General features: G+C 44.7%; 1 long non-coding RNA gene across 1 annotated transcript; it reads right to left on the reverse strand.

Moving 5' to 3' along the window:
- Positions 1-12,056: 12,056 nt before the first annotated feature.
- On the reverse strand, positions 12,057-42,194 carry LOC102156436. Its single transcript, XR_005355394.1, has 3 exons — positions 42,084-42,194; positions 17,539-17,772; positions 12,057-13,413 (listed from the first exon to the last, which is right to left on the reverse strand). It is a non-coding gene; the product is annotated as an uncharacterized LOC102156436 (long non-coding RNA).
- Between the last annotated feature and the right edge of the window lie 29,895 nt (positions 42,195-72,089).

A 72,089-nucleotide genomic window follows, 5' to 3' on the forward strand; every position in this document is an offset into this window, starting at 1 on the left:
TTTTTATTATTATTATTGGTTGGTGGAAAGTTTCTTCTTCAGAACTTGCTGTTGGCCGAAGACTGCAGCACCTGAAAGATATCAAGTCTGTCAGGTGTCGATTAAAGCAATGAGAAAGAAACCAGGTCCTACCGATGTGTCACTATCTGAAGGATCTTTGAGTGGATAAATGGCATTTCTAATGCTGATGGAGCAGAGTTCTTGAGGTCAACCGAGAAGAATCTGTGGCTTGAAGGCTAGTCGGCCACTGAGCAGCCGTCAATAACCTGGTGAACAGAATTGGACTAACCGGTCCAGACAGGAGGGGAAGGCTGCAGCTGGTGTGAACTCTGCACGTGAACGTGTGGCAGGAAGACGGGCCGTGTGCAAGGCCAGCCAGGGCAGTGCCACCATGGGCTCCGATGCCCACACTCTCACCAAAGCCTCTGCTTCCTCAGGAGAGCTGCCGAATGCAGAAAGTGTAGATTCTCAGTATTTTATGTGAACACCTCATTTCACCCTTTTCTTAGTACCTTTGAGGACAAGTTATAGTCAGGGTCTTAAGACCAAGGTGCATCAGCTCCAAGAGCACCGGCCACCATCACCGTTACTTGGACTTCGTCCTCTGTAGCCTGGAAGGTTCAGGATGGCTCTGACTTGTACCAGGGAAGTCAGAAAAATGCTCTTCCCAGTTTTCACACATCAGGACTGTGTTTCTGTGGGGCTGTGGGCGCTGGTCCAGCACCAACTACACCAGTTTCTCCTAGATCTTTTGCTCTGTGTCCTGTGAATCCTATGACCGTCTAGACAACATACCTAGGCTTCAAACCCTTTCCCCGTCCAACAGTTTGGCTGACAGCTATGCACCACAAGCTCCTAGATGCATAGATGCTGTGCTTCGGGCGTATTCTCAATCCTGGGTACTTTGCAGGATTGAACCCTTTGCAAGGCCCTTTATCATGATCTCATGACTGTATTTCTGTCTGTTATCTTGTTCATTTTTCCTTCTCAATATTCATCAGATTTCCATTCAGTTTTGTGTCTGAAGCCTTTCTGTATTTCAATTTTTTTAATTAATTAATTATTTATTTTATTTAATTATTTATTAATTTAATTAATTAATTAATTTATTTATTTATTTTATTTTATTTATTTATGATAGTCACAGAGAGAGAGAGAGAGGCAGAGACACAGGCAGAGGGAGAAGCAGGCTCCATGCACCGGGAGCCCAACGTGGGATTTGATCCCGGGTCTCCAGGATCGCGCCCTGGGCCAAAGGCAGGAGCCAAACCGCTGCGTCACCCAGGGATCCCTGTATTTCAAAACACCTTGATAAAAATACTTACTACGTGCCATTTTCATGCAAATACTAACTGTTTCCAAACATGGAAAGTCAAATATCGTTTCCCATATTGTTTCCAAATCCAAGGTTGTGGTGTTTAGGAAATACGTGCCAAGTTAACCCAGTGGATTTGTTACACCACGTGTCAGTCCTTCAGATGTGCAGCTGAAAATGCTTCCTAGGGCCACTCAGAATTTCAATTTCTTCTGAATTTCTCCTTCCGCTTCAATGATGACTATGCTGGATGAGGGCCTTTCTCCTTACAGAATGAGATGACTCTCCTGTAAGAAGGGCTGGACACTTCTGTGAGCTGAGCTCACAGCTGGGCTGCTGTGAGTCAGGATGACACTTGGCAGAACATGCCTACGGGTCATTGTTCCCGACGCAACAATGACATGATAATGAATAATGATTCCAATTCCCACTGAGCTACACCTGGGGGGATAGGTGATGGAGACACTCACTGGTACCCCCAATGCGTGCCCACTGATGACTGGCAGCTGAGTCCCTCCCCAGGAAGTGCTCTGAGCCTCGAGGAACCGTTGTACCCAAGGTTCATGTCTATCCCTGGGGACAGCTGAATCTGATGACTTTTCCAAAGAGGCGACAAAAGCCCAGGCATGCCTCAATTCACAAGACTGTGGGATCCCAACTCTAGAGCTCCCACCGGATTACTAGCAGAGGCTTCTGTTTGCAGCAGAGCACAGTGTATGCCTCGGCTCATTCCTGCCCTCTCACTCCCTCCAGTGTGTTACTCCTGGGCACTCACCCCGAAAATCTCCATCTCAGAGTCCCTCCCAGGAGCCTCAGCTATGCTGCTTCCTCTGTACCAGGACCCTGCTGACACCTCATAGGTGTCATCTCCCATATGGATGTACCTGTATTGCATAGATAGATGCTATCGTCTCAAAATAGATATTAGTACATCCATTTGACAGATGAGGAAAATGAGACTCAAACATCGCAGAAAACTAACATCAGAGCAAGGATTCAGAAATGGGACAACATGCAACCACAGTCACGGTGACCACCCACTTCGGTCTCCAGAAGCAACTCGGGAATCTTTCTGAAATTCATCCATCATAAAAATCAATCATGGTTCCCAGAGAATGTATTAAAAAAAAGTAACAGTCCACCTAAAGAAAAAGATCATATCCATCTTAGAGTGGTGGATCCCGGGGAAACACTCTCCAAATCTCCCCCTGATTGAAATGATATGCTTTAAAATGTATGCAAGGATGATCAGATGTCCCTGTAAGGAATCTAAGTAGCCAAAAAGTGTGGATATTGAAGCTCTATAACGTGGGGCCTTACCCTTGTCTGTGGCTCAAAAAGCCAAGTGTTGGAGTGCAATGGGGCTGGGTGTCCGATCAGTGTGAATGGGCTGCATCCCAAGTGTTTTGCTAAGACCCTTACATTCTGTGTGTCTTCTTTTTTTTTTCTTTTTCTTTTTTTTTTTTGTCAGGAGTGTAGGAAAACTTTTATTCAGAAATCAAAACTTACTGCACATCAGAAGACACAGAGTGGAAAAGCTGATAAATATGAAGTGGGAATGTTTTTAGGCATTCATCCTTCAGAATAATTGGATAATTCACACAAGACAAAAAAATTAGGAATATCATCTATCTAGAAAAATTTCAGTCAGTCTTTCTTGCCAGAAAGGAAATACACAGGAATTCTTTATATCTATAAGGGAGAGATTTTTTACCATATATCAGAGTTCACTAAGTCTTAGACAACCAAAGAATAGTAAAACATGAGGGAGACCATTGTTTTAGAAGTCACACACACACACACACACACACTATATATATATATATATATATACATATATCTTGTTTTTCCAGGGGGACAATGATAATATCTCCTCCTTGGTGCTGCCGTTGGGATTAAATGATATACGTGTTGAGCTTTTATTACAAGATTCCATGTGGGCCTTTTAAGACCATTGGTTCAAATTTATGAAACATGAGATTCATGGCCAATCATAACAATTACTGTTGCAAGTAAAAATTAAAATGTTGACATATGTGGTGGGGATTCTTAGAAATGTCCTCAAAAGCTTAACTCAACGAGAAATCCCTCAGATCATGGTCCCAGTTGGCCTCCGTTCAAACTCCCAGAGGGAGCTGCATCAGGGCGCCCTCCTCGTGAGCAATGAGCGTGAGGCTGAAGAATAGAAATCAGCTCTGGATGGGTGAGGTGCAAGGAACAACCAGCAGAAGCAAAATAACACTGCTGCTTGATAACCCCAGACATTTAAATAATCTTCTGTTCTAACAATGCTCAATAGTATTCCACAAGGCCATGGACGTGCAGGTGTTCGTGTCGGGGACAGTGCTTGAAAGCTGGAAAGAAGTCAGACAGTCATGCATTTAACTATGTTCCTGTTTTATGATGCTCGTCTAGAGCAGTAGGTATTCTTAGATCCCCTTCTTGAGGTGGAAGGTAAAGACTGAGCAATCTCCTGCAAGAAATAATTCTGAGTAACCACAACTATTTTTATCCAGAGTTTAGGACCTAATGTTTTATTTCAGGGCAAAAAAAAAAACCTCCCAAAAACTGTATTAAAAAAAAAAAAGAAATGTGAGTTGTATGTTTTGATTTTTTTAAAAAAATTCTTTCTCCAGAGGCAGGATTTGCTTAGTCACAGAAACCAAAGTTGTCCTCCTAAAAGGAGTTTAATCTGTAGCAGAATATTGTGCAAGAAAGCTTAAACCCAGTGTCGTAAGGAAATAAACCTACAGTGACAAAATTAAAGTTAACTTTTACAAGATGGAAACCAGATGCAATCTAGCCAAGTGCCATCTGCAACACGTCTGTGGCATGGAAGGATGCACTGAGCATTTCAGACCTTACATGGGAACGTTCCGCAGGATTCCAGCCGGCCTCGGGTTCCTACGGGCCACATCAGCGAGGACGTGAGTCCTACACGGATCTGGAGGGTCTCTGACTAGGGGTAAGGGTTGGGACAGGAGCCCTCATGCTCCGAGGAGGACCCCAACACCTCCGACGCCCGCCCAGCTCTGCACCACATTAAGAAAATACCGGGCACCTCGAGAGAGAGAAGCAATGGCAGGCATGGCCCGCTCTGCCTCCAGTGGTTCAGACAAGGCCCCATGCACACCTCTGATCACGTGCACTTGCCTCACTGCGTCTACACCACGTCTTAACACCGCGTTTTCCTCCCTTGTCCCTGTCTTCTCCTTGGCTGGAGGCATCTGCCCTCCAGACTTGTGTTGATTGTCGTGGAGTGTTTTGAAGGCAAAGAGAACAAAGGGGAGAAAAATGTGGGAAAGAGGCTCTACAGAAAGGTTTCTTTTGAGGGCTGCAGTATGTGGGGCACCAGGGTGGCTCAGTTGGTCAAGCCCCCACTCTTGGTTTTGGCTCAAGTTGTGATCTCAGGGTTGTGCGATCGAGCCCCGCGTCAGGCTCCGTGCTTGGCACAGAATCCACAGGAGATTTTCTCTCTCCCTCTGCCCTGCCCCCTGCTCACTCTCTCTCTCTCTCTCAAATAAATAAACCTTTAAAAAAAATAACTAAGTAAATAAAGTGCTGCAGTATTCTCTAAAACCAGAGCAGCACTTTGGGGACTACAAGCAGCTGCCTCCGTTTCTTCACTCCAGGGGTAAGTTAGAAGCTTAGTATTTGTTGCAAAAACTAAGAAAACCAAAATTGCTAAAATCTCCTACTGGAGTTACCTTATGACCCAAGACACCTAACTGCATGTTCCCCAAACATTCCTTTTTCAAAGAGTGGAATAGAAGATCTTCCAATGGAAGAGGTCCCTGAGAATCTACGCATCTAATGTCATTGCTAAAATGACAACGACAACACACAATCACGCGGCGGAGATAGCAATGATCATCTTGCTGATTTTCAAAGTTCATACATTTGCACGACAGTTATTACGCATCGTTTTTGTTTAAGACAAAGATCAGCAGCATTACTCATCAGATTTGGATGGTGGTACGACGTTAGTTCCAGCCTTCCTGCTTCTAGGAAAGAGTACCGCAGACAAACTCTCTGTTTTCCATTTATTTATGTTTTAATATTCCCTTTTTGGTCGCTTCTGGGTAAAATATCAACCTTCCCTGAAAATGGCACAAAACGTTAAAAAGAAGTATGATTTCCCAAACAACTACACTAATATTGAAGAAAGACGAATACTGTCTTGCTCTTTTGGCTTCTTCCCTGTAGCTTAATTACACGCACAAATCTTCTGCATAAGTAGCCTATTAACTACATACGCGGGGCTCACCCCCCTCCACGGAAAGAGGCCTCACTCTGTGTTTTCCTAAACTGCCTCCCCCGAGAGTGCACGTTGTCATAAACTGTGGCGACCCTTGAATTGGGAAAGAACAGCTTCGTGTCAATATAGAAGCAAATCGACTTTGTAGAAAGATGAGCCTGCATCCGTGCCAGGGAGCTTGTGCGCTTCCCCCGGGGGACGACATTTGCTACCTGGGCTTCCACCTGCTGCGTGCGGCTCCCCGTGACACCGGGGGCTCCCCGCTGTGTCCACTCCCTCTCTCTTGGGTCCGAGAGCTGCGGAGCTGGCTGCTGAAGGCTGACATCCATCCTCTTCCTATGGACTGGTGTCTGGTTAGAAGCTGGAAGGTGCATTTTCAAGAGGTTTGGCCGTCGGTCAATCTAGCGCATCATAACATGAGGGTTTGCTTCTAGAAGGACGATCACAGCAAATCAGACTCAAACTGTGTCAGAGAGAAAAGGTCACATAATTTCATCTGTCCTCCCACGACACTGGCTCAACCTGACACGCTCTCCTGTGTTTCACGACTCATTGATTTGTGCCATAAAAAAAAGATGTGTATATTTAAGGTGCACAGTGTGATGGTTTGATACACGTGTGTGTAGTTAAGTGTTTACTACAGTCAAACTACTGCACACACCGTCTCCTGGTTTGGTGACCTTTGCGTGTGTGTGATGAGAGCACCTGAAATCAGGTCTGTTAGCAAATTCATAGTATCCAGTACGGCATTAATAATTGCAGTCACTGTGCTGTACGTTAACTCTGTAGACCTACTCATCCTCTGGAACTTCAAGGTGTGCCCTCGGGCTCACATCTCCCCTTTTCACCAACTCCGCGCCCCCACATGATTCAGCAATCTCACTCCTGGGTATCCGCCCAAGGGAAATGAAGTCAGTATCTCTTTTTTAAAATATTTTTATTTATTTACCTGGGAGAGGGAGCACAAGTAGGTGGAGGGGTGGAAGGAGAAGGAGATGCAGACTCCCCGCTGAGCAGGGAGCCCGAGGCAGGACTCGATCTCAGGACCCTGGGGTCATAACCTGAGCTGAAGGAAGATATATAACAAACTGAGCAACCCAGGTGCCCTGAAATCTGTGTCTTGAAGAGCTATGTGCACATCGGTGTTCATGCAGCGGGTTCACAGTAGCCAAGACATAGAAATGACTTAAGTGTCCACTGGTGGATGAGCAGATAAAGAAGATGTGGGATGTTATTCGGCATAAAAAAAAGTCCTGCCATTTATCATAAGATGCATGTCATACTGGAGGATATCATACTAAGTGAAATAAGCCAGACACAGACAAAAACCTGCATGTTCTCACCTACACGTGGAATCTAAAAAGGATGGTCCTACAGAAGCAGACAGGAAGATAGTAGCTGTCGTGTGTTGGGTTTTGATCGTTGGCTTCCAACTGAAACATCTCCTGTTGGTGCTTAGTGGTCTTGCTTTTTATGCGCCTATAAATAATAGCCACATTCCGAGAATTTTGACTGGGGTCTCTATTCTTTTTTTTTTGTTTTTCCTCTGTTATAACATTTTTTTAAAAAAAAAAAACTAGAACAACCTACCCGGATAAATATGGTCTCTGTATTCTGATGACTATTTGGGCCAGAAATAAAGGGCAGTTACAGAAATTTTAAATGGGATTTAAAAATGACATTAGGAAGGAACGATCTACTTTATAAGCTTGGAATAAATCCAGCCTTTCAGAGTACGTCAAGGTTAAAAATCTCCTCCCCATCCCAAGCCCCGAGAGTGAGCCGGGGAGATGTCTGAACTGAACACTGTGTCACACCCCTCGTTTCAGGGAGCCCATGCCCAACCTGTCCCTCGGCGGCCAGCGCATCTCACTTGGCCCAACACCTTCTCGGGCCTTCCTAGAGGACGCGGATGGCAGATGTCACCTATACCACAACATCAAGTCGTACCCTTAAATATGCACAATTTCTCTGGGTCAATTATACCTCCGTAAAGCTCGGGGAAAAAAGAAAAGAGAAAGAACACGTGACATTATGCTGAGTGAAATAAGTCAATCGGAGAAGGACAAACATTATATGGTCTCATTCATTTGGGGAATATAAATAATAGTGAAAGGGAATAGAAGGGAAGGGAGAAGAAATGGGTAGGAAATATCAGAAAGGGAGACAGAACATGAGAGACTCCTAACTCTGGGAAACGAACTAGGGGTGGTGGAAGGGGAGGAGGGTGGGGGTGGGGGTGACTGGGTGACAGGCACTGAGGGGGGCACTTGACGGGATGAGCACTGGGGGTTATTCTATATGTTGGCAAATTGAACACCAATAAAAAATAAATTTATTATTAAAAAAAAAGAACACTTGACAAAGTCATTGGTCCCACTAGCGCTCTGGTGGCAAGGGCCCCGCTCAGAGGACGAGGAGATGTTATTGATTTGGATTCCGAGGTGTTGGTACAAGTCAAGGTTTCAGTGTACCATCTCAGGGTCTCAGGAAAGGTTCATAAACCTATTGAGGGGCGCCTGGGGGGCGCAGTAGGTTCAGGGTCTGCCTTGGGCTCAGGTCATGATCTCAGGGTCCTGGGATCGAGTCCCACGTCAGGCTCCCTTCTCAGCCGTGTGTGTGGGGGTGGGATCTGCTTCTCCCTCTGCTCCTCCCCTCACTCTTGCTCCATTTCTCACTCTGATCTCTCTCTCAAATAAATAAAATCTTAAAAAAAAGTAAAACAGAAAAGAAACCTAGTGAGATGTTAATATGTGGACACGGTCATTGAATTTCGTTGAAAGTGCTGAATGGCTTTTGGTGAAATGTAAGCAGAACAGAGGGAGATACGTGAAGACGATCAGGGTCCCAACAGACCCCGTTGCCACACCTTCGGGAGGCATTTCTTTTTTTAATAATAAATTTATTTTTTATTGGTGTTCAATTTGCCAACATACAGAATAACACCCAGTGCTCATTCCGTCACTTGACAGGAGGCATTTTTTAAGTCGCTGACAAGTGAAGCATCAAAAGGAGTACTCCGTCAGAGAAGTGTCGTGTGATTTGGAATTAAAATAATACAAAAGTGCCACATCTCTGAGTCTCTTTCCCGCCGGTCCTGGCGGCAGCAAGGGTCAAGAGCCCTGCCCTGGGGCCACAGTCCCCCTACCCAGCCTCGGACCAGGAGAGGAGCCCCCTGGGCACTCCGCTTACCCCATCACTACCACGGTTATTCCCTGAACCCTCTGCCCCCGAAGGTGTTGGGAGCACAAGAAGCCCCCTCACCCTTGTCCCCACACCCACATGCAGCAGCGGGACATGCCAGGGTTTTTCTAAATGAGGCAGAACTAATGCAAACCACAGCCTCCCAACTGGGAAGACAGTTTCACGAGGTGACGGGACACTGTTCCAAGGGCCATTGACGAGCCATATGAGTCACCTCTTCTATGTCGGGTGTCAGAGCACGAAAGCCAGAGATTAAACCAGGGAATTCCTAGGGCTTCTCATGTTTCTAAATCTTATGAAATGTAACGAGAAATGGCTTCCCAGAGATGACACTTGACTTAATGAATATCCATCCTCACTTTTGGTTACTTTCGTAGGAGGACAGGTTTATGACTACCTGTCTTCGCTTCCAGCAGGGACAGTAAAAAGCAAGCTCATCTCCTTCGGGGGGAGGGAGGGTTGGATGTTCTCCTAAATGGGGTTCTCTGTCCAGCTCCGGAAATTCAGGCCACACCACCCTGGAGCTTCCTCACTCGGGAAGCAGGGCTGTTAACCCCAATCTCCAACTCACAGGGCTGCTGTGTAGACCAAGCGAGGCATGGGGTTTGGCAGGTGTGGCAAATGTCAGACCTTCGCGGTTGATAGCTCAGGGCTTCAGGGAAGCACAAACAGAAACACTCATGGGTCCTCCTGCCATGCTTGTCACGGTTTGGGTATTAAGAATGTCGAAGAGGAGAGGCGGCTACAGTATACTCAGTAAGTAACTAAAACACTTGCTTCTGACTAACTTTTCCTATTTCTAGGGTTTTATTATTTTTGACTGTACAGCATATTGTTTTTATATAGTAGTTGACTATTCTTTCAAAGTACGTTGAATGAGGGACTCCCCAGTGGCCCAGTGGTTGAGCATCTGCCTTTGACTCAGATCATGACCCTGGGGTCCTGGGATTGAGTCCCGCATCAGGTTCCCCACAGGGAGCCTACTTCTCCTTCTGCCTGTGTCTCTGCCTCTCTCTCTCTGTGTCTCTCATGAATAAATAAATAAAACCTTTTTTAAAAAGTACACTGAATTAAAAATGTGTATCTAAAAAAAAATGTGTCTCTATAGCCCTTCCTAAAATACTAATATATGATGTTAAAGGAAGAATGATATCATTTTGTTGTAAAATGGCAAGTCTAAGAAAAAAATATTAGTGATAAGTTTCAGATAGCAAATGGAGAAAAGAGAATTCTGCATTTAAAAAAAAATGGTACTGTCATCTCTGCATATCCCCAAATATAAAATGAAGACATGGCTTACCACAGGTTGAGAAGCATCAAGTCATTCTGCACCGTTTTTGCTGGGATAAAAACTATATATGCACAGATGAATGTGTACACATTTACTATTCTACTTATTTGCACAGGACACAAAGACACAGAATATTATACAACTCTGGGAGGAGAAGAATATGTCTATCAGATTTTTAGTAATGCAGAATTGTAGTGTTGGAGTTCAATTATATCACCAAAAAAATCTAGATATTTTTCTTGTCACAAAAACAAACGACATGTTCCTTCGTATTTACTCAAAAAGAGTTAAAAATGTATGCGTGCACCAAAACCTGTACACGGCTGTTTACAGCAGCTTCATTTACAATTGCCAGAACTTGGAGGCAACCAAGATGTCCTTCAACAGGTGGATGGGTGAGTAAACTGTGGCCCATCGAAACAATGGAATAAAAAAAAAAGAATAAAAAAAAAAAAAGAAACAATGGAATATTACTCAGCACTCAAAAGAAATGAGCTCTCAAGAAGGAGACATGGCGGAAACTTAAATGCACATTACCAAGTGAAAGAGGCCAATCTGCAAAGGCTGCACCCTATGCAATTCCATCTCTATGATATTCTGGAAAAGGCACAGCTATAACAGTGATCACCATTGCAAATGGGGGTGGGGAGAGATGTGCAGGTGGGGCACAGGGGAATCTTAGGGCAAGTGAAAATTCTCCGTGGGATTTTATGATAGATACAGGTCATCATACAGATATTCAAAGCCATTAGTCCAAACCTAGAGGAGGTACACCAGGGGCGAACCCCGGGTGATGGTTGGCATTCATCCTCGGCAACGAGCATTCCACGCTAGTGAGGGACGTCGATAGTGTGGAGGCTGTACACATGTGGAGTGGTGTATAACTTTTCAATTTTATTGTAAACTTATAATTACCCTTAAAAAATAAAGATATTAAAAACTATAAATAGGGGCATCTGGGTGGCTCAGTCAGTTAAGCCAACCCTGGATTTCAGTTTAGGTCATGAATTCAGGGTCATGAGATCGAGCCCCATGTCGGGCTTCTGTGCTCTGCAGGGAGTCTGCTTGAGGTTCTCTCTTTCTCTGCCCCTCCCTCTGCTTGCGTGAACATGTGAGCTCTCTCTCTCAAAAAATAACTAACTAAATAAATAAATCTTAATATATATATATAAATAAAAATAAATAAAAAATAAATTTAAATAATAAATAAATAAATGATTTATCTTTATAGATAAAATATAAATATATATAAATATATAAATATAAATAAAAGCAAAAGATAAATTATAAATATCAATGTAGTAGTCATGCTAAATTCTTATGGACAGATAATGCGGCAGAGTGTATCTTATAAGAGGGAAATCGCTAACCTACAGATCTGCTAATCATCTCTGAGGTGGGGCTACCCAGTTGGGGCATCAAAATTCAAAAAAAGTAGTGTTAATGATCTGGAATAGGCTTCACGTGGAAAATCGTCTGACGCTAACCCTGTGAGAAAATACACTGCACAAATTATGCACTTGCTCTTCAGTGTAGACCAAGTCAGGTACCAATAACGGGTGCTTTCTAAAAGCAAAGTGTCAATTAAACAGCCCTGCCTGGCACTGAGAGGAGGACACTCGTAAAGAGAGAAGAGCCTTTCCGTGTGTCCTTGAGCCATTGACTGAGGTGTCTTTGTCTCTATTCCTGCTTTCAAAAAGTCAGAAATAAAACATGTTTCTAAAATTACTTAAGGACCCCTGGTAGAAAGGTGAGGGATTCCACTGGCATCTTTATGGGCCAGTGCAGCAGAGGCATAAAGGCTGTGGAGAAAAAGCACTTTGCCTAGCAAGAAGTGGTTTCAAACCCAACCGCAAATTAAATGCAAATTTAAAATTAAATTTAATCTTATTATGTCAGGCCCTCCAAAAAGCCATTTCCTTGGGTATTTGAACTTGGAGGTCATGCTCATTTTGAGAGTATATAAATTTTTAAAAAGCTACGGTTATTTATAAATTATTGGTTATATACTTTAAAACGTTGCAACTTGAGCTCCACGGGTTAAGTGATGGAACATAAAACCTTCAGAGGAACATGAGTTAGTTACAGTCCAAGGGTCGTAAGGTCAAGTTGTAGGGTTGATTCCATTTTTACTTCAAAGATGAGGAAACGAGATCATGGAGTTGACCCTTAGCTGGGGTGAAATCTTTAAAATTTACATATCTTTCGGTGGACCACTGTCACAGAATCAGAGATAAAGCCATCAGTATATGGGTTAGTTGATTTAATTTTCAAGTTCTTGTTGCATGCTCTTTACTTTGAAAGGAATAATACGATTTAAAGTGGCTTTTATTTTTAAAAATGTGAAATAATTTCCCTATTGTTGAGGGCATCATGCCCTCGAATTTAATAAATGTGACCCCTTAAGTTTTTCTGCTTTTTTAAAATATGGTTAGTTTTTAAACATAGCCCTCCATTCCTAACACTACTCCCATCAAGATGTGGGGTGTCTGTCCCCCCCCCCTTGAATCTGTGCTCTGCATCAACCTGACCCATTGACTACGGTAGAAAGGAAACTGCCAGGTTCTAGATCCAGATCCCAAGAAACGGTCATCCCTACTTCTTCTCTTCAGGGAGAAAGTCCAAGACCCAAGGAGAGATCCACAGAAAAGTGACCACAGCCCTCAGCCCGTCCACCGCAGCCAAGCTCCCAGCCAACACCCCACAACACCTTGCCAGCCATGCTGGGGTGCCATCTTAGGAGTGCGTCCTCACAGATCACCCCAGACCACATCCTGGGCTTGCACAAATCACAGATCCAGGAACGAGACAAATCATTGCTCTTGTTGGATGCCATGCAACGTCCGGAGGATGTGCTATGCAGCTCCCGACACCAGAAGAGATGGGAGTACCGGAAGCAGGCTGTTGCCATGACAAATCTTGACCTAAGGGGCACCGGCTCTGGGACAGCAGCGTGTAGAAGTTCTAAGGGACTTGAGAAGAGTTTTAGTAAAGTCTTAAAGAGCCTAGAAAACAGGAATAGCCTGGAGGAGAGTGTCAGTGGGAGTCTAAGCTCTCGAGGCACCGTCTCTGAAGCATCAAGAAACAGGAGAAAGGAGTCATGAAAGTTGAAGAGAGGCGCTCTGGTGAAGCAGACAGGCTGGTGAGCCTTCTGGTGCCGAAATCATGTGAAACCTGGAAAGCGCTATGTCAGTCAGCTCGGCCGCCGTAAAAGAGCATCACAGACATTTCTCTCTCAGGGTTCTGGAGGCTGGAATTCCAAGATTACGTGCTGGGGGGGTTGGTTCCTGATGACAACTCCCTTCCGGTCTTGCAGACGTTGTGTCCTTATGAGGCCCTTCTTCTCTGTGAGTGGAAAGAAAGGGAAGATACTTCTTTGGTGTCTTTTCGTCTGCTTATTGGGTCAGGGTCACACCCTGATAACTTCATTTAATCCTAACTAACTCCTGAAGGGCCCCATCTCCACATGGGGAGTTAGGGCTTCAGCATATAGATTTGACGGGGACACAAGTCATTCTATAACATGCACCTAGTGAGCTAAATGACCTAGCTAAGGTGAATCCCAGTCAAAATATTAAAACATCCAATGGCATTTGTTTGTTGCCTGGGATAATATGCAAGATGAAATAAATACACAGAAGCATAAACTCTTAACTATAAAGGATGCAGGATTGGCCGAGTTGACAGATAAAAGATTTTCTCCTTGGGATGCCTGGGAGGCTCAGCGGTTGAGCATCTGCCTTCAGCTCAGGTGTGATCCCAAGGTCCTGGGATCGAATCCCACATCGGGCTCCTCACAGGAAGCCTGCTTCTCCCTCTGCCTGTGTCTCTGCCTCTCTCTGTGTGTCTCTCAGGAATAAATAAATCCTAAAAAAAAAAAAAAATGTTTTTTTCTCCTTCCCTGCCTCTCCAGATAACAAAAGATTGCACGGCACCTGGTCTTTATAACTTCTAGCAAGATATGATCCTATAATAATAGGCCCAGGGTTTTAGCCAGTGGGAATGGACTGACCTTGAGACTGGCAACGCAGCTGGATTCTAAGACCAGTATTCTGATCTAATGGTTGATATCATTTGTGGGTATTTAGTTCCCCTTCCTAGAAGGTTTTTTGTTTTGTTTTGTTTTGTTTTTTAATTATGACAGGTCATCTTTTCTTGATAAGTGTTTTTGGTATCTTTTATAAGAATGATTCTGGAACTCCCCTGGCCCAAAGTTTTATCACACCCATCAGTCTAACTTGGGTCTGATGGTGGATCAGTAAGCCTTTACTGATGTGACGAACAGGCCATCATCCATCCACACTAGTGAGTTTGAGAGTCTCCAGAATGTGCAACTTGACTCCAGGATGATTTTTCACATAGGCAGGGAGATGACCGGGTAGTTCATCCACCTACAATGGTAACAAGAGCAACCACCACCACCCCAGAACTAATGCGTGCTGGTTCTCATGGTGGATCGGGCACTGACCCGAGCACGTCGCAAGCACTCACTGATTTCATTCCCAGAACAACCTATTAGTTAAATATTGTTTTATCATCCTCATTTTGCAGAAAAGTAAAAATCCCTCTTTACTCAACATGTTGGCTTTTACTCAACATGTCGGCTGAGTTGCACCCAAACTGAGGCATGGAGTTTCAATAATTTGACTGAGTTTACAAGACTGTTAACAGGAGGTTGAGCCAAGATTCCAAACCAGATACTCTCAAGGCCAAGACTATTCAATTGAAGAATACAAGATGCATGGGGAGGCCGAAAATTCATTCCACCTACTACCATGAGTTTACACTCCCAGTAAAACTGGTCTCAGCTCTTAGAAGCTCAAAAACCAGAGGCATTTAAGTCCTCAGTAGCCATATTATTTTAATATGGCTTCATCAGCAGCTATCACATTTCATTATAAATCCTTGGTTCCGTGTGTTTCTGTATCTTTGAAGCATTAGGCATGTCTAGGTTGGGGTCCTGAGCATGTAATAAGTATAATATTTTAATCAATTCAAAGTGAAACATAAATGAGTTAGGGTAATAAGCCCTAATAGGTTAGCCTGGGCTTCAGGTGAGGCAACCCCAGAGCCGAAGGTGGGCACTGCTTTCTCAGCACTTTCCTCCACACCAACTTCATCATCCTTCAAGGGGTCTGGCCATACCACTTCCTGCTCAAGGCTTGGCACACACCTAAGCCAGGCTAATTTTTTTTTAAGATTTTATTTATTTATTCATGAGACACAGAGAGAGAGAGAGGCAGAGACACACACAGGCAGAGGGAGAAACAGGCCCCTGCAGGGAGGTGCCCAACCGCTGAGCTCCCCCAGGCGTCCCTGGGCTAACTCTTTTTTTAAAAAGTTTAGGTTGGGGATGCATTTGTAATAAAACTCAAGACTGATGAGGACAAAGAAATGTTTTTAGGAAAACAAAAAAACAAAAAAACAAAACCTCCAAGGCTCTAGACTAGCGACCGCCTATCAGATGCTGTCTCACTCCTCCCCCCACCACGCAGACCTACTCTGAGCAGAGCCAGCAAACCAGCCCCAATGGCTGGAGCAGCGCACGGGGTGGAAGAGCCAGACTCAGGAGCAAAAGGCCCCTGGGAGCTGGGGAGCAGCAAGGAGCATTGGAGAGGCAGACCCAGAGGCAGCCCGCGCCCGCCAGCCAGGCCGAGCAGGTGCAAGGATGACATGAAGGGGTGAAGCCTGTCCTGTAGATGCAACCCACCCCGAGGAGAGGACTCTGCACGTGCTGTGGGTGCCCTGGTGCACTTTGTTAGGAACATTCTACTGAAGCATTTGCTCCCTGCTCTGCAGAGACCCTCATAAGGAGGCCCGAGCTCGGGCCATGGGGAGCACCGCCTGTGTCTCATGGTCGCGCTGCGTTGTCATTCCTTCTTTAAAAGTTTATCCTCTCCCTTTGTCCCTCTGTTCTCAAAATACACACAGGGTGACTTTCAGAAGTTGCTAGAAGGAGTGGCTTGGGTCTGTTCCCTTTTGTCTGCCTCCCTCATGGCCTGCTACCTGGGTGTCTCCGTCTTGCTCCAAGCCCCATGCCAGTCCGTCTGGGATCTTGAAAGTGTCCCCTTCCGCTCCCCCAGAGCGTTGAAAAGCAGGGGCCTTGACAGACTCCTGTGGGACCACATTCGGGGGTGGGTTGAGAATTCCTGAAGAGCTAATGAGACCCGCAGCGCCGGGCTGGGGACCAGCAGGGCAGGCCCCGCACGAGGGGAACGCGTTTTCCGAAGGGCTGCAGGCCAAGGCCAAGTGCGTCCCATGGTGAAGCGTGGAGACCTCAAAGACTCGTTTTCTCGCTGGCCTAGATTTCGGATTTCTCTATTAAGACCAGGGTGCCATGCCCTGGCAGGCAGCTAACCCTTTTTCTTTTTTTAAGAAATAAAAATGGATATAGAGAAAGAGGGGAATCCAAAAATAGGATTTGTCTTCTAATCAGAAAGAAATCCCACCAGCCTAGCAGAGTCCAGATATATACAGTTTGCTTAAAATGTTTAAAAGGGGGAAAAAAAAAAGAGAGAGAGAAGGAAGAAAAAGGTTCTTTTATTTTGGATTTGCTTCACTCTTTCTGAAGACCCCTTCCTGAAGCCTTAAAAAAAGATAGGATTTTGTGTGTCTGAGTTCTTTTAAAAATCACCCCACATTATTTGAGAGAAAAATCAGCTGGAGGCTTTTTCTGCCAAAAAAAAAAAAAAAAAAAAAAAAGGTGTTTAATTTCATACTCTGGGCAGCAGCACCAGCAATTATGAAAGTGGCCACCAGCAGGTAAAGGGAAATTTATAAAGTTGTTTTGTAAAGATTCAGAATACAGGCTCCATTTGCTGGACTGTCCCCTGGCCAAAGACGTGCCTTTCGGCGTCTAACAGACTTTCCTGGAGTGTTTCTCTAACTCAAAATACGGTTTCATGGAACCTTGATGGCAAGATTCCCACATGTGTGTCTCCCGGGTTGTGTTCCTCTCTCACAACAGTGTGGAGTGGCGACTCGGTGTGCGTGCGTGGAAAATACGCGATGCTGAAACGGGTCCTGCCAACATCCCTCGTCACAACAAGAGCTAGTGCTTGGATGGACTCGCCATGTGCCCGACACCGTCACCGCATTTGACGCCTTTTACCGGGTTCATGCTTTGCATGGAACCAACAGCACCATTGGTCTCGCCACATGCAGAGGAGGGACCCAAGGCATCCGACATTTGGGGGTCTCGCTCCGGATCTCAGAAGTGACCGTCGGCAGGGGCAGGATTGCCCCTCGGGGATCGGCCGCACGGAGCCTACCCCAGAACGCCTGCCCACCCGGCTCCCTCCTTCACGACAGCGAAGGGCTTTCCTCTGGCTTACTGCCAGGCCCTGGGCCTGTCTCCGCTCTAGACTCTAGAATGAGGCCTAACCACTCTTTCAGAAAGAAAGCCTGAACCTCAGACGGCTGCGACCACATGGTGTCCGCGTCCTGTGTGCTTTGTCCTGCTCCACACACCTTCAAATTCATCAGGTCGCTCACATCGACAATCGGTTCTGCACACAAATGTCCCTACTACAGCCGCGGAGTCGGGGCGGTGTGAGTGTCAGAGGGGTGGAGGTGGTGTGGCCCGGGCAGGGGCAGGTGGCTCCTGGCGTGGACGGAAGTCTCCGTTCTGACCTGGGTGGTGAAGTGACCCGGGGACATGTGTGAAAATGCACTGATCTGTGTGCTTCTCGGCAGCGTCCGCCTCTGTAAACAGAAGACAGTGGGGACAAAATGTTTAAAAGAAGCCGGTGTTGTTACAGCATTTCCCTGCTTCAAAGTCTTAAACAATTTCCCACCAGCATGAGATAAAAAATCCTTTTCAAGCTTCTACGGCCTGCCCCGGCGTGGTGTCCTCCCTTGGGGTCATCTCTCTCTCTCTCTCTCTCTCTCATTCTCTCTCTCTCTCTGGCCCAAACCCATGAGGCAGGGGGTCCCCCCTATTCTAGAGCCCTCCCAAGTCTGCCCCTCCTCCCTCCCAGTCATGCTCCCATCTCCAGCCAGAACATCATCTGTCTGCTTGGTCTACACCAACTCTTTATTTTGACATCAGGTTCAACAGGAAAAATTAGATCACTTAAAAAATCTCCTCTGGTGGTAGTAGGTACCTCTCTGTGTGAGCATTTTCATGGTTACAATTTTGTATTGTTTCACCGCTATCATTGTTCCTTTGTCTTATTTTTAAGTAGACTTCATTATTCAGAGCAGTCTTGGGCTCGCAGCAAAATGGAACAGAAAAGTAGAGATTCCCCTGAGAACCCCCAGCCCCACACGTGCGTGGCCCACTGTCAGCTGCAGGCACCATACACTGGGTTTTATAAATCGTCCTAATGGACGAATGTGTGCTTCCCTTCTGGCTAGAAAACCCCATAAGGGCAGGAGCTAGACCAATTTTTGTTCAGATTGACTTCCATCCCCTTCCTGATGATGCACACTGACTTCATACGTGTTTGTTTTAATAAGTGGGTTGGTGAGCTCCTTTTGGATTCCAGATCCAAGGCTCAACCTAGCTCACAGTGCGGGCCTGCAAATCGGACTCAAACGCTTGTGACTGGTTATGCAAAAGGAAGTTTTATTTTCTTTTTAGGCAGGAGGACCTATGTAGAGTGATTGTTTTTTTAAAGGCTTCCATTCCTGCAAAAGGTGGTGGGGCCAGAGGAGGAGACATCAGGAACTTGGAAGTTTGTACATTTATAAATGAGTGAAAGTTCACTTGAAATTGTACTTTGCTACTTCTGAAAGGTTACACAGCTTCTTTGGAATTGGAAGGTATAATTGTAAGTGTAATAATTATCTTCCTGTTCTGCTTGTAGTGAACATCTGAGGGATGGTCCACACTGGAGTCAGTGTCCTGGCAACTGTGACTCGATATAAGGGTGGGGGGAAAATAAAGAATAAAAAAAGGAAGGAAGGAAGGAAGGAAGGAAGGAAGGAACAAAGGAAGGAAAAAAGGAAGGAAAAAAGAAAGAAGGCAAGAAGGAAGGGAGGAAGGAACAGAAGGACGGACAGGAGCAGGGAAGGAAGGGAAATCTCCATCACCATATAGAATTGGACCAGGAAGATGGTCCATCGCTGCTCCTTCCAGGCTCACCCTGGTCACCAGGAGCATCTACTTGCCCACATAGTTGTATAGAACCTTCCCTAGTCTTATTGAAGCCAGATTCCCTGATATTTTCTGTTTTATTCCATCTGATTCAGTTCCATTATATTCTACAATATTTTAATCTATTATATTCTATGCAATTCTACTTTCAAATGCCGTGTTGCCACCCACTAAATTAACTTAATTAAAAGGCAGGGTGACATGCCTTTTGAACAAGTCTCCAAGATGCTGGAATGGGTGTTTTCGAAGTAGACCCAACTGAGCTAAAACAGGAACTCTGGTCAAATCGTCCCACGGCCTCCGTGAAATCAGCTGCCTCGTTTTAATTGGGCTGCATTTCCGCTCTTCGGTGCCATGTTTTGTCAATATGCCTGTTCTTCCCCAGAGCTGTGAGCTACAGTGATTGTAAAGGCCCAGCATAAATCTCCTAAATAAATACAGAGGAAATCTTTTCCAAAGTTTTCCTGAAGTTTGGTGTCAATCGGGGATGCAGAGCAGAAGCACATGGTCGCAGACACCTGTTCCATGAGGAGAGGCCCCTTTGCAGTCAAGAGCCGCTCAGAAGCTTTAACCTAAATTATGCACCATTTAAAAGTCCTGAAATGAATTAAACACCACACGAATCAATTGCCAAGTGAAAACCACACATCCATCTGTTCAGTTCTGTGACTCAGACACGTACGTAAACCTCCAGTCAACTCAGTACCATTGAGGGCCAAGAATGTCCGGATGACTCGATCAATTAGTAAAAGTGATAATGCATATGGATAAGTCTAGACATGTTTATTTACTATTTTCCTGGGGATAGCTACGGAAATCAACTGACTGTCTAACTTTACAATCCGTTGTTACGGCAACGCCTGTAAATGCCAGTTTAACTACCGGCTAGAGAAGCGGTGGAAATCTGTTTAACTAGCACTGGGTGTTAACAAGGCAAGGGCAAGAGTCTCCTGTTTGCTGATTTCCGGAGATGGCAGCCTATTTACGGCTCAAGAAATGTCCACCGAGGAGTGATTGAAGGCACGACTCAAGTTTATTCAGAATTTTTTTGCTAGAAGTTGAAAGAGATGAATCCAAATTTCTTACAACTCTAAGAACCCATAGCAACCGTGAGAAAAGCTCCCCCTCTATGCTCATCTTTCTGGATCATTTCTAGCAGGATCCACAGGTTTTTTTCAGCTCTAATAATTTCCCTTCTGTCGACTTTATAGGGTCTCGGCCCTGCCCACAGAATCCTGCTCTTGCTGGAATCTTGTCTACCAACCTGAACAATGTTTTTTTTTTTTTTTTTCATTATTTTTCATTTTATTGTTCATTGTCCTGGGGCTGAGCACTCTCTCTACATCAGCTGTTCTCATCTCAATAGAGACTGATGATTGTCCTCTAATATTCCTTCTCTTGATGTTCCAACTCCTGGATTTTATGTTGACAAATGCCCATAATAGACCCTCTAAAGTGAAGCTAAATGTGAAGGAAAGTGCCATGTGGCAGCTTCTAGGGGGTTCCTCAAAATGAGTCTTTTTATATTATCCCATATCCTGCTAATTGGAACATAGATGTGATGACCAGTACCCCCGCCCCTTTTTGGACCATGAGGATGAGTTTCCACCCTAAGGATGGCAGAGTGTGGCTCTCTCAGGTCTTCAGAGAACTGAGTTCTCCTACTATGTTTGGGTCCCCTACCTCCAAGTCTCTATGTGAGACAACACTTCCAGCATACCTGAATTTTCAGGCTAGAAGAGAGAGGTTGCATGGCTGCTTAAAATGCCAGGCTATGTGCAACTGTGCAATTGGGGTTCTCTGGGCCTCAGGCAAAACATGGAGAGGGAATGAGCCAGGGGCATCTCTCTAGCTACCACGAAGCAAAAGATAGCTGTCAATTGTGTTCAAATAAATGGCCCAGACCAGGTTTTGATGCCAATCAAAGCCACAATGAGATATCACCTTGCACCTGCAGGAATGGCTAAACTCAAAAAGACAAGACACAACAAGTGTTGGTGACAGTGTGGAAAAAAATGGAACCCTCGTGCACTCTTGGTGGGCATGTAAGTTGATGCAGCCCCCATGGAAAACAGCATGGAGATTCTTCAAAAAACTTGAAAATACCCCATGACCCAGAAACTCCACTACTGGCTATTTACCCAAAGAAAATCAAAACACTAATTTGAAAAGATATATGCAGTCCTCTGTTTATAGCAGCATTTTTTTTATAGTAGCCAAGATATGAAAGCAGCCCAAGACTCCATCAGTAGATGAATCAATAAAGAAGATGTGGTGCATACATACAATGGAATATCACTTGGCCATTAAAAAAGAATAAGACCTTACAATTTATGACAGGATGGATGGACCAAGAGCATATCATGCTAGATAGAATAAGTCAGGCAGAGAAAGACGCATACCATATGATCTCACTCATATATGCAGTCTAAAAAACAACACAAAAAGAATAAACTAACAAAAATTAGAAAACAGACCCACAAATACAGAGAACAGAAAGATGGTCATCAGAGGGGAGGGAGGAGTTCAGCAAAATGAGTGAAGGGGAATGGGAGGTGTAGACCTCTAGCTACCGGACAATGAAGTCATGGGAGTAACAGGTGCAACACAGGGATATACTCAGTGAGGTGGTAATAGTGCAGCTTGGTGGCAGATGGCGGGTCCACCTGGGAGACCAGAGCATGACATGGAGAGAAGTGGAATCACTATGTCGTACACCTGAAACTACCATCACGTTGTATGTCATCTATGCTCAAACATTTTTTTCTTTGAAATGGTCCAGGCCCTGTACATGCTAAATACAGCAAGTTTTACACGATGTTGGGATTTGGGCCTTGAATTTATCATTTACTTCTTCATCCATTACTTAAAATTCATCAGCGCTGATTCAGCCCTTTTCCCCAAACACGCTTGTGACGTGCAGCCCCCCTGTAAATACGTCCTCAGTTCTATCTCCAGTGTCTATGGCTTTCAAGTCAGTGCCTGGCCTTTTTATAGCTGTGAACTCCTTTCAAAGTCAATACTAAAAAGGAAGTCAGCATCGGTTAATCAAATCGTCTTCTTTATTGAACTTGCATTTGATGTATGAAATCTTTCCAGATGAATGGTAATGTTTTGTTTTATTAGAGATTAGCTCCCACTACTGTTTTCAGAGAACTTTCTGGCTTCTTTCCTCGGGAACTTGCTTTTCAAAGCAGCCCCGGAGACTCCAAACTCAGAGGCTCTCAGCAAAGGGCATGTGAAACAGCGTCTGTACCCCCTTCCCGCACCCCCACTACCAGAGTAGGGGCTCCTTTTGATGTTGTCTTGTTGCTGGATGAGCACATCAAAGCCCTCCCGATGCCTGGCAGCCGAGCGCCAGCAGAGCAGCAGCACCCTAGAAGCTACATGGGGAGCAGAGAGATTACTCTCGGTTAGAAATGTGGGCCGCAACATCTCCTTAGGGCGGTAACAGCCACGTCTCTAGCTGAACTTGGGGCTCATCTGTCTTGACATCCTTCTGACTTGACAATACTCCCTAACTGCCACTAGGCTTGCAAGAACTTTCTCTCTCTCTCTCTCTCTTTTTTTTTATAGTGTCAGCAAAATAACCCAAGACAGTATGCTCTAATATTTTTAATGCCTTCATACTTAAGACATGGAATTGTTTTTGCATTTTTGTTAAAAGGTTGGAGGACAGTAGTGAAGTACGAAATTTTGCATAGAGATTGGCATGAGTGGCAAAACGTTTTCTCGTGTGCCTTGACACTTGCTGTCCCGTGACCGGTGTTAGGATTCCCACAAAACGCTTTAAGCGCTCGAGATCCTTCCCTCAATAGCTCCACAGAAGCCTGGAGTTGAAGCGATGGGAAGTCACCTTGGAGAACTTGGAGCAAGTGCCCTTGCTCACTGGGCAGGCACGGAAAGCAGGCTTCTGGCCGGTGGGGAGGGGGGGTCACGTGCCATGGGGCAGCGCCCACTCTGGCGGGGAGAGGCAGCCGGGGGAGCTGGGAGCTGGATACCCGCTTCCTCTTGGTGACGCGGCCAGCTCTGCCCAACACCCAGCTTGCTCGGGTCCCAGGCAGTGTCTTCCAGAATCTGTCACAGGGACCACAGGCCTTCAAATATAACCAGGACCACAAACCCAGACGTAAGAAAAGGGATCTTGTCCCCTTTGGAGTCCCCAGGGAGTTAGGTCCTCTGGTGCCCAAGAGCCTCAGGCTCAAAAGTAGGAACAGGATTTTCACAGCAATTGTAGTCAAGCCCAGGCGGATTAGACTCAGAGACCAGTCCCTCTGTTTTATATTAGTTCGGGTCAGGCTAGTTTATTCTATTTCATTCTACTTTATTTACTTTCACTTTATTTTATTATAGTTTACTTTTATTTTTATTTTACTTTACTTTATGTACTTTATTTTATTTTACTTAACTTTGAACACCAGTGGAGACGCCTCTTACCACATGCCCACAAGGTCCCGATTTCTGTGGCGCGGCTCCCTGGAGGGCCTGGGCAGGGCTCAGACTCCCACCAGGGGTGCGACTGCCACCCGGGAGGACTCACACTTCAGAGGAGAGGATATCCTTCAGGTCGAGTGATAACTGAATCAATCAAGCCAAAACCCAAAAAAGCAAACCTGCCTCTTCAAGGAAAAAAAACAAATTATGAAGATGTGTTTTCCCTACCAATCTTCCTTGGGATACAGGCCTGGGTCCTTGGTTGTTGGCACCTGCAGCCATCTGCGGGTCCAAGCACAACCCTGGATGGAGACAGAGACAGCAGCTTGTACCAGCCAGATGTTGGGAAGGGTAGTAGGGCCAAGTGAGTAGGAAGCCAGGGGGGATGGGCAGAAACTTCAGGATACAGGACCTTGGACCCAGAGCCCAGGACCAAGAATCCAAGACCAAGGATATAAGAGCAGGACCTAAGAGCCCAGGATCCAGGACTAAGGATGTAGGACTAGGACCTCAGAACTCAGGACCCAGGACCAAGGATGTAGGGAATGGGATCACAGAGCCCAGAATCCAGGACTCAGGATGCAGGAGTAGGACCCAGCATCCAAGAGTCAAGATGCAGGACCCAGGGCCCAGGTGATATCAGCCTTGGGCCTTCTGGGCACAGCCTGGCCCCTTGCTGGTTTCCTGAGACCAAGTTCACAGGAGACACAGCTAGCCAACCTCTTCTGTGAGCATCGTTTTATCTTACTCAGTCCCACACCCCAGCTCTGGGCATTTTGCCCTGTAAATAGGAGATGTTGGATTAATAAACATTTGTCTCATTCAACAAAGAGTTATTGAGTACTCTCTGGGTTATTCAGTCCTAGGAATATACTAAGAAACAGTAGAAAAAGTCCAGGCTCTTATAAAATTTGCATTCTAATCACATTTATGCTCCAATTAGTAATTAAATAACTAAGCTATCAAGCTCACCTAAGTGAAGAAAAGCCCAAGAATGTATTAGATGGAGATATTGGGGGGTCGCGCTGGGCAGGTGGGAGCTACTTTAAATGAGTCTTAGGAGATGCCTGTCGGAGGCCATGCCAGTTGACCTCAGACCTGAGCAGCAAGAAGGAATGAGACAAGTAAGAGGCAAAAACCATGTCTCACACAGAGACAGCCAAACTCCAGCAGCAGGAACAAGCTCAGGCAAGGGTGTTGGTCTCACTCAAACCTGAGAGCTCTAATGGGGGTCTTTGTCTGCTTAGGCTCTGTCACAGAACACCACAGGCTGGGTGCTTTCAAACAACAGATGCTTCTTCTTCACTGTCTGGAGGATGAAGGTCCAGGATCAAGGTCCCAGCAACTCTGGGGTCTCATGACCCCACTCCCTGGTCCATGGATGGTACCTTCTTGCTGTGTCCTTACAAGGTGGGTGGTGTCAGGCGGGCTCTCTGAGGTCTCTTTTATGAAGACAGTAATCCCATCATGGGGACTCCACCATGATGAGGTGACCTCATCACCTCCCAAAGGCCCTACCTCCCAACACCATCATAATGGGGGTTAGGATTCAACATATGAATTTTGGGGATCACCAACAGTTGTCCTAACACAGGGATTCGAGGGACGTAACGAGCTTATACACAGAAGGAACAGCACCTGCTGGGTCTTGGAGTCCCAGTCAAGAGTGGGGGTGTTACTCCAAGGAAGTGGGAAGCTATAGATGAGATGGTTAGGAACTCGAGACATGTGTGATCTCCCTCAGGTCTTGGAGAGAACATGCTGGAGGGAGGGTGTCAGAAGAGAGGATGCTGAGTTGAATGAATATCGCTGAGCAGATTCTAAAAGGAAATGTTTGATTCCTTCTTATACATCTTGATGGATGCATGGGAACACAGTGAGCATCCACATTGTGCAATTTTCAAGGCCTCTGTCCCCACCCTGGAGGCTGAACAAGGCTGCTGGCTGCTTCCCTTGGAGCACCGAGCTACTCAAACTGGTGGCAAAGGAAATACAGAAAATGCCTAAATGAGTCTACTGGGATTTCAGTCATAAACATCATTTATATATTTTCCGAGTTCTGGTGGGAGCTCTTCACAGCCAGCCCATTTCCCCTCTTGTTCCTGCTAAACTTTATTCTCAGTAAATTCTCACCAGTCCCACTTGAACCCCCATCCAGGTTGGGTCTGCGAGTCTATTCTAAACCATGTTTACCAAAGGTTTACAACTTGGCTGCAAATACCAGTTGGCACCGAAACTGGAAACTTGGCATGAGCCATTTGGCATAAACATTGCCCGGAAGCAGTTTTTCTATCTAAATCTGAGAAAAACAGGCTAGGTCATTTTCCAGTTATTTGTGTTATTCATGCATAAATAAAATGAAGCCTGACAGCTTCAAACAGTTGTTTGCTTTTGAGCTCTTCAAAAATAGATTCGATCCAAGAAAAGTAACATTTGGTAAACAAATACTCCATGACGGACTGTAAAAAAAAAAAAAAAAGGGAAAGGAAAAGAAAAAAAAAAGTGGACTGGAGTACATTAAATAGAAAGGGAAAATGAAAATGTTTCAAAAGTCATTTTGTGTCAGAAAGTAGGAGCTCGGCGAGGTGATTAGATGGATTCGAGAGGCACATTCAGAGAGGCCTGTTTGAAAGCGTAAACAAGCCAAAGATAGGCTTTCAATTGAAGTAAAACTATTAAAATCTGAGCTCATCCTAAAACACAAGGTGACTAAATCTGTGACATTCAAACAAGAAAGAAACAAATTATTTTTAAGTGAGTTTTCTAAGAACAGTGGTTAGAAGGAAGAAAATATATGAATGGCACATGAAAATGTGCTAATGCAAAAAACAAAACAAAACAAAAAAACAAACTAATGGCGACGTCTGAGGTCCCTCTGCCCATCTATGTGATGCATTGAAAATCTAGAAATGTAGCCTGTGGGCTTCGAATTCCTGCAGCCAGCAGTAGCTCTCTAAAAAGAGAACGTGACGGTCCAGACCTCGCTCCAAAGAAAGCCTTTCTGGCAAATTTAAAAGTCAGCCTTGACGTCAAGCGATTCTTGACAACACTGGCTTTGAGCTCCGCGGAGCGTGGGCAGAATGGACTTTCACTCCGGCCACCCTATCAGCGGCTGACTGCAAAGACCATGTAGGGCAAAATAAAACCAAGCCAACTCAAACAGAAAGTAAAAATAAGTCAGAGAGGAAAGAAGGCAGGATGGAGAAGACAGCTCGCCACGGGCCCACCTAGAACACGTGTTCTCTACGGAAGGGATTGTTTTCATAGTTTTGCTCTGAGTGGTTGCGCCTTTCAAATGGTTTGTGGATTTTGTTTGTTTGCTTGTTTTGGTTATTTTTAGCTGTTGTCCATGCTCAGATCAGATGCACGAGAGTACATCCATGATTACTCTTGATTAAAAAAAAAAAAAAAATGCTTTTAGGTAGACCGCTAGCAGCACAGTATCTATCATCTGATAGTGGAAGGGTTCGCCACCTGGCAAATTGACCTGAAGGACACCCTCTTGCCATCGCCTGGCCTGTACCACCAAAGCAGTTCACCCTGGATTGGCAAGTAAGGCTAAAAATACGCTCCTGGGACGCCTCTCAGAGCCATTTTGCTCCCTCAAACCATCACGATACCCCAAGAATCTCCGGGCCCCAGGCCGCTGGTGTTCTCGCTGCAGGAAAAGCATCTGTTTACCCTACTACCTAGGTCGTGGCCATGGCACTGACCCGGCATGGAGACTGCAACTTGTCACAAGATTTGTGAAACATGTTTTTTTAAGATTTTATTTATTTATTTGAGACAGAGAGAGAGGAGGCATGAGTGGGGGGGGGAGGGACAGAGGGACAGGAAGAGCCAGACTCCTCGCTGAGCAGGGAGCCCGATGTGGGGCTCCATCCCAGGACGCCGGGATCATGACCTGAGCCGAATGCAGATGCTCCACCGACAGAGCCCCCCAGGTGCTCCAGTGAAACAAGTTTTTACAGAGCTTGCCTTCCCCTATGAGTAGCATGAACGACCCTACAGATCATCCAGCTGGGGAAACTCGGGGTAGGAAGAAGTAGAGGAGTTAGGGGAGCATTGTCTGCTTTCCGCAGGCCACAGACGAGACCAGCACCCAGCTGACAGGTCTTGCGGAAACTAGCTGCTGAGACCCTGAGCTTTTTGCCAGATTTTGTGATTGCTTCTAAGCACGTTCGTTAGTGGTGCACAGTTAGCCCAATCTGGCTCATTCTGGAAGTCAATTCCTTGAGACCCGAGATGCATCTGATTTCTGTGTTCTCAATGCCTAGCACAGGTCCTGGCAGTTAGCAGAACCTCACTGAACATCTGTCAAGTGGACGAACCATCGCCATGGAGTTGATGTGCTGCTGGTGAACGTTTATATCTATAACCACAGACAGAGAGAGGGACCTTTAGTTCTTGTCTTAACACCAGAGGAAACGTTTAGAAGCTAAAAGATATGCACCGCTCAGCGTAAAGGGGTAACTGTTGAGAAATGTGCGTGTCCCACGTGGACGTGAGGCCCAGGCCAATGAAGGCGGCCGGCTGCAGATCAGGATTGCAGAGGGCAGACAGTTCCTAGAGGAATACGCTCTCCGGTGACAATATCCGGAGCTGGGGGACCCAGCCAGGGTAGGCGCAGCTCCCCAGGAGGTGGTGGAGGGGGGAGATGTCGTGTAAGAAGATCCCGCCTTTCTGTGTGCAGGTGCTAACTGGGGAAAAGCACTGGATTTGGATTAACACCCAACCTGGTGAAAGAAAGGAAGTCATGCCTGCAGGGTCTCCCTGCTGAATGGTGCGTCTGGATGCCGCAGGCAGAGACCAGGGCTGCACCTGTCACGTCCCAGCCAAAGGACGAGGCAGAGGGTCGTGGGGCCCCAGGCTGTTGCATCAGTGGGCCTTCCGAGCACTGAAATCCCAGGGTGGGAGACCCTCGCTTTGACAGCGAACTAAGCCGACCCGGGGCCCACGCCCGACGGGCCCCTTCTCCATGCTCCGTCTGCACCGTGTCACATGTCTTGGGAGGCGGAAGAGAAAGCCCGGTGCCAGGGCTCGGTCGTGGGAGCCTCAAGACGACGAAGACCAGCGGCGGCATAGAAGGAGCTTGGGATTTGGGTTCAGGAGGTGCGGGGCACAGGACCCGGGATCAGCCCTGTGGGCCGTGGTCACCTCGGCCATCACACAAGGCTGTTGGCACCTGGAGAGGTCACAGGAGGACTCCGGAGGCGCCCCGAGAGGGGGTGGCGCCCAGAGGAAATTCGACAGCCCCCTTCATGGCACGCAGCGCTCGGCCTGCAAATCCAGGGCCCTCCCCTCCGCCTCACCTGACTTCACCTGCTCGGTCCCTCTCCCACCAGCCCACGGCTCGTCCTGGGGGGGATCCCTGAGTCCCTGCTGACAGCCTCCCGACTCTCTTCAAGTAGAGGCGCCCATAAACCCTGAGTAGGCCTGGTCCCACTGGTCCCCACTGGCCTCCCTTCCCGGTCTGCTCACCCTGGCTTCCTTCCCCCCGGTTCTGGAACGCCGGGACCACAACCCCCCAGCTCTGTGGGCCGGGAGCGCCAGCCCGGACCCCTGTGCCGCCTGCGTCTTCCTGACCCCCTGCCTCCTGTGGGAGATCCCTCCTTCCAGGGCCTGGAGGCCCCCACCTTCCAGAACCCTCCCTTAGCTTTCTGTGCGGCACCGTGCTGTTGTGTGCCCACTTGTGCGTTCGTGAGCTCGGGCTGCTGAACTGACCGTGGGGCCGGGGCGCAGGGGACCACAGACCTCCATCCCTCTCGGCTCTGCGGGCTGTGGGCTGCGACCAAGGTGCTGGCGGCTGGCTGGCTGGCGACAGCCCCCTTCGCGGCTCACCTGTCTCCTCCGGGAGCAGCAACACTAGTCCCATCGTGGGGGCTCCCCCTCCATGACCTAATCAGCTCCCAAAGGCCCCCACCTCCTAACGCCATCACTGGGGGTTAGTCTGCGACACATGAATTGGGGGGTGAGGGGGGACAGGAACACCCCTGCAGCAGTACGTCCACGTCCCCCCAGACTATAAGCCCCGAGGAGCGCAAGACCACCGCACACCCGCAGACAACGCCGGGCCTGGGCAACCGGTGGCCCGTTGGCTCCGGTGACACCTGCTGGGTCCCACGCCTCACTCCCTGGTGCCGTCTGGGTAAGTCCAAGTCACCGGGCACGTTTAAGAATTGACCTTAACTAAAAATAACGATATTCTTCTACTATAAAACTCTAATAATAATATAATTATTATATTACTATATATTATATATTATATATTATAATAATAATACGCTGGCTTAGGCAGAAGGGAAAAGTTAGGGGCTTCGACCACGGCAGCGGGTGGCCGGGCCCCCTTGCCGCGCACAGAGCAGGTGACAGGGATCCCCAGCTGGTTCCGGCCGCGCTCAGGCGCCCTCGGGTCTTAATGGCCTTCTAAGTTGCTTTATTCTTTTTCCATAAGAGCATCAGTGGCCTGAAGAGGTCAGCTCCATTTTCAGTTATGCTTCAGGGCATTTTTAAGGGAAAGTTACCTATTATGGTCGGATCTGCCAAGCGGGGGTGTCAAAGGTCACGGCTGCACGGTGCACAGATGTGGAGGGGCCGCTGCTGGGCAGATGCTTTCCTGGCTGCCTCGGGATCTGCTTTGGCCTGATGGGCGCTTTTCGATCCGATCTTCCGATGAAGTCACCTTCTCTGGCTGCACGTGGCCCGGGGCCAGGGCGGGTGGCGGGCGCGGTCATCCGGGCCGTGAGCGGTGCCGAGGCAGCAGGGAGCCTGAAGGTCTGGGGGGGGGCATGACCCGAAGGCGGGAAGCCCTTCCCCACGTCACGGAATGTCGGAGGAGGAAGGGGAAGGCTCTGGGCTGCCACCAACGTCCGAAGCGCCCAATGGGTTCGATGTAGACGCCTTGGGTCTTGTCTCTTGGCAAAATGGTCAAATCTAAGTTTTAGAGGGTATGTGGCTGCGGGAATCACTGCTCCCCTTGCTCAGCCTCGGGGTGCAGCTCACGCCAGGGTCCTGGGGGAGCCCTCTAGCCCGCGTCACATGTCCCCGCATAGGGTGCCTGGAGGCTGGGGAGCCACCTGCCAAAGGGAAAGCGACGCTGCCTGAGGCGGGCGGCCAGCTCATCCCCCTCCTTCCTGACACCAAACTGGAACGGAGGCATAAGGCATAATAAGGTTGGTGGCGGGACCAAACTTTCCGCGAGTCACGGGAGGCGTCTCCAAGTGGACCCAGTTGCTCAGCGAACACACCCCCAGGGGCGCCCGGGCGGCTCCGGAGTCACTGCTTGGTGATTTCAAGACCCTTCAGGACCATCCGGGCTGTGCGGCCTTCCCCTGGCTAAAGGGCAGTGCATTCGGAAGTTCTCCGGAGCCTCCTCTGGAAGGAACATCTGCCTTCAGCTCCGGGGATTTCCCTGGCACCTCCATGGCAGCTCATATCCCTCTTGCTGTCACCCAGCTTGTCCTTCTTGGAGCACCCAGGGCCCCGGCGCAGAGCTGTGCTCCACCAAAGGCTGCTGAGGACCGTGGGACGGAGTGTGGGAAGTTCCTCCTCTCCAGACAGGTGAACACCTGCTTCCCGCCCCAGGAAGGGGTGCAGAGTTCACTCAAGCCCCCCAACACCCCCCGCCCCTCCGATAGCACGAGCATGTCACAGCCTCTCGGCCCATCTAGCAGGGCACAGGTGTCCCCGGTATTCTGAAATTGAGGGAGAGGCAAGCCCCCCACAAAAGGAACCTAGGTTTTTAGAAACACACGTCCTCCTCTCCCCTCCCTCCTGACCCAGGTGCACCTTCCGAGACCTCTTCCTGTGAGGTCACCAGGAGGAAGCAGACATTTCTATATTTATTGGGAAATCTACAGGCTACAAAAAGTCCTTTATGTTGACGGCCAGCTAGACATTTGTCACACTGACGATCCACGGCTGCTGTTTCTCTGCCAGTACCCTTTCCTGTGGTCAGGGTGACATCCTTGCATCATGCAGAGTAGAGTGACCAGGGGTCGGCCGATGGGTAAATCACAGCCACCGTGTCGCCTCGAGACATCTTTTTCAATATGTAAATGTATATAACGAACGTATATGTGGAATCCAGGAACCGCCAAGTTACTCGTTTCTCATGAAAATAATTTAAGTATTGAAAGATATGGGGATCCCTGGGTGGCTCAGTGGTTTGGCACCTGCCTTCAGCCCAAGGTGCGATCCTGGGGTCCCGGTATCTAGTCCCGAATTGGGCTCCCTGCGTGGAGCCTGCTTCTCCCTCTACCTGTGTCTCTGCCTCTCTCTCTCTCTCTGTCTCTGTCTCTCATGAATAAATAAATAAAATGTATTTTAAAAAAGATATGAATACCTATTCAGCAATGCTTTTCTTAATTATTGTTTACTTGTTGGTTTCTCTTGGACTTTCCATAGAACTGCTTTAGTCTCTGAGCCGAATGGGAGACTCACTAAATAGCATGAAGGAGTCAGGGCTCGAGGAAGACAGAAATTCTGCTAAATTGCAAAGAAGTGGATAAGAGGAACCCAGAGGCAAGACGTACCTTATGGATTCTTGGGGCCACTGTTACCGATCCCTCGGCAGGGCAGGGGATGGCGGGGACCCAGCAAGCTATCTGCGGATGGGCAGCTGCAAGCAGGCACACGGGCCGAGTGTGTGGGTGCCTGTGTGTGCAAGTGCGTGCATTATCTTCCCGGGAAGAAGATACTAAAGAAGAAGTCAAGAGTGAACAGTCGTTACCTTTGTGAGTGGAGAAAATTATAGAGAAGACTTTATTTTATCTTCTAGTTGTCCACTCTGCTTTAAGGTTCCATGCGAAGGCCATCTATTTCCCGTTGTTAAAAATGTCTTGGTGGTGGAGTCAGTGGCCACGGTCTTCCTAACAGATCTCTATGTTGGAAATGTAAGCAACTTATTTTAAAGTGACTAGCCTGTGTCGGTCTTTGGACTTCGACGGCTACATACATATACCAAGGCGGAGAGGGTAGTTTGATCTCACACCGTCTCTGGATTTCCAAACGTTTAAGCCAGTATCCGAACACCCCGTTTACCCTCTCTACGTTGGCATCACTATCATTTCCAATAACTTGAACACATTTTGCTCTGTGAAGACCAGATTTCCTCTGTGACGGTCTGAGCCAGAGGCAGAGGCCCGGAGTCCTCTCCAGGGCACCACGGCGCTCCGGGAGCTTTCTATGCGATTGGTCCAATCCCATCACCCATGGGAATCACAGGGAGGGCAAATCACTTTAACGGATTTCCAGCATCTTTATTACCCAGTAATTTTATAGATTGTGGGCTAAATGCTCTGAAGTTTATAATCATTTCTACTCTCATTCCGCACCCCTACCACGTTACAGGTGCGTGAAGGAAAACAAGAGGCCAAGTGCACGGCCAGGTTAGGGAGGCTTTTGCCCCTGCTGGCACAGTGACACAGACATGCGGCTTTTCCAGCCAAGTTTCCTTTTCATCTACAATCATTTGTTTAAAAATGAAGTCTGAGGGGGCCCTGGGAAGCTCAGTCGGGGAAGCATCTGCTTTGGGTTCAGATCATGATTTCAGGGTCCTGGGATTGAGGCTTGGTGTTGGGCTCCCTGCTCAGGGGGGAGTCTGCTTCTCCCTCTGCTCCTTACCCCACTCGTGCACACACACTTTCTCTCTCTCTCTCACACACACACAAATAGATAAAAATCGTAAAAAAAAAAAAAAAAACATGAAAAGTGAAGTCCAAGAGACAGACACATAGGGCAAAAGATGTTGTTGACATGTTTGGGGCTGTTTAGTGAGGAATTCATCTTGTTGAGAAACACCTGTTCACTGGAGGTTGTAACAAGGCTCCCCCCATCAAAGAATCTTTTTATTTTTATTTTTATTTTTATTTTATTTATTTATTTGACTAGAGATAGAGAGAGAGAGAGAGAGAGAGCATGTGTGCACAAGGAGGGGGGCTGGCAGGCAGAGGGAGAAGCAGGCTCCTTGCTGAGCAGGGAGCCCAATGTGGAGCTGGATCCTGGGACCCTGGGATCATGACCCGAGCTCAAGGCAGCTGCCTAACCCATTGAAGCACCAAGGAACCCCCCAGCACTGAAGAATCCTGAGACTTTTCCTCTGCGTCCAGTTCCCAAAATGTGTCCTATGACACCATGTCCTTTCTCAAAATGAAATTCCATTCATGGGAATAATTTATGACGATGCAATGGAAGGACGTTGGGAGTTTGGCTGTTTGGGTAATATGTTATTTCTTATGAAAAAATAATACGATACTTGAAACAATTATGGTAATACCTCTCAACTTCAGTTTACTAATGGCTCGTCTCTGTTGTGTGAGTCCTCAAGCATGAGGCTCAGCTGCATTGCACATTCTAGAAACTCTTCCTGTTACTCTGCGTGAGCTCCACACCACTCCCACCCAGATATTTATACCTCCTTTGGCTCCAGAGTTTTCTGTGACCCCTATTTATGTTGGGGACCTCAAAGGGGCTGGATAGACTTCCCTACCAGAGTGAAGCTAAGGGCCCTTTGTATGTGTAACAGAAGCTCTGACAGAGATTGCAGCAGAGAAAGGTTAATGCAGCAGAGGGAGCGAGCCACAGAGAGGAGACTTTGCTCCATCTGATTTAACAACGGACGAAACGCCTTGCATCCTTGCATGTAGTCTTTAAATCATACTGCAGAAGAAATGCCGTATACTCACAATAATATTTTTGTCTGATACTCAACATTGTGGATGATAATTCTATCATAAACAGTGGCCTAGGGACCTACACACCATTTATAACTTTGGAACTAGGGAAGTGTTTTTATCCACAGAAACATAAACATATTTATAAGTTAACCTTTAGTACACAATTGATTTGTACATTGGGAACTAATCCTATGTCATTCCTTTCACTCTGACCCACGTGTCAGAAGAGGTAGCGTTACCTCCTCCCAAGGCAGGCCATTGGATGGTCTGTTGGGCCAGGTCAGAGGGCTGAGCCACTCCTTTTGCAGACAGCCAACCAGTCTCGCTGATGTTGGAGACACACGTGCTTCCTAAATCCCATCTGCTGTTACTGTTCTCTACGTTCATCCCTCCAGCCTTTGCCATGCCTGAGTCGGGTTCCCTTGGTGGCTCCATCCAAGCTCTAGACAGAACTGAGTCATCTCTCTCTCTCTCTTGTCTACCTCACAAGGAGGAAGAACAATGACATTGGATTATTAAGAAAAAGGATGTAAAGACTGAATGATATTAGATTAGGAACCTTTGGCCAGAGGAGACCAAGATGCCCCTAATGGGTAAGTGTTCTTCCCTTCTCTTCCTTGTGGGAGGTTACCAATAGCAGGTTACTACACCCACAGACCAAGAATAGAATATGGGTCTACGGAAATGCCCCCCCCCCAAAAAGGAAATGTCCCAAAAAGTTTTTACATGTTTACCTAGGTCCCCAGACACCTCATCAAGAGACTTTCAGTCCAAAGTTCCAACCAGAAAGGGATCCTCTTTCTATACACCCCTCAAGAACCTACAGCAGATGATCAAGAAGTTGGGTATTCTGTTACGACATGTTTTAGGACATCAATTCTAAGACTTTTTCATGAATAAATAGCAGAACCAAGATTGGCACCAAGTATGGTGCAACACAAACGTCTGTTTCCCCCCGTAACCATATATGCTCCTTTGCCCTAAATTCCTTCACCTTTAAAAGCGACAATCCTTGTGCCTGGCATGGCTTCTCCCCTATTTGCTACAATCCAAGGAGGAACAACTCCTCTTAGTCATAGGATAAGCCTGTAATCCAGGCTGGCCATTAGAGTCACACTTAAATGTCCCCAAACCTGCATCCAACCTTCACTGAACCAACAGAAGAAGCCCTAAGATGCGTGAGGATTGGTGAGGAAGTTTTTCTGAGATCCTGAAATCCTAAGGAGAACTTTCTTTCCACCAGATGGAGAAATGCGTCTAAGATGAAGCCAGTATTCTAGGAATGGCAAGAAACAAAGTTCCAGGGGACCTAGCGACCAGTCACTCCCAGAGCTTCCAGCCACATGGGTCTGCATGTTTCCTTTCTGTTTCATCTAGACTGAGCTGCATTCCTGTCCTGTACAACTTTAAGATTCCTGACTAGTGCCCTTTGATTTTTTTTCACAGTGTGTTATAGAAATCACATGAAAACAAAACAAAACAAAACAAAAAAACACAGGCTACTTTTATGAAGGGTCAATATCAATCATGCAAATTGCTTACCATCCATTTATCACTTCTTAAATTCATAATGCAGAAAATTAATACCCTATTTATGGAATAACTGCGTTTTTGTAGGGGTCTTCTAATTAAATCATTATTCAGTTTAATTGAAGCACCAGAAGCACATTGATTTGTCAAGAGTCCATGTGCATTATTAGAGTATTAATTTTTTTGAAGATTTATGTATTTGTTTTAGAGGAGGGGAAGAGTGAGAGAGAGAATCTCAAGCAGACTCTGCCCTGAGCACAAAGCCCAGTGCGGGGCTCGATCTCAAGACCCTGAGATCACAACCTGAGACAAAACCAAGAGGTGGACGCTTTACCAACTCGAGCCACCCGGCTGTCCCTAGAGTATTAATTTTTTTATTCGGACTGGTTATCTTAGCAGTTTGCTTTTTAACAGCAAAATAGCAGAGGAGGTCCCTGCATTTCAAGAGTGAAGCTACCTCATTGACCGTTAACTGCAGGAGGCATCTATGCAACAGGAGTCACGACTTCTAGAATGTCGGGTGCTAGTTCAAGGGGTACTTCATCCGAACACAGGGATGGATGAGTTTGCTCCACAGAGAAAGGGACATTTTCTAGCTAGCCCCAGAAAAACTCTGTCTAGACCAATACCAGACGATGATATCAATTTGGAGCCTTCTAGGAAGCATCCTTTGGTTGGGAGTGTGTTGTCAGCGAAGACAGAAGGGCTTTCATAAGGCAGCAAATGAAATGGGGATGTGTGCGCTCTAGAGCAGAGTATTAAGTTAGTGGAGAAGACGTGATCTCCTCTCCATAAGAGGGAAAGACAGCAAGAAGAAATATCTGGCAGTATTGGTTAAAAATAAAATTCATAGGATTAGAGGTAGATTTCCTCCATGGAACTTACTTGAATATCAAGGCCCCAGCAGCCCAACCAACAATTCACACACGTTGCTCTAGATGTGACACAGATGCTGAGGGGAGGGGAAGGTGGATTGCAGGAGGAGGGCATGTTCGTGTGTAAAATCTAGCTGAGTGGGCTGTTTCATACAGAGGGAAAAAGGGAAGGGAATGTATAATGATCTCATTATTTTTGTTGCGTACATAGTCTCAGATAACATTTTTGAAAATGTTTTAGTAATTTAGCTATTACGATAGAGAAAACACTGCCAAATGCAATCCTGTGTCAATGGGAATACGTTTCATTTCATAAACACAGTTCATTACACCAAAATCCGCACTCGGAAATTCTATGAGAAGCCATCGATTAGTGCAAGTGGTTTGCAGCTAAATGGGAGCTAAGTTCCTCTCGCCTGGTAATGCCCGTTAGTCGCCTGTAATGCAGTATTTTCTTTTCAACATAATGTAAAGCATCTACAGGCCTCAGACATCGGAAAATCACGTGACTCATGCACAGTGTTTCAAAAGAGAAACTTTAATTGCACTTGTGGTTCCTAAATATTTTGCTCTTCTAACATGTTAATAGGGGAAGGATTGAATTATGCGTCAACCCACAGACCTTCTTTCCTGTTTATTTATACCCATGCAGGTAACCACATCTATTTAGAAAGGCCCTGCTTTGCATGTATGCAGAGCAGCTAAAACAGCTACTACAAATGCTATTTGCATATGCTGTGTGTAGCCCCGTTCTGGCAACCCTAATAATAGCAGAGTTTCAGAAGCTTAGGTATATTCTTGGAGTGACCCAATTCACTCAATCACCCTCCAGACACAATGCAAGGCTATTGAAGGGTCCGGGACCCTGGCGGATTTGAAGGCTTTGTCCTTATTTCAGGATGTCTTTGTTCCTGTAACAATAGGTGACATCCCACACAATGCAATGCCATTTGTACAACTGCCTGCTGAAACTTCCTGTTTAGAATGAAGCAGAGAGATTTCTGAAAAGCCTGGATAGGTTAGTGAGAAAAGGGGCCAAACAGAGCCGGGATTTCCAGGATTTTTCTCTTGCCGAAGATGAAACCAAATGTGTGCAGGTCAAGAGGAATGAGAGTATTCCAAGGGGCAGCCAGTGGGGTCAGGACAGCGTTCACAGGTCCGTGAACTCTCACCAACACTCCTCGGGGGAGGCATCCTCACCTGTACCCAAAGCCAAGGTGGCTTTGACATCTGCAGAGCATCCTTCTTGCCTTCCGGAGGCTTGAAGGAGGGCATCCAATCTGCACTTTCCCAGAGACTGCCGTGAATGAAAAGATTTCCTCGAATTCTTAACAACACCTTCGTGTAGTTAAAGCTAAGGTAGGTATTCAAAAGCCTGCCAAGTAAAGAAGAAAAAGAAATGCATCTTCTCCACAAAGGGTCACTGAAGAAGAATGCACATTCCTGGAAGCCTCTAACAGGACTGTCAGAGACCTACTGTCCAAGCACGCTGCTCGGGCCCATCACCTACAAACATGTGGCCAGCAGACCTCTGGGTTCTGAGCCTGGGCTGGGAGCCGTCTCAAGTCCTCAAGTCCTGCCCTTTTATGGTCGTGTAGCAGGTGGGGCCTGAGCATGTCCACCTCCCCGAGGCTCTCCTTCATCACCAGGAGTAGCAGTAGTGCCTTGCATCGTGGCTGTGGAAGGGAGCGAGCATGCAGAGCACGTCATGGTCCTTCCCACTGAAACTGGATACGGGAGACATTTCCCCACACTTGGAGCCGATCCTCGTTAGACTCTTGGACCAGGATTACAAACCCATAACATCTGATCATTTCCAGCAGAGCTTTCCAGCAGAGCTTTCAAATGGGTCTAGATCCTTTTCCATGGCGACGTGTATCCTACAGGAGTCTTTGCCTATGAGGCGGGTCTTGGCTTTACCCCTGAAACAAATGAACCTTATCGGTGGCTTGTTGATGCAACACAAAGTAGAGAAAAATTTATTTGGCAACTTTTCTCTTAGGACATAATAGAGTTAGATGAGAGCCCAAGAACACACTAACGGTACCAAATGCACTCGTTTCTTTGCCACTGGCAATAACAGCTGACATTTATTGAGCAGATAGTATGGCACGGGCACTGCTGTTCATTCCATACGCAACATCATTCATCACTCCTCGGAGGGAGATGCCGTGATGATGTTGATAAAAACAAACGAGGCAACTGAATGAAACGAGCTAGTGGATACTTGATCTTAAGCAAGAGAGGAGGGTAGATGTCTGCTACCGGCAGGCACTCTGATGAAATATTTTGATTATGAAATACTATTATCTAATACTTAGATAATCAGTAAGGTTCGATCAGTAAGGAGTGAGTCATTGTGAGTGCCTCCAGTTAGCAGCCTCATTTAGCAGATGGGTCGGTGCAAACCTGGCCATGTCAAGTGATCCATGGCCAGCTCGTGTTCCCTTCTGTGCTCTAACTGTATCCTGGTGCCTGGTTTCAGAAGCCCGAGTAATCCCTACGGTAGCTGCCAGCAGTGTCACATTGGACCGGTGACTTAACCTTGCTGTTCCTCAAGTAGCCTGTCGTAAGATGGGGTAATAACGACAGCCCATCGCGGTGTGGGTGTCACGAAGACCAAATTAACCGAGTTGATGCCGGGCACATAACAGATACCCAGTAAATATTAGTTAATACAGAGATCGCTAACTAGCACTCGTCCATCTGTTCTGTGCAGAACTCTTATCTGGGACACACAATCCCAGAATTCAAGCAGGCGAGTGAACTGGGAATTACGATCTGGTGCAAGCTCCCACCAACTTCCTGGTGCAAGCTCAGGAACTTCACTTCAGGCGACCTCCAGCTGCCTGGCCCCCACTCTGTGGGCCTCCTGGTCAGTCTGCCTTTGCTGCTTTCTCTAGAAAAACTGCGATGTCTCTTCCTTTCTCTTCCAGTATTTGCATCTAACAAATCCTTTCTTTTCTTGGATGTTGACTCTTTGCCTCTCACTCAGAGTACATTTGTGTTCATTCCATGGTCAAAACTGTATTTTATCAGGTATCAATTTTCCCCTCCAAGAACGTGTGTCCTCTAACTACTAAATGGCAGGTAGTGTGCTGGGGCTGGATATACACAAGTAAATAATGCAAAATCCTTCAGTTGGCACAGATGCCTGTGTCATTTATCCCGACAGTGGAAGTGAAGTCAGTCCTGTAAGTGCAGACAAATGTGCAGACAAATGTCCAGAAAGTGTGGAGAGGGAGGGCAGTGGTGACCCCGAGAGACCTCCCGAGAGAGGGCTGTTCCTCGTGTGAAGGAGTAAGAGCATCCATCCTTTCTCCTCACTCTTGAAAACTCCGTGCTACAGGCTAGTAAACTTGAAGAGATTTGGGAGGAGGAGCAGGAGAGAATGAATTGATCTCATTTCCCTGCACAAAAAAGAACTCAAATGACTATCTGCCAGGGGATATGACTGGGAGGGTTAGAGCACCTGCCTTCCTGCAGCTGAAAGCAGCTTGAGAAAAGTCCCAGAAGCAGTTTTGAGTCACGACTCTCTGTCTCTAAAGGAGCTAAGGAGGAAGCACGTGGAGAGGAATCCACCAGCAAGTCCTCCGTCCCCATCGTCCCCCAGGTCATACCCGATGCCTGTGTGAACGCAGCCATCACGCCACTGAAAGTCTTGCTCCAGATCTCATCTCTGCTAACTGGAAGCCATGTGGAGTCAGAAGGGAAAACAGAGACAGTAACAGAGGTTCCCCCCACTATGTTTGTCCTCTCCCTCAAGAAAAGGATGTGCCTTCTTAGGGCCTGGGACACGTAACGACTTGCTGTACCTTATCTCCCTAAAATTTCACATAGTTCTCATAGTTGGCCGAGAGAGCAGAGACACCAAGAACTCATAACATCATCTTTAAAAACTTGCCCCTCCTCCCCTCTGTCATCCCTCCCTGTAACCCCCACCAGATAAACAGAGGAGAAGACAATGATGAGCTGTGATTTGCAGGTGTTGTGGGTCAAGTGGGGAACCCACATTCCCTAAATGACAAAAGATTAGAACTTCAAAGTCATGAGCTCATTTTGAACATCGGTATACAGGTGTACGCCCGTAACCCACAATGACAAATTTTAAGTCCTAATTTTGAAACTGAGCCAGGAGAGCAATGGATTCATGTAGATGTGGTGGTCACCCCCAAGGCTTTCAAGCCAGTCGGTATGAACTTCCATGGCCTGAGCTGAGTTTTGAAACAACTTGTTTTAGATCCCAAAAGACACACAAACTCCTTATCACTTGAGCGGGTCCTCTCTCCCGGCGCAGATAAAGTGCCTGCCCTACACTGTCCATGTGAGATTCCATCAGCAACTGGAGGGCGTGTGACATAATGCATGTCCACACGGGAAGAATCATCTTTTACCAGCGATCTGCAAGCACTACTGAAAAATTTTCTTCTGTGATCAAATTATTAATGCTTTCACATCAAACAAAATTCCTCGTCTAAGCCCTAGGTGAGGATCAGATGCGTTTCGATACCACTATGTGATTATGTCCAAAATAGTTCTGTGTCTACACATGCGAGGTGACAAGCTGTGTATATGGAGTTATGGCATTTAGTGAGGGATATTAGGCGTATCCAAACCATAATGAAAACTGTATATTGAGATATAATTTTTCTTCTACAGTTTTATATGCAGTTGACAAAAAGCAGGCAGGAAAAATTATGCCAATAATGCAAGTTACCCCCTTGCCCACCAAACGCCATGCGTTCTCCTACAACCATTTTCCTATTATGGATGAAGTCAAAGATGAAAGAAGAAATCACTGGAGAATTATCTAAAGGAAAGCGTAATTACACAACTATTGTAATTAATGCTGTGGAAATCATTTCTGTGAGTATGAAAAATTAATATTAACACTTCTATATGAAGACTACAATTTTAAGTCAAGCTGGTCTGTCAACGACAAACTAATTACCATTTTGAACAAAAAGATAGAATATGCCAAGTGGCAAAGTATGTGCTCAGCCTTTGTTTAAAGAGGCAAATGGACTTGAGCAATGATTTAATTGACTCCACTCAACATAGCTCATTTAGACCTAAAAGAACGACTTCCTAAATAGTAGGTTATCAGTCTTAAAATTATCTAGATAATTGCTTCAGATCTCCCAATTTCTTTACTGTTAACACAGAGCTAAAGAAACGTCTCTCATTAAACAACAATAAAAAATGCAGATTTGGTTGATTAATTCTCTTCCTCAACAAGCTGAACTTAAGTATTTATTGAGTATCTATTTTATACCAGTCCCCAAAGAAGCCTCTTAGATAATGAGCCTTTCTTGATTAAAAAAAAAAAAAAAATACTTAAGATTTTTGAAAAGTATGCCAAGCCTTCCACACCCTGGATCCGCTTTAATCTCCAATTACCTCTTCTGTCCAGTAAAATCCCAACAAAGCCGTCTTGCTCTTATTCAGCTCATTATACCTCGGGCTGCTATCTCTGCTCTATACAGAGCAGCATGTGCTTAAATCCTTCAGCCTCAGATGAAAGTGTCACCCCCATTGTGAGGTCCTCCCCATTATGGCTCATCTACACTCAGTGTCTTAGAGCAATTTAAAAGAATGAGATACATTCACATGTGCTAACGAGGAAAACTGTCCAAGACAGATTTGGAAGAAGTCACTAGAAGCATGTGAAGGTTCTTTTTCGCACGTGGCTGCCTAGATCCATGCTCTGCCTTCCCTGTGCTTAAAGCTCTGAAAGGTGCCAGCAGGTTTGGTCTGGCCGAGGGAAGGCACCAGTGAGGGCGAAGACTGAACACGGAGACATCGGGTGTCTCCCCCCTGCTTTGACATGATGCCCGTGGCAACAACTGGGCTCCTCCTGAATTCACTGATTTCAGTGGCCTTTTCTCCATGGTTTTGCCTCTCATTGAGCTCCTTCTCTACATCGAGTTCTCTCTTTTGTCCCCTTGTGTCCACAGGGTGGAAATGGCTCCCCACCGACTTCAGGCCCCGGCTCTCACTCTACCTCATTCACATTCAGCACCAGGCATTATTGGATACAGTCTTAGCTTTCGAGGTTTTTAAGAGTGATCCAAATGATATCTCATTACTTTTATCCTGTCTTAGAGGTCTTCTAAAACCAAAGATAAAATACACTTATTTTTAAAAATAGAATAAATGTTTAATCTTTTAATTACCGTACAGGTCCATTGGCTTCTCCCATAAGTTCATCATCACCATAAGGCACAGTATGTGTCTCAGTGATTTTATTTTTTCCTGTATCTTGAAACGTTTTGCTACTTATAATCCCAGAAATTATATCATCATCTCTCATCCTTATTCGTTGATTATTCCTAGTAATGCTTAAAAAAAGACCAAATAATGAGAACCAGAGGGCCTGGAAGATGAAGCAATTGGGAAACATATCCTTAGCCTTCTGTTTTCTTCTTATTGGGCCCAATGGACTGCACAATCCTCAGCAAAGATTTAGAGACTGGGGATGACTGTGGGAATTGAGAAATTTTCATGTCCCATCCCTAATTGTACAGAAGAATGGCAGAGGATAACCTTTCACATTCATTAAAATGAAAAAGCAAGAGACACCTGGGTGGCTCAATGGTTGAGCGTCGGTCTTTGGCTCAGGGCCTGATCATGGAGTCCCCAAATCAAGCCCCCCATCGGTCTCCCTGCATGGAGCCTGCTTCTCCCTCTGCCTGTGTCTCTGCCTCTGTGTGTGTGTGTGTGGGTGTCTCTCATGAATAAATATTTTTTTAAATCTAAAAATAAATAAAATAAATAGAAATAAATAAAATCGAAAGGTGAATGAAAGAGATGAAGATTAGTGCTCTACACTGTAATCATGAGAGTAACGTTGATGCATAAGTAAAATCTTAGATTATAAATCTAGATGAATGTCCTTAAATGCAAAGATCATTGAGTGATAGTTACCAGGGGCTGGGGAAAGGGGCAGTGGGACTTTTAAGGGATTGTGGAATAGATGTCCTGTAAATTGATGGTGAATATTAAGTGTGCCCCCAAGGGGCTTCCAAGTGGCTCAGTCAGTTAAGCATAAGAGTCTTGATTTTGGCTCAGATTGTGATCTCAGGGTCATGAGATTGATCCCAGCACCAGGCTCCAAGCTTAGCACTGAGTCTGCTTAAGATTCTCTCTCTCTCTGTCTCCCTCTGAACTTCCCCTGTCAAAAATAAATAAATAACTTTAAAAAAAAAAGTACAACCCCAATAAAGCTGGAATCATTAATGATCTATTGTTACATAACAAATTATATCAAGACTTAGTGCCTTGGGGCAGCACACATTTATTATCTCACAGCTTCTTTGGGTCAGGGGTCCAGGTGCCACTTAGCTGGACCCTCTAGGATGGAGTCTCATCAGGTTGCAGCCCAGTGGTGGCCAGGCTGTGGTCACCAGGAAGCCCAGCCAGGGAAAGGATCCTGACCAAGCAGTTGTTGGTATAACTCTATTCCTCAAAGTCTGGTGGTGGGAGGCTGCCCTCAGGTCCTTGCTCAATGGGCCTTTCCATAAAGGGGGCTTGCTTCATCAAAGCATCAATGCTAGAAGGCAGGGGAGATACCAGCAAGATAGTAGCCACATCTTTTGTGACTTAAGCATGTAAATGAGACCCAACACCTTTCCTGTGTCCTGTTGGTTGGAAACCAGTCACTAAATGCAGTCCGCTGAGCCAGGGGAAAGGATTACAGAGGTGTATGTGGATGGTAGGTCCTGGGGCTGTTTAGAAATCTGCCTCCCACGGAATATACTTCTTTCTTTTCCTCAACTTTGTTGAGGTATTATTTACATGTAACATATGTAAGTTTAAGAAATACAGTGTGAGCTGTTTCTTCACGAAGATCTCCTCATTTGAATCATCTAGCCTAAATTTTGTTTCCTTCTAGAACCCTGATTGACATAAATAATATTTAGTTTGGACACATTTGTGTCTAAAACACACAGACACACACACACACACATCAGCCTTCATGTTTGGGAAATACCAGGAGACTCAAGCCTTGCAGTGAATTGTGGGACCAGAGCAGCCACCCAAAGATGCCTGGAACAGATGACGTTCAGAGAACAGAACATCGCTGCTTGCTCGCTGTATCTGGGTGCTGATGCCCAAGAGAATCACTTAGGAGCTTTACAAGTACTTCTTTTATAATGATGTGTTCTGTGGCTAACTACTCAGTTCTTTCTAAGAAAAAAATCATGAAAACTGAATACACATTCTTGTCATCAAAGTAGTGAAGGAACAAGCAAACCAATCCACACTCTCCCTGGAAATGGATGATGCTGGGTTTGCTCATCATCTCAAGCTCTCCCCGAGGCTGCCATGGGAGGAGTATTGCCTTGAATGAAAACCCTGTCTTTCACCTGGTACCTCCTGGAGATGCTCTTCTGGTCCCCACACTTCCACATGCTGCACAAGGATCTCATGTTCCTTCCATTCTCTCTCTCTTTCTCTCTGTCTCTTTCTCTCTCTCTCTCCAACTCAGTTTGAACACCATTGCAGGTCAAGATTCATACATTCCTTCGGAGCTTGTTTTTCATAATGACACAGATTCTAAGCAGGTAGAGAGAAAGGCAGCTGGACCTAGAAGAATAATTGACCTTTAGCTCCAGTCTTCATGAGTCACTGTGGAACTCTCAGTTGATGACATCCTGGTAGATCTCTGAATATTTAGGTAAATAACATCCTTCTGCAAATAAGGCAGAAATTCCTAAACTAAGATCACATTCCATACAATGACCTGAGGGACTGATCTCACCGGTACCTCTCCCAGGCTGACTTCCAGAACCACCTGGTGAATTCCCATGGCGCCTAAGATGCCGTTTTGAGTAAGGCAGGAGACTGAGCACATTTCTCAACCGTGCTTTAATCTGATGGTACTGAACAGATCACTTCTAACTTTAGTTTCTGGTCTGAGTGCTGGTGCATTTGTCATGTGGGTCTTATTTTCACCCAACGGTCAACATGCTTTATTTACTTGTATCCAAATGCATGTCAACTTTGCTCTGATATCTCATAGGGAGTTAAAAGATGATGTGTCCATAACTTGAACTTTTCATATCTATAAAACAATGCCACTTCTCGGTCTTCTTATTTCAACAAGTAGCACATCTGCACCCACCTGTTCAGGGCAGAAAACGGGGCAGCGTTGATGGTGGCGTATTCTGAGACTCCACACTCATTGGCAAGAACTGTCAAGACAGGGGCCCCTGGGTGGCTCAATGGTTGAGCTTCTGCCTTCGGCTCAGATCATGATCCTGTGGTCCTGGGATCGAGTCTCGCATCGGGCTCCCTGCAGGGAGCCTGCTTCTCCCTCTGCCTGTGTCTCTGCCTCTCTCTGTGTGTCTCTTATGAATAAATAAATCAAATCTTTAAAAAATACAAAAACCATCAAGACAGTCTTCTACACGTATGTGGAATGGAAGCGTCTCTCACTGCCCCTGGTCCTCCATTTGGGGACAAGACTGTACCATCTCTTACCTAACTTCTGTTGTGGTGGCCTGAGCTAGAATTCCTGCTTCCATCTGGGCCCTACACTCCCTACACCCTCTGGGAGCCATAGAGCCCCATACAATACAGAAAGGTCACCTCCTCAGAGAATCCCTGCTTCTTCTCTTCTTAGAGATGCTCACCTCTCTCCCTCCATACTCTGCTGTTTACTGGTCAGGCTGTGTGTGTTTTCAATGGCACCCGTTGCTTCCAATATCATACACTAAGACAAGGACTTCATCTGCCTTGCCCGCAACTACCCCCCCCCCAGTAGCTGCCACGCAGCCAGCACTTAACAAATATTTACTGAATTAATAAATGATGTAACCCCTTCTAAACTGGGTTCATCCTGTGACCCACTAGTCTCAGCCCCTGCCAACACCCACACAAACCCTGACACATAAATCATGATGCTGTCCATGAATACTGGCAGCTCTGTCTACGTGGCTCGGTGCACATGTGAACTCCCCAATATGGTTTTCTCTTCTTTCTAGAAATCCAGCTCTCCTGCCCTCCTTCCAGACCCAAGTCTAAGTCCACTTCTATGGGAAAATCCTTCCCCAATCACTCTGGGCCACAAAGATTCTGTCCTGCTCTGAGATCTTCCCCTCTATTAAAATCCCCTATTTCTGCTCATGAGTCACATGTTAGGAATTCAATGTTCTTTAAAAACTGTTTTCTACTAAGCTTGAATTGTCAGTAAAAGCTGAATCAGGGGCTGGAGCCCATTCATCCACTGCTAAGAAATCCAGGAGAAAAGTATTTACCATGAAGAGTTATTAATTATTTTAAACTAGCAGAAATCCATCCCTGCCTTTTAAATACTCAGAAGTTAACTGGAGACCAGGGAGCTGTCATTACAAAGGTCTCTGAAGCAGCATGATATTGCTGTCATAAGAATTTCTTTCTACTTCTGTTTTGCTATGAACCATAGAGAGGGATCAGGGGAAATAACAAGAGAAGGGACTTTCCACGAAGTGGGTTTTTAGAAAAGGCTCAGGCCCTCCCTCTCCTTGCCCAATGGCCCTTAATGGCTCTTGCCCTTTGCCAACACTGACTGGAAAGTGTGTTTCCACTTCAGAAAGTCAATGAAGGCACTCGTGGCTTGTTGGAGAACTTGAGCTTATGATGATTTTACAATATCCAGATTTCTAAACCCATAGAAAGGGCTCCACTATTCTCAACATGTGCTTGGAGTATCTTAATACATTCTCAAATTGGAAAAACAAACAAACAAGCACAATAACGGCAATGAAAACAAAGCTACTGTGCATTGCTATAATTAATTCTAAAAAAATGTGACCATCGTGTTCAAGATTCTGATGCCCGTCCAACTAAAGAGTAGCCAACAAGCCATAAAGTCCAGGAAATCCAAACAGTAGGTTGGGGGGTGATGAAATAAAATCCAGATTTTTGTTTTCACATGAGTTGAAGATGCTCTTGTAGTAGAAATGCCTGATAGGTAGCTAGATATACCAAAGCGGAATTCAGGGCACATTTGGGTAGTGACAAAAAATGCAGGGTCTGTCAATCTTATGTGCTATTTAGGATCCTGAGGAGTAAAGGCAGGGTAGGTGGGAAAGGCTTGATAAACACAAGATAAGGGAAGAAAGAAAGTCAAGAGGAGGGAAGAGTGATCTGATTCCCTGTTACAGCAGGTGAAGGAATGTTGGGGGCAAAGGAGAAAATGCAGTGCAAGAGTCTAGCTCAATTGCCCTTCTGAATATAAGTGATGTCTACATCCCCTAACTATGACTAAGACATCTTTTCTCTAGAAGTTGCTTGAGCAAATGGTTTAACACAGTTCTCCTCTTTCAGCACAAACAAATTTCAGTGTTAAAACACTATTGATCATACAGATACAGATACCTGTTGGTTCATTTCCTTCCGAAATGGGAAATGGGCTCACCAGCAACAGCCACCCCATTTCTCGGGAATTTGTACCCTAACCCCACAAAGAGAGGAGTCCCTACAAAATCATTTCAAATCTCACCACTTTTTTTCCTACCAAAGTTTAAACCACTTTCTGAGGAAAACTGGTCTTCACGAAAAATCTCCTAGGCTCCCCAAATCCAGGACTCATTGCCTCACGTATACCAAACTGTTGACTGTGAAGCAGGCCAACAGGCAAAACAGTAACATATTCTGTAACTTGAATTTTTGTTACTGTATTGGGCAACCAGTTAAGTCAATATTCAAGTTCCCGTAGTATACACATCATTTTAAATATATGCCAACCCAATTTCCATATGTTACATTTGCTTCCTTTTTCCTCAATCACTCCTATCTTCTAAAGGAAATTTAGTCAACGCTAATAAAAATGGAAATGTCCTTCGGAAGAGAGATGAAAGGTTTTTCAGATGGGTTTAAATTAAAATTAACAATCAATTAACTAGAGACTGTGTAGTGATGTGAAGTCTCTCAAGTTTGTGGGTATGAGACAATAAACAGAAAGTGCAGATTTCAGAAATGTAAAATAGGGCATACAGTTACAATAGTTAGAGGGGGGGCAGGGGTGGGCTTTGTGGGTCATGACACTCATGCAGGTTAAGGGTCCACTTTTTGGACAAGAATACAAAATACAGAGATCAAAGTCAGGGTGTATTCAGAAAGAGAAATTGAAATAAATTACAGATGTCATAAAACTGACAATATCATGAACATCACAAACTCCAGGAGAATCCATAATACTGGATTAATTAGCTGTTCCACATATCTAAAACACTTTATCACATTTTCCCGCCTCCCTGTTCTTTGCCTCGTTAGGCCCATGGTTTTGTGACATCATCTTCTAGAGGTAGAAGGATAATTCAGTCTTCCCTTCAGCAAGGCAAGACCAGTGTTGTTGTTGTTGTTGTTGTTGTTTTTAAATCAGTCATACTTGGAAAAATTCTTTCCAGCTTTCCAGGTCTTTGTTGATGATATCGGTAAATGTTTTAGATTTCTTATCAAACTTGAGAAACCTCTATCAACTTCTTTCATCTATAAACTAAAAATGGCATCTTCTGTTTTCCTGCAGAGTAACTAATTATAAATCACTACCCAGTACTTCTACTAGAAACGTACTTCCTTCATGTAGTATATTTCTGTTTCAATATGATGAAAAAATGTTATATAAAAATACTTGTCATCATGAGAATCATTTCCACTGATGTCATGTTCATGTTTACTGTTTTTGTTTCATATTCTATTGATTTTTATCTCACCCTCCACTTCAGTCGTTTTGACTAGATGACTAGAAAAGGTACCTTTTAGATTCACAAAACCAGAAGTCTGGAATTTCTTACTTCATTGAAACATTCTAACATGGGTTTCCAAATGGCTATTAAAATGGCATATCCCCAACTTAACTTCCTCTTAGCTCAGCCTCAAAACTCCCTGTAGCCTTTTGCCACCAGCTGACACTGCAAAGCTACAAGAGACCCTGAGGCAGAAGAGACAGGGGTCCCAACCAAAGTGGTTACATCCCATTAGAAAAATATTCACACAGCATGACCACATCATCATTGTAAAGGTCTGAAGCTTCTCTAACTTCATGGAAAATCCACCTCTGTGTGGATTCTCTTTCAGAAAACACAGAAAATTTAAATTACCAAATTCTTCTACCTAGAGATGAGGAAGGTTCGAAAGATGCTGCAGAACTCCATTAAAATTCTGGATCCTTACCACTTCTTTTTCAGACCCACAGTAAATCAAGCCAACTGCCACATTACTCATCAGAAAAGGATCATTTATATGACATGCAGTCTTAAAAGCACCTTTCCTTCAATACTTTCCAAATTTGCATTATTTGTAGTTTAAAGCAAATGCATAATTCACTCATACTGATTCACCACCACCCCTCCCCTTTCTATGCCTTATTTGCACTAGATTCTGGCAGATGGAAACAAAGACCCTATATGCTTCCTCTCTGAGGGTTGGACTCTAGCCAGGGTGACAGGAAAGTCAACCATGGACAATACATCAGGGTAAATGCATGGGGGAGTCAGCACAGCACAAGCCGTGTACAAATGGGGTCTCTGGGGTGGGGGGAGAGTCCACCCTGAGACTGTCACCCAAATAAGATGTCTAAGCCATGCACTAGCAGAAGAATGAGATGATGACAGTCAAAGAATACGATATGAGGGCAGGGGAGGGATAATTGTTGAAAACCTTATAGGAGGAACAGTATTAGTGGTATTTATCATATAACAGATTTATTGGGTAATTTGCCCACCATCACATGCTAGTAAACCACACAGCCAGGACAAAAGCCAGACAGGCTGGCTGAAGAGCCATTTTACTGTGCTTGGAAATAATGGTAACTCTAATAATAACAGGAGTAACGACAAATAGCTGTAGGTAAACAACAGCGTAAACAGGATGTTTGTATGGAATGCTCTTTCCTGTCTCACATACTCTCAGGCTTACTTTCATTCAGTTTTCTTCTGAAATCATCTACCTAAATACTTTTATTTCACTACATTCTTTCTCCTGCAGAAATTTATAATACCATTGTATTCGACATCAACAGAGCTAGAGGGTATTATGCTAAGCATAATAGTGAGTCAGAGAAAGACAAATACCGTATGATTTCACTGATGTGGAATTTAAGAAGCAAAACAGATGAACATATGGGAAAGGGGAAAAAGAAAAGAAAAAAGAGAGAGGGAAACAAGCCATAAGTGACTCTTAAAGACAGAGAACAAACTGAGGGTTGATAGAGGTAGGTGGGGGATGGACTGGCTGGGTGATAGGTACTAAGGATAGGCACTTGTGATGAGCACTGGGTTTTATATGTAAGTGATGAATCACTAAATATGATGCCTGAAAACAATTTCACCATATATGTTAACTAACCAGAATTTAAATAAAAACTTGAAATAAAAAAGTAAAAAATAATAATAATAATAATAATAATACCACTGTATTATCTAACCATTTTTACTTTTTTTCAAAAATGCATTATCTCCTTTGAAGTAAATTATGACAATCTTAAAAGAAGATATAACAAAGAATTGTTTGATCTCTTTGTGTATAAGAAATAAAACTCATGGCAAGAAATATAGCCTATGCTAAGTCATAACAGAAAAATCACACCCAGGTCCCAAAGCCTCTTGATTCTTAACCAATTCATCAAACTCATTTTTCTGGTTATCCATTTCTGTGTAGCAAATTACCCCAATACTCAGGGGCCATGAGTAAGCATTTCATCTAGCTCACATTTTGGGGGGTCACAAATTTGGAAAAGGCTTGGTTGGACATTTCTAGCTCAAGGCCTCTTGTGATGGCAGTCAGATAGAGGTTGGAGCTGGAATAGTTGGTGGAGGACCCGGGCTGGCCAGACCCCTGTCTTGTCTGTCTCTATGTCTCTATCTTCCCCTTTCCACCCCTCATCATGTAGCTCAGGGCCTTCCCATGTGGTCCTCAAGTAAATATTCCAGATATCTGGTAGAAACTTCCCTATCTTTTCTGTGCTAGCCACATAGCATCACTTCTGCATCTTCTGTTGGTTATAAGTGGGATGTCAACCATTTCAGATTCAATAGGGGGGGATGTGGCCCCACCCGCCTACTTCTCCCATGCCAGTCCAACCCCCTCTCTGGGTTCTAGCTGGGATGGCTTCTTTAATCTTAAGGCATTGGAAAGAAAGAATAAAAAGAGAGAGAGAGAGACAAAAAAGAGACGGGGGAATGATAGGAAGGTAAGAAATTAGATAAAACAGAGAGAAAGCAAGAGTGGAGAAATGGGCCACTGTCCAAAGGAAGTGATATACACTGAAAAAGTGAAACAGCTATTGATGGACAGCCCCAATGCACACCATCAGCAGGCCACTTGATTTCATTTTCATATGTCTTTACAATGTCAGGTTGTAGTAGCAAATTATATAATTTATATTTCAATTTTAGAAATTTCCATTCCAATTGATAATCCTAAGTGTAGTTTTAATAGTGAACAAAAGTTAATAAATCTCTTTTTTAATTAAAATACAATTTTCATCAAATTTACTCCAATTGTAAAAAGTTCCTGAAAGTAGAACTAGAACCAATAACCCTAAAATTTGTATGAAACCACAAAAGTATCACAACTCTAGATTTCAAGTTATATTGCAAAGCAGTAGTGATCAAAACAGTATTGTACTGGCATAAAAATAGACACAGAAATCAACAGAATGGAATAGAAAATCCAGAAAAAAAAGTCATGATAGTAGGGGCAATTAATCTTCAACAAAGCAGAAAAGAATATCCAACGGGAAAAAGATAGTGTCTTCAAAAAAAAAAAAAAAAAAAAAACAGTGTGGGGAATACTTGACAGAAAGATGCACAAGAATGAAACCAGATCACTCTCTTTCACCAAACACAAAAATGAATTCCAAATGGATTAAAGATCTAAATGTGAGACCTGAAACCATTAAAATCCTAGAAGACAGCACAGCCGGGAACTTCTCTGACATTGGCCATGCCACCTTCATTCTAGCTCTGTCTCCTGAGGCAAGGGAAATAAGAGCAAGAATAAACTATTGAGACTACACCAAAATAAGAAGCTTCTGCACAGTGCAGGAAACAACCAAAAAACTAAAAGGCAACCTACAGAATGAGGGAAGATATTTGCAACTGACATCTCTGATAAAGGTTAGTACCCAAAATATATAAAGACCATATACGTTTCAACACCAAAAACTCAAATAATCCCATTTAAAAATGGGCAAAAACCATGAACAGACATTTCTCTAAAAAGGACATGCAGATGGACACCAAACACATGAAAAGATGTTCATCATCACTGATCATCAGGGAAATGCAAACCAAAACTACCATATCATCTCACACTTGTCAGAATGGCTAAAATCAACAACACAAGGAACAACAAGTGTGGTGACTATGCAGAGAAAGAGCAACTCTTGTATGCTGTTGGTGGGAATGCAAACTGTTGCAGCCACTCTGGAAAACAGTGTGGTAGTTCCTCAAGAAGTTAAAGATAGAGCTACCCTATGATCCAGCAATCACACTACTGGGTATGTACCCAAAGAAAATGAAAACACTAGTTCAAAGGGGGTACTTGTACTAATATGTTTATAGAAGCATTATTTACAATAGGGAAGATATGAAGCAGCCCAAGTGTCCATCAATTGATGAATAGATAAAGAAGAGATTATACAGATATAGACATAGATAGAGATAGACATAGATAGAGATAAAGAGAGAGAGAGAGAGAGATACAGACAGAGATAGAAATAGATAATGGATATTTCCAGGGAAAATGGATAAAAAAGAGACTAGATAGATAGATAGATAGATATAGTGGATATTTCCATATCTATAGAAAATGGATAAAGAAGTGATTATATATGTGTGGGTAGTCATATATATATATATATGACTATATATATATATATATGTAGTCATATATATATATATATATATATATATATATATATGACTACCACTTGGCCATAAAAAAGAATGAAATCTTGACATTTACAATGACATAACTAGAGCTAGAGAGTATTATGCTTAGTGAAATAAATCAGTCAGAGAAAGGCAAATACCACTTGATTTCACTCTAAATATCATATGTGGAACTTAAGAAACAAAGCAAATGAGCAAAGGAAACAACAACAACAACAAAAAAAAAAAAAAAAAAAAAAACAGAGAGAGAAACAAACCAAGAAACAGACTCCTAGCTATAGGGAACAAATTGATGGTTCCCAGAAAGGAAGGGGGTAGAGAATGGGGGAACCAGGTGTTAGGGATTAAAGAGCACACTTATGATGAGGAATAAATTTTTTTTAAAGATCCCGTAAGTGAATCACTTCACTTTTAGTCCATATCTGAAAACCAGTGAATATGATTTACAATCAACTCTTCCCCAGGTTTTCACAGTAATTCCTTACAAATTTTTAGTTTTAGGTACAGCAATATCCCAACAGAAAGCCAGGTGGTGAGGGCTGGAGCATGGACTTGGTTCCTGCAAATGAGCGGGACAAGCAAACCTAACATGCTGATTTCTGAGGTAGAAACATCCAACTACTGAAATGAACCATCAGATTGGGTGGATCCATGTTTTCAGAGAAGAAAGGGATCTTGCAAAAGCATTATTTCTCTTTGAAATACTAAGATAGGAAAACGAAGTTCAAATGGATGACTTGTTCTCTTCTGTAGGATACTTGGTTGGGATCGATTCAGTTTTTGGGAAGAAATACGCAGGCACTGATTAAGGTACCCCATTTTATGATTCTACCCAAAACCATCATCCAAAAATGAGTTAGGTCACAAATCAGGAAAGGAATCACATGACTCACGTTTCCCCCTCCTTGTTGTAAGTAAATTTTGCAAACTATATATTTTTTAAATATTTGAAACTCATCAATACATGTATGTATTCTATTGTACAGAAGTCCTTTTAAAAACCTGAAAGCATTGCCATTCTTATTTATGTTGTTTTACAGACAGTGGTCTTCTTGTGAGAAGAGAAAGCCCTCCGGTGGGTAAGTGATAATCCCTAGAGAAAGCAGGAACTGAAAAGAAGCATACCTTTTGCAAATTGCTTTAGCAAAAATGACAATGTCACTTAACATATCAAATGGCATTTCTGAAATGTCAGAAGGAAGGGGAAATGTCTTTACACATGCAGTTGAGAAATAACACTGCAGAGTGGAGGGTCTTGGTAAGAAAGATCCACGTGGAAGCCACTGGGCCATCCTGAAGACTCAAGGGCCTAGATGTTGCTAGAAGATTTTAGCGGTTCATATCTGCTCCAGCAGAGTGCCTATCGGGGAAGCTGGTGCTGGAGGGAGGTTCTAAGATGTCTCCTAGGATCCCTGCCGGAGCCCTGGAGCACAGCCTGAGACAGGCAGTTGAGAGCACATGAAGAGGAGCCACCTCCCTGGAAACCTGAAACATTTATGCAGATGTAGAGGACCAGACAGCCAAGCAGGTGACAGGTAAATCCACGCAAGGACTCACACTCCAGCACTAATTCCTCATCAGTACTTCACGTGGGCTGAAGAAAGCAGTGACAGTGGAATCAGCTTGTTTTCACCACCTGTTAGCAGCCAACCAAGAACTTACCAGAAAAAAAGATGCTTAAATGACAACTTCTGTTTCTCATTCCAAACTGAAAACTGGCAAGTAACCTTTATCTCATGCCATCAAAGAATGATTTGCCTGTCAAAATACACAGGCTAGCACACTAAGGCAGTGGAACCAATATGGTAGAGGTTATATGAAAATCCAGTCAGTCCTTTGAAAATTCGTAATAGTCTTCAAACCCAGAAACCACTCACTAGTGATTTCTTTCCCTGCTTTGTTTTTAAATATTCAGTCTTTGTCTTCAAAGACATTCATCTGGAAAGTTCCAGTGAGCAGGACAGATCTGCCCATATGTTTATTGGAATTGACAATAATGGAAGAGGGTTCAAACTGTAATGCCCAGAATTTACCAGGGGGGCAGCATCTTTTATGGAGAGGGAGATTGGAAGCCAGGAGCTCTGGACTGCATTTGAACTCTATCAGTTACTAACCATGTGGCCTGGGGCACATCCCAGGCCACATCTATGTAGTTTCCCATCTATGAACTACAGATGATAACCACCCTCCTTTTCAGAGTTGCCTTGAGATTTAAATAAGTTCATACCTGAGAAAAAGCCATTGTAAAATGCAAAGTCCCATGTAAATATCATCTGCCTGACGTGGACATAATGACTTTTAGAAGCAAGTTCCTCTGTCAGATGCGAAAGGCGATGCCAACAATCCCAGCTCACTGCTAGGAGAAGACAGGAGATGGAATCATATTTAACCATGACAGGGTTAAAGGAAATTAATGCTATTAATAAAATACCATTTGCCACTTAATTGGATTATGTCTACTAAAACTCCCAAAGCTAGGATTCGATGAATAAAATGCAATGTAGAATAGATATTGCAAATAAAAATGCCTCCATTGGCCAAGAAAGCCACATAAGAAGAAATGTGGGCTGGGAGTAAGAAAAATAGACACAAAAGCACAATAATGATTGACCTCAGCAGGGGCAGCTGTAGGAAGTGCTGGAGACCTTGGGGAAATGGGTGCAGACAACCTTTAAGGAAGGCAGTGTTGCATCATGGAAATTTGCATCTAGTCTTGCTGGATTTCCCTCATTTTGGGGGAGAATATGGAAATCTAGGTGTGTCACAATATCTTCTTATTTTTTAAAGTTGGATCATATCCGCCCCCTCCTCCCAAAAAACAATATCACATAGATCAAAATAGGGGCCAAGGAAACACACATGCCGTTGGGTCTGTTTGCCAATAGCACCCTTTGAAGTGAGAAGACAAGAGGCAGAGAGTGGAGGGGTTGAAGGTTGAGTTGATACCTTATTGATGTCAAAATTCACTGGAATTATTAATTTGCTTATGTGGAATGTGGACGTTATCAAAGAAGGCAGTCATAAGAAAAGTGAAAGCTAAAGTCACGGCCAGGTCATTTGTGGGAAATGACCACTGAGATCATCTGGCCTCATGTGAAACTGACCTTTTCATTTTTTTCCCTCATGCTGAACATTCCTAAGGCCAACACACTGGGATGAAACCAAAACAACCCCCTCTGGCTAGAGAGCCGTTGATTACAAACAGGGCACACATGATGGATGGCCAGGGATAAGGTGGGTTGGTGGTAAAAGCTTGTCCCAAGTCCATCAGCTGAGCCCAGTAAACAGCACCGCACCCTTTAGAACACAGACTTCGAGAGAAAAGTGAAGCTTGGCATTCAACTCAGTCCTGTAGCTTTTACAGAAATATTTTTATGACATCTTAGATAACACACAAATAGAATGATATGTACAAAAATAAGCACCACCATAAAAAAAAAAAAAAAGACAACCTCCTGGAAACAAAGACTAGTTTTGATCTTGTAAAGAAATTCCCATTAGTTTGTTCACTAGATGAGAATCTTAATTTCTCAAGCCGATAGCTCCCAAACAACCTGGGCCTCTAGATCTGAAAAACATAGAAAGTTGAATTTATCAACCTGTTTTAATTTAAAATTGTACATAGAGTTAGGTTGTATATGGTAAGGTGGGGGACACATAAGCAATTAGACACTGTTAGTCCCACCTTTTTATAGTTAATAGATTTATTGGCATTTTTGTTTCATGTTAAAAAATACATATATTTTGGTTGGTCAAAAAAAAGATTCAATCAATAAAGCTACAGGATACAAAATCAACATATAGAAATCTGTTGTATTTCTGCACATAAACAATGAAGAAGAACAAAGAGAAATTTTTTAAAAATTCATTTACAACTGCTTCCCAAATAATAAGATACCAAGGAATAAACCTAACCAAAGAGGTGAAAGATCTGTACTCTGAAAACTATAAAACACTGATGAAAGACATTGAAGAGGACACCAATAAATGGAAAGATATCCCATGCTAGTGAATTGGAAGAACAGATATTGTTATAATGTCCACATCACCCAAAGCAATCTACATATTTAATGCAATCCCTACCAAAATACCAACAGAAGTTTTCAGAGAACTGGAACACACAACCACAAAATGTTATGGAAACACAAAAGACCTGAAATAGCCAAAGTAATATTGAAAAAGAAAAACAAAACTGGAAGCATAACAACTCCAGATTTCAAGTTAAAAACTGTAGTAATCGAAACAGTATTGTACTGGCATAAAAATAGACACAGAGATCAACAGAACGGAATAGAAAATCCAGAAAAAAAAAAAAAAACTCATGATAGTAGGGGCAATTAATCTTCAACAAAGCAGAAAAGAGTATCCAATGGGAAAAAGATAGTCTCTTCAAAAAAAAAAAAAAAAAAACAGTGTGGGGGAATACTCAACAGCAAGATGCACAAGAATGAAACCAGATCACTCTCTTTCACCAAACACAAAAATGAATTCCAAATGGATTAAAGATCTAAATGTGAGACCTGAAACCATCAAAATCCTAGAAGACAGCACAGCCGGGAACTTCTCTGACATTGGCCATGCCACCTTCATTCTAGCTCTGTCTCCTGAGGCAAGGGAAATAAGAGCAAGAATAAACTATTGGGACTACACCAAAATAAGAAGCTTCTGCACAGTGAAGGAAACAACCAACAAAACTAAAAGGCAACCTACAGAATGGGGGAAGATATTTGCAACTGACATCTCTGATAAGGGTTAGTACCCAAAAAATACAAAGAACGTATACATTTCAACACCAAAAACTCAAATAATCCCATTTAAAAATGGGCGAAAACCATGAACAAACATTTCTCCAAAGAAGATAACAGAATGGACAACAGATACATGAAAAGATGCTCAACATCACTGATCGTCGGGGAAATGCAAATCAAAACTACCACGAGGTATCACCTCACACTTGTCAGAATGGCTAAAACCAATAATACAAGAAACAGTAGATGTTGGTGAGGATGCGGAGAAAGGGGAACTGTCGTGTACTGTTGATAGGAATGCAAACTGTTGCAGCCACTCTGGGAAACAGTGTAGTAGTTCCTCAAGAAGTTAAAAATAGAGCTACCTTACAATCCAGCAATCGCATTTGGGTATTTACCGAAAGAAGACAAAAATACTGATCCAAAGGGGTACCTGCCCTCCTACATTCATCGCAGCATTATTTACAATAGCCAATAGACAAGCTATGGAAGCAGCCCAAGTGTCCATCAATTGATGAATGGATAAAAAAGACTAGGTATGCATATGCAATGAAATATTATTCAGCAATAAAAAAGAATGAAGTCTTGCCATTTGCAACCACATGGGTGGAGCTAGAGAGTATTACGCTAAGCGAAATAAGTCAGGCAGAGAAAGACAAATACCACATGATTTCACTCCTATGAGAAATTAAAAAAAAAATAATCAAAGGGTGAAAAATGAGAGAAACAAACCAAGAAACAGACTCTCAACTACATAGAATACACTGTCGGGGAAATAGGTGTTGGGGATTAAGGAGGGCATTGGGGATGAGCATCGGGCGATGTACGAAGTATTGAATCATTATATTGTACACCTGAAACTAATAGAAACACTGTATGTTAACTAATTGGAATTTAAATAAACACTTAAAATTTAAAAAAATGGATTCTATTGACAATACTAGTAAACTAGTAATTTTCTTACATGGCTTCAGTGAGCTCAGCTATCAGCAATAAAAAGCAAATTAGGATTCCTCGTACCAAAAGAAATTTGGTATTTCAGATAGTGGCCATATAGTCACAGTGTAGGTATATTTTTCCACCCCTATCTCCTAGATTCCCTCCCTTTGTCCACCCATAAACTCTGAGCACCCATAAACTCTGAGCACCATGCTGTGTGGCCCATCAATGTCACTGATCGTCAGGGAAATGCAAATCATCGGGGAGAGCGTTTTAGCACCTTTGGTCTCCTAGCAGAGTAACTATGCCACGAGATAAGTGCCCTGGAAAACAGCTCCCTATCTTGCTGCTGTAACTTGCTCACTTATTTAAGTCACACATATTTATAGAGCGGTCAATGTGCCAAGCACGATGATAAGCGCAGAGCCTGCAGGCCACCCATGACCTTGCCCACAGGGACCTATGGGTGGCTCTCTGACGGTCTCCACGTAGCTGCTTATTTGGTTAATTCCTGGAGGATTGAATAAAAATATGGCCGGATCCTCATCCACCAGCGGATGAATGTATCATTCCTTTGATGAATACATGAAATGGTGGCACCGGGAACAGAATGGGGAGGGCTGGGAAAGTTTCCAAAGAGTTTGGAGGAGACAGGTATGTGTCTGGGGCTTGGAGCTTCATCCAACCCAATCCCCAAACCTGCTTGACAGTAACTGATCCCAGACGGGGGACGTGCGAGGCCCAGTTTCGCCAGGAAATTCTCCTTCCTGGGAAGGATGGATTTGTTTTAATTTATGACTTTACCCACCTGCCTTGAGTTCACAGGAGTCTCAGGAAATGTCTGGAAATTTGAGACAATGGATAAAATAAAATGGGAAACACAGCAAAGCCTTTGGAGGATGTTATGATTGTCTGGTAGCAATGGTTACCCAGGACATAATGCGAGGTGCTTCACCCACAGCCCGGCCCCACCAGGTAGGTGTGAGTACGGGAGTGCCCCCAGCATAGAGGAAGGTGTTCTGGAACTTACAGATAAGCCAAAGGGAGCCAAGTCCCTTCGGGGCCCATACAGTTCATTGTACATTAACTCAAAGAAATGAGTCATTTCATTCCCCATTTCTCTACTTGTGGAGGAACCTTATTCTGATTCCTCATCTGTTGCTGGACTTTGTTATCAAAGTGAGGTAACCCTGCTTACATTTTTGGTCACCCTGCTGTCTACCTCCCCTTTCAAAGGCCCGTGCACAGCTCACTGCAGCTTGGAGTTTCCTGTGATGTCAGTAATAACTGACCTATTTATCTGTGCTCTGGGCCACTAATCTGAAAGTTGAGGCTTATGGAGAGGACCAGAAACCATTGCACAATTAGTAATCGGAAAAACCCAGAGAGAGAGAGAAAGAGAGAGAGAGAGAGAGAGAGAGCCAGGAGAGAGAGAGAGAGAGAGATGATGATGATGATGATGATGATGATGATGATGATGATGATTTTGATGATTTTGATGATGATGGGGGGAAAATCCTCTGTGAACGGTGCTCCAGGGAGAAATCCCTTGGAAAGTTAGAAAATGCCTTCTTGAGAGCCAGGTGGGTGGGTATGTCTGCGTGTGGTCAGGAAACCTTAGAGCCGGCTGGGGCCTCAGTGAGGAACCTCCCCCGCTAGCTACCTAAGCGTCAGGTGGGGTCCACCCACCAGGTAACAGAGACTGGGCCTCCTCCGAGGAGAGCTCCCGTTAACCATTCAGGCCCCGAGGTCCAGTTCTGCTCCTGGGTCTCCGGAACTTCCTCACTTTCAAAGCAATTACAAATGTGACCCCTGCGTCTCCTGAGGGCATGCAGCTCCAGGCAGCCCACCCTGCGGATCAATGAGGGAAAGCAATCTCGGGTGGCTGAAATCTCTGAAAAACCAAAGCAAGCATAATTTTTTGGAAAATACAAGTACTAAGGGACGTAGAGATAACTATGACAGGAAAAAAAATCAGTAGGTGTTTCAAGGAAAGCAAAAAGAGTCTAAGACCCTTTTCTGCAGGGAATTGCAAAGATGCAGACCACTGGGCTTCCTGGTCTCATAGGAGCTGCCCAAGGATGTAAGGACCTGGTCCTCCCGCAGGATGGACGGGGCCTCCAGGGACTAAGCTGTGTGTCCTGCGCTGGGGCAGGTAAAGTCCCCGTGTCCAGGCCCTGCCCCCGGCCAGGGATGACAATCCCACGCAGTCCTCCTGAGCCTGGAAAGGACGGAGTCCCCCCAAGGGGCCAGCAGCCACCTCCCGGAGGGTCGCTGGCGAGAGACACCAGCCCCATGGCAGGATGCAGCCTTAGCTTCCTTCCCAGCCCCCTTGTTCATTCTGTTTCTGGTTGTTTCTTCCTTCTCTGCTGCTCCTTGAGCCCAGTTATTTGGACTTTCCCCGTGTCACAGGGTCTCTGATCTTTCTCTGATCCGCATGCATATTGGAACCACATTTCAACATTTCAGCCACTTTTACTAAAGAGTATCCAGGATTTCTTTGCAAGACAATCACCTTAGAAAATCAGACACTTGCTGTGAATTGAAGAAAAGCTGTCTAAAACCACCTTTTGGCTCCCCAAACCCAAGCCCCTCGTCAATCCTTCTAAACCACAGACCAAAGCTACACCCCCTCTCAGTCAAAACACTGCTAATAAACTGCCATTAATGTGAAAAGACTATTCTATTTCTTATTTAACATCAGGGACGGCTAATATACTGTCAATCATTTTGTCAGAAAGCAACTGCGTGATTCAGAGTGTACGCGGTGACTGGCCCTTATGATTTTTGTTAAGGGAAAATGAATCAAAGTGTCTGTTGACTTGACTCCCCAGGAGAATGTTCGAGGTGGCGATGGACTTAGAGCCTCAGCTCGTCCTGCCGCACCAGGCTCTGTGATGCTCGGCAGCATGCCACAGGGGTGCCAGCCGGAGCTTGGAGAACAAAGAGACCCCCTACCCCCACTCTTCCTGTGTGCAGCCTCTGGGCTTCTTGTGATTCCTGTCTCTACAGCTGTGACACCAGTGATGCTGCTTCTCTGGGGTGGCCGCTGGCCCCAGGGTGGAGCCTCCCAGCTCTCGGAACCGTGACCCCAGCTCAAGTCCCACTGATGCTCTTCCAGAGGCCTGGGTCCTGGCTCCAGGGGCCCCTACTCTGACCTCTTCCTTTCATTCTCTTGGCCCTGGGGGTGCAACTCTCCCTACGGGGCCCTTAGTGCTATGTTTTTCCCTGTCAATTGTCCTTAGCCACCTTATCACCATTGTGAGCCCTTCATAGTACACGCTTGCCGTCCAAATAACTGGAATGCTTCCTGTCTCCAAGTGGATCCTTTAAAGTTATCTTAAAAACTATAATCAAAACAAAAACAAAAACAAAAACAAAAAAATAAAAATAAATAAAATTAAAAAAAAAAAACCCTATTATTACAGTTCAGAAAAGCCATCGTTTGAGAAGTGGGCCCCAGGCTTCATGCATAACATTTTTGCTCAAAATCATCCTTGTCGACAGCTTCACAAAATACATGGCCAGAAACTTGACTGACCAATAAAATCGACGGTATCCAGTGATGGGACCATGCTGCCCCCGGGGTCATGCATCCTTAGTTTGGGAGCATCTCGGAGGCACTATGACTGTTTCAGAACAACGTGCGGGATCCGCAGAGCCTGCGTTCGGCGACTGCATCTCGCCCTGCCCTCCCAGCCCCACTCACCCCCTAGTAGGTGCTGCTCATCTGCTCAGGAACCTGCCTCCTAGTCAGCTTCCTCTGGCATGCAGACTGCGTGCTGAGCATCCCCGATGCTTGGCCCTTCCAGCCTAACAGCCTCGAGGAGACTCTGCGGCAGTGCTCCTTAGAGGAAGCTAATGCCAGGCCTGCATGCTGCTACTCGGACAGGGGTTCCCTCTGCAGGAGAAAGGGAATGAGTGGGGTCCCCGAAACCAACAGAGAAAGCACAGGAAAGCTCAGGTAGGAGAGCCTCACTCTGTCAACCATCGCAAACACTCACACAAGCAAAATGTGACCAAAGAGCAAACAATCTAGGAAACATCAAATAGAAATATAGATGTTTGTGATTAAAAGTTATCAGACACAAGAGCAGACAAGAGTCACTGAGAGCCTTCCCGCAGGCTCCACCTGCCCTCCAGCAGGACCGCAGACCCGGAAAAAGTCCAAGTGGGGAGACAGGGGGCCAAGGGCAGGAAGGTGGGGTCTGGGGAGAAGCATCGGATGCAAGTGCTATCACGGTATCCTAGATTCATAAGAAGTCTACTCTTAGAAGAAACTAAGGCTTGATGCTAGGGACTCAATGTTTGTGTCTCCCCAAAATTACTTTGGTGCAGCCCTAACCACAATATTCTAGTATTTGGAGATGGGTCTTCATGGAAGCAGAGTTAAGTGAGGTTATATGAGCAGGGCCCTGTTCCAGGAAGAGGAAAATAGACCCACATTCACGCTCTCCCTCTCCAAGCACACATGGAAGAAAGGCCAGGCGGGGACAGAAGACCCGTCCATGAACCATGGGGGCCCCTGCCAGACACCAGATCTGCCCACGCCCTGATGGAGACTTCCAGCCCCCTGGAACCATGAGAACTACCATGTTGTTTAGGCCCCTGATGGTGGTATTTCATGGCAGCCAAGGTGGCTAAAACCGTCTGTCAAACGGTTGCTCCTGGAATTCTGTTGATAGAGTTAAACCCAGAGTTTAAGGATTATTTAATGTCCGAGCGATCTGGACTTTATCCTAAAATTCCTGATCTCCACACCCCTTTCTGAATGAAGAGCACCTGACTGATGACTCAGTTCTTTCTAGAATTTGAGATCGTCCCACGACTTAGAAGCTTCGGGCTGGCTGAATGTTTGCCAACATCACAGGATCAAACTGTAACAAGTTTATAATCAGCTTCGGCAAAATAGGAAGCAACTCATAAAACCCTTGCGTATGACTAATGGTCTCAATGGCAGTCATGGAACATGATTCATTTTCCAATAATCACTAACATGTATTGATGACTGTGTATAAGGCACTGCTCTAATCACTTTGTGTACGCGCATGCCTCTCCCTACAATAGCCTTTTGGATGAGGTACTAGTAGCTCCTGATTGCAAAGATGACTGAACCATCTGAGACGCAGAGAAGCTAGGGAACTTTCTCCAAGTCCAACGGCTCCTGGAGGGTGAGCCTGGATTTAAACCCAGTCATCTGACAGCTGAGTTAGTGTCCGTAATCATGCTTCCAGGATGCCTCCAGCTGGTATTCATTCCAATAAGTCTCTCCAGGTTCTTAGTCCACTGTCGCTGTGCATTTTTTAGCAAATCTGATATCTACCATGGTGTATTTTTATGCAAGGGCAATACTAGGAGCATCATCTTGTATAAATAAACTATGGAGAAGCCCCACAAAATAATAATTTCCTTGTGTGGCCCTTTGTGATTACCCAGAACAAGCATAAGAGGAAGGCTTAATAATCTCCATAAGTGAAAACCATCCATCCAACGGAAGGTTTGGCTTTGGTGACTTGGAACGATAGATTGGCTTCACCTCCACGATAGTGCCACATAGCACAAGCTGGCCTCCAACCGGACACAATTAATGCTTAATCAATATGCTTAGAGGCAGTTCACATGTTCCACGTTTCTCATAAAAGTATATATACTCATCGTATATGTGTGTTATGAGCACGGATTTTTGTTTTTCTTCTCTCCATTGAGATACTCTGCTCTTTTATTTGAAAAAGTTTCTTGGGGCACCTGGGTGAAAGCATCTGCCTTCATCTCAAGTCATGATCCCCAGGTCCTGGGATGGAGCCCCCCATCGGGCTCCCTGCTCAGAGAGGAGCCTGCTTTGCTTTTCTCTCTCTTTCTCTCTCTCTCTTGCTCTTTCTCACTCTCAAATAAATAAGTTCTTAAGAAAAAAAAAAAAAAAGAAAAGAAAAAGTCTCTTTATAAGTCTTAGTCTTCCATATGACAGTCTATGGTCAGACAACCCTAAGAAGGGTAACCTGTTTGAATTGGATGACATTCAAACGAAAATAATCATAGGCTTCCAGAGAATATTTCCATTATTTCCCTCTACTGCACCGTGTCAGGTTTTCCCCACAATTATCTGAAGGCATCATCTATGAAAGTGCCTTCCTTCATAGAAAAAGAGTGATGTATATGCATAGGTACCTTAGTATCTTAACACAGGCATAGGGAGTTGGGCATGGTGGCTGCTGCTGTAGTCTTGGCTTGTTATAAACAAGGAGATGAGATTATAAATAATGAGGTAAGAGCCAGGAATAATGGCAATGCGTAATATTTCTCGAACACTTGGAATGGGCCAGGTAGCGAGTGCCTAATTTTCATGAGCTCTTAAGCTCCTCGCTATGGGTGACACTGTTTTCGTCCACACTTTTTATAAGTTACATGATTTTTCCTGACAGTTAGGGCATTTTCTGAGAGAAGCAAGCCACGGTGAGAAAACCGGCTGCCTTCTTTTCCTAAGGGAATTGATTTTGCTACAATCATATTGTTATTTTTGAGAAGGGCAAGTAGGTTCTTCATGATTTATTAGGAGGTCAGTGCCAGTTGGGTGCACATATTTAGCATATGAATAAAAGTGAAAATAATTCTGTTTGCATATATTTATTAGAAACCACAGTCCACTGATTCTTAGAAGCTTCTACAGTCCTCGACAATGAGATCATGAGCAAGGAAAACACGAGTGACAAAATCCCCTAGAAAGCCCTGATGGGTTTTTTTTTTTTTTTTTTAGACCTTTTGGACAGAACTTCCTTTTATTTATTTATTTTTTCAGAACTTCCTTTTAAAATAGAGGCTCAAAAAAGAGGGAAATGCCATTAAAAGTTTCATTGTCAAGAAATATCACCATTAACATAAACTAGATAAAATGCCAGTGAAGTTCTGAAGTATAAGAGAACAGAAACCAAACATAATATCAGCTAAGGACTGAACTGGGCATGTTATACGGTCGGTATAACAAAAAGAAATGAGAATGCGCTTCCTTGGAGAATTTTGAAGCATTAATTACGTTGTAATTTCTGGTGATTACATAGGACAGCCAGCTTCTAAACTCACTCATAAGTAAGTCTTTGAATTTCTGATCAGGGTATTAAACTATTTCTAATAATCAATTGTGATAAATGTGAACTAACACATTTTTCCTGATACAAATGAGTCACGCTGATCCTTAGTCTCCTAGGGGATTCAAATCTGCGGAACCTAATTTGCTTGATGACAATTTGAATTGATGTGATTTTGCATCTTCCCAGATTCATCGTACTTGTGGAAGGAGGAAGTGTGCCACGTTCGGTCATTGAGAAGGACCCAGGAGACTCCAAGCAGCCCAGTCTCCCCATCTTACAAGGAAGCCACCCACGTTCAATAAAAACAGGTGGCGTGGATCCTGTCCTAGCGTAAGAACCCCAAAGATGCCCAGGCCAAAGTAGCTGGAGGACCCGATGTTATGGGAACCGGGCCCCTAAGTAGTGTCTTTTAACAGATCTGAGAAAATCTCTAATTTGGGAGAGTTTAGATCCTTCTCATTCAAGATGAGGTCCCTGAACCAGCTAGTTGGGTGTCACCCGAGAGCTTGTCAGCCCTGCAGAATCTCAGGTCCACCCTGACCTGCTGAGCCAAAACCTACATTTCAGCAGGGTCCTAGCCACCCCCAGTACCTGGAGGCTGAGGGGCATGGGGTAGGTTCAGGGCAGGGAGGGAGGGCACTGTCCATACACAAGTCTGCTGCCCAGCAAGGAGACCCACACTGACGAGGCAGCTTTGGGAAATCCGTTTACCTCCTCTGAGCTGAAAACCTAAAGCCACCTGCTGCAGGGGGGAGACCGGAAGGCTGTGGTGGAAAGCTGAGGAAGCCGCAGGGCCAGTGCTGAGGCTCCCCGGGTACCTCTCCCCGAGGCCCCACAGAGGAATCAGGCCCTCTCGGACCCCACACTTGCAATTATCAAAAGGAAAGAAGGGACACTCAGTAACAGATGACAAGGTTACACTTAGCAAATGTCACCACGCTGGGTTTGGGGTTTTTTTTTAGTAGTATCGCTAATCCCCCTACAAGGCTGCAGAGTGGGTGGGATTTTCCCAGTATTCTAGGTGAGGAAGGCAGGGCTCAGAGGCCAGAGCAGGGCCCAGGAATCTGGCAGCAAGGAGGCACCTGAGCTGAGATCCGCTCCCTGGGAGGCCTGAGTGTCCCCAGGCCCAGGCCAGCAGGCACCCCAGGGTGCGGTAGGTTCAGTGGTGACCTCAGCCCTGGTTCATCGCTGAGTCCTCAACGCAGAGCAAACTCTTTCCCATTTGCAAATGATTTAATGGTCCCTCCCCCTCCACATCTATTCCTTTTTGTGGGAACATCATCATCGGGAAGATGTTCTTAAAGGAAGACCTCGTCAAACAGAAAGTGAGAGGCAGGCTTCGGAAGTGCCTGGTTGAGTGGTGCAGAGCGCAGAGCCAAAGACCCAGATTTGCAAGGCCCAGCCGCCCTCTTCCAAACATCTGACAGGAAATGGCAGTGCTGTGGGATCCTCAGGAGAGGATCCTCTTCAATAAAAGAAACATCCCCACATTGGTGATCTTGACCTCCTGCGTCCCCTGATAAAACCCTGTGAGAAGAGCAGTCCTGTTTCCAAAAGAGTCCAAAGCATTTGCTCCCAAGAGAAGAAATGAAGGGTGACGGTAAGCAAATGTTAAGACACGAGCACAAAAACCTACTTATTTATTTCTCTGTCTCTCTCTCTCCTTTTTTTTTTTTTCTTTTTTTTGCAATCGGAGAAAAAGGAAGTAGTAAAATTCCCTTGAAGTCTATTTTGCAGCTGCTCCTTCGGGGCTGCAAAATAAAAGGCAAAAACGCGCAGAAATTATTTAAAATGCAAAAATGGCAAAGGGAAATATTGCTGCGGGTAGGTTATAAATGACTTTAGAGATTTGGGGAAGCTAAATCACCCAGGCCAGCTGAAAAACCGTCACTTTAATCTGAAGATGGTAAACCTCTCCCTGTGTATTGCTCATGTATTGGAACACCCTCTTATTAAATTACAGTGTTTTATAACTAGTGAATAAAATTGGTATCATGTTTACTATGCAAAATCCCCACTATTTTTCAAATGGATGTGTATTTTAATATGAGATTGAAATTTAATATCGAAAGCACCAGGCAATAAAACCAACCCACCTAGTTTCAAACCCTGCTTAAATTATTTTTTGAATTTTGTATCTAATAACATAGTACAATAACACTGAAACAAGATTAACACTGTGATACTATTTGTTTAGGAAACCAAGAATGTTGCTATGGAAACAGACATTCTGCATAACTATGGAAACAGTGACAGTGTTGTAAATAAAGATCCTGGAAGGGGAACCATGTAAACTTAACATACAAATTCTAAGAAGAATAGTAAGGAGGTGGAGGAAGGATGAATTCTTTTTTTTTTTTTTTTTTTTTTTTTTTTGTCTCCTGGTAGGATTTTAAGCTAAATTTTCAAAACCTTGATTGTGGTTTCTATAATCTTCTGTTAGTTCCTCTTTTCTCATTAGCTGCACACATCATAACCTACGTTTTTTTCCTTTTTTAATTTTTTGTAACCTGTTTATAGTTAATGATAAAACTCATTGAAAACTGGTTTTTGACTCAACTTTGACAGCATTTTAGAAGCCAAATTACTATTCCTAAAAATTTTTAAAAGGAAAAAAAAAGCAGAAAACACATGTTTAACTTATTACATTTTGAGGTCCTAAAATTATGCTTTTTAAAGCCCTGCAGCTAATATTTTAGCCCTCCCCCCAAAAGATCATTTTTTAATTCAGCTATTAAGAGAAAATTAGTTTCTTTAAATGCTATGACTGTTTGAAACCATAGCTGGAATACACATTATTTTTCCTTCCTTTGTGACTGATTCCCAGGCCACCTGGTGTCCCAGTGGAAGGCCGCCACCCTGTTTTACTCACCTTTGCATTCCCCTGACATGGAGTAGGCTTCGGCTCGCCCAGGAAGTACGCACACACTGCGGCCTGGATGGAGCCATAAAGCTATAAAGCAATAAGATATCACACAATATAATACTTGAAAAACAACAGAAGGCCACACGATGATGCCAACGCCCTGGCAGTGATTTGACAAGTTTGCTGGGTCATGAACATGCAGAAACTGACCCGAGCTCATTGAACGGTCAAGTGACGGCGATAACAGGAGCCTCCCCAAAACACAAGTGGAGCAGCATGGAGACTGGGGGGGGGGGGCAGGTTGGGCACCCCCAAGGCAGGTGGAAGGCACAGTCTTGTTCACTGAGCCCACGGGTGCCCCTTCACCCAGTGCATCCCACCACCGTGGCCGCTGAAAGGTCGGACGGTGTCGGATGTGACTGTCCTTCTGGAGCCTGGGTCACCTTCACTCCTAAACTGCTAGTTCCCGATTCTCGAGATCTGGGCAAATAAGTACTTCATGGGCAAACACTACCATGTGTCATCCTGGCACTTCTTTAAAACCCTAAGATTAATACTTGGTTTTTTTTTTTTTTTTTTTTTTAATTTGGAATGCTTTCATTTTTGAAGATCCCTAAGAGGTCAGCTAATGAATAAAGATTTTAGAGAAGCACTTTGGACCTGATCATTGGTTTTCAACTTATGTTTCAGGGAAGGGGAGGGCGAGGGGGCTGAGTGTCACCTACAAGCTCCTTCCTTTAAACTGTCCCTTGAAGGATTGTCTCTGAGGCTCACAGAAATAATAAAATGAAAACGAGCTCGAAAACCACCAGACAGAAAATTCCTTCCAGCTTTAGCCTTCTGTGATTCTCTGGTTACTTCTCAATAAATACAGAATTACAGAACAACCACTAAAAAAGTGTTTTTAATCAAAGAATCTCTTTAAAAAAAAAAAAGATTTTATTTATTTATTCCTGAGAGACACAGAAAGAGGGGTAGAGACACAAGCAGAGGGAGAAGCAGGGGAGCCAGATGTGGGACTCAATCCCAGGACCCCGGGGTCACACCCTGAGCCAAAGGCAGATGCTCAACCACTGAGCCACCCGGGGGCCCCTCGAAGAACCTCTTTAAAGGAGAGCTAGGAGCCAGTCACCTAGCTGGACAACATGGTTAACAACATCTATTGCATGTCTACCATGTGCTCAGAGCACTTCTCAGTGAGGACAAATAATAGTGAGCAAGGCCCACGTGTCTAGAGTCCCGCTCGGGTCTGTGGGGGAGACACCTGCCAAAGTCACAGGGAGCCCACACTTGACCTGGGCCCCCTGAAGGGCCTCCCTGTTTCATGCACTGCCATTGCCATCCTTGATTCATTTTTTTAAAAGTATCTACTTATTTGTTTTTAATTTTTTTAAATTTATTTAAATCCAATTAATTAATATATAATGTATTATATAATGTATTATCAGTTTCAGAGGTAGAGGTCAGTCTTTTGTAACACCCTGTGCTCATCACATCATGTGCCCTCCTTCATGCCCATCACCCAGTTACCCTATCCTCCTCCCACCTCCCCTCCAGTGACCTTCAGTTTGTTTCCTATGATTAAGAGTCTCTTATGGTTTGTCTCCCTCTCTGATGTCATGTTGTTTTACTTTTTCCTCTCTTCCCCATATTCATCTATTTTTTCTTAAATTCCACATATAGTGAGGTCACATGACAATTATCTTTCTCTGACTGACTGATTTTGCTCAGCATAATACCCTCTGGTTCCAACCACGTCATTGCAAAGGCCGATTCCTTCTTTCTGGTGGCCGAGTAGTGTTCCATTGTATATATGGACCACATCTTCTTTATCCATTCATCTGTCGGCCATCCTCAATTCTTAATTGTTTTTTTTCTTTGACCTTATCCTTTTCAGTGAGGTCTGAGGGAACGTTGAAGCACAAGCAGAAGCAGACACAGGGTGGGAGATGCAGTGGGGGCTTTATGCACAAAGGTATGACGTTAGTGGGCTCAGGCTGTAGTAAAATACCACAGATGAGAGGTTTATAAACAACAGACATGAATTCCTCACAGATCCAGAGCCTGGAAGTCCCAGATCAAGGGTCCAGCTCATCGCAGATCTGGTGTCTGCTGAGAGCTCTTTTCTTGACTTGCAGACGGCTGCCTTCTCCCTGAGGGCAAGGAGGGAGCTGACCACTGCCCCTCCTTCTCTTTTCAGGGCCCCACTCTATGTCCTCATTGTAACCTGACTTACTTTCTTACTCTGAAAGCAGACACACTTGCTTTCGACTTCAATATAGGAATGTAGAGGGGACACAATTCAGCCCACTATAATATATTATCCTTGCTTTGTTGTTTATGATTAAAAAAATGCAAACAACAACCCAAAAAAGCAACTATTGGTTACACTGGTACAACCACTTAGTGGAAGCGTACATGCCCATTCAATATTACATTTTTTAAGATTCTTTCATAACACAGAAAAGGCCTTGGATGAATAATAAGTAGGAAAAGTCATATAGAGCCATATGTATTTGACTATGTTTTAGGAGTGATTGTAATATACACCCATAGATAACTCATACAGTTTGCAGAGGACTCAACACTGAAATAAACCCATTTTCCTAGAGGGTCTTGAAATGACCATCATCATAAGCCCATTACCTCCCACACAACGAAAATAGGGAAATAAAGGTAATTCGTTTCGGAGAACGCTTTGGATGTTTGGGTGTAATTATAATGCCCACCTTGTGGTTGTATCACCAGAACAACCAAGGATGCAATGCACCGCTCTGCGGATCTGGTCACATGATTGACACCTACCATCATTGTCTCTATGACATTACAAAAGCAGTTGGCGAGACCCATCACAGTTAAACAGTGACAGAAGTGAAAAACAAAAGCCA

Source organism: Canis lupus, chromosome 2, assembly GCF_011100685.1.
Source record: "Canis lupus familiaris isolate Mischka breed German Shepherd chromosome 2, alternate assembly UU_Cfam_GSD_1.0, whole genome shotgun sequence".
NCBI lineage: Eukaryota > Metazoa > Chordata > Mammalia > Carnivora > Canidae > Canis > Canis lupus.